The sequence below is a fragment of the Dermacentor variabilis genome, chromosome 9 (assembly GCF_050947875.1).
Source record: "Dermacentor variabilis isolate Ectoservices chromosome 9, ASM5094787v1, whole genome shotgun sequence".
Taxonomy (NCBI): Eukaryota; Metazoa; Arthropoda; class Arachnida; order Ixodida; family Ixodidae; genus Dermacentor; species Dermacentor variabilis.
The window spans coordinates 103032422-103104510 of record NC_134576.1 but is presented as its reverse complement, the minus strand read 5'-3'; the positions used below and the strand labels follow the sequence as shown (position 1 = coordinate 103104510).

Below are 72089 nucleotides of genomic sequence, written 5' to 3'. Positions count from 1 at the left end.
TCCGTACATAGTTGAGCATCATATTACATATAATGGTCCATGAAACGTAGAACGAATCCCAGTGTTTTTATTATACAGACACGTAGCACTGATCGCGAAACTCTTGCTGTCATTCAAGTCTTCATTAACGAACATAATTATCAAGATAAAAATTGAGCATTCTTAATATCAATTTCGTTGTCATGAGTATTCAGTCACACTATATGAACTGACGACTTGCTTCCCAGAACCTCTATGCATTTCTCTCAAAAGGAGCAAACATACACAAACAAGAGCGCGTTTTGATGCCAAAAATGTATTCCTTTAAGGACTGGAACCTCAGCCTTGATGTCGGTCGACTCGAGGTACAAGTACGCAGAAGCACAGCAGCACTATAAGGCCGTTATTCTAGCTCGACGTTTACGTACAAAGTGCCGTTGCAAATGAGTCCCCGGCTTTCGATCTCCTCCAAGCTCACTGGCCTACTCTGCTGCCCTCTGTTGCAGCAGTCCGGGGCAGGTTTCTTCACAAAGTCGCAATCGTCGCCGACGCACAAGGCCAGCCTGATGTCCTTCTCCTGATCCTCGGTATGCGCGAGGACCACCGTGAGCTCCTTGGCGAACGGCCAATCGAGATAATCGTCCCATTCTCCGCTGCTCAGAAACAAAACAAACAACGCGCTCAATTCGCCGGCGTCGTCCTTCCGCAGCTTGCACTGCATACCGAACGTGTAACCGCCTAGCGTGTCCGTTTCGCTCTCGATCGTCTCCTCCACATTGCCGTCCTCCTCGAGGCGCCGAAGCTTGTCGCGTATTCCGGCGATCGGGAACATGGTGACGAAAGTGCCAGGCTTGGAGGCACATCGGTACGGGCCTGGAGTGATTGGCGCTTTCGTCGCTGCTTTAGCCGACAGCGACTGTTGCTCGCTGCGGTCTTGTCGCTTCGCTTCGGGTCTCGCTGACTCGGGCATCACCGGGCTGCTTGTTGTGCTCGCCGGAGCAGGCAAAAACACACGGCGGCGGTGGAAGTTCAGCAACAGCGGCACTTCAGTGCTGTCTCACCTGCAGATTGCTTCTCGGGCCGACGCGGTTCTAATATAGCCTTCACATGGCCAGTTGTGGCGTCATCCAGTGTTTACTCATGTGACGCTGATCTAGGCCGCCAGAGTTCTAGGTCGCACGCCCAACTACCTGCACTCGCTACCCATATCTACCTAGCGATAACGACTGCGGACATCGCGATACCGTGTAGCGTGCTTCACGGACGACGAGCAGATATAGTATATGCCTTGCGATTATCTGTTTCGAAAGGGTAATAATACTGTAAATCCCAGCTACCAGTGTTACCTTTTTTGGCATATGACCTAATGTCATGGGTAACAATGCAGGTATCACAAATTTCGGTCATACTCTCAATGTCATTTTCTTTTACGGCGTTCACTGGGAGCACTTGGCAAACAACACGCTGCCTTTTTGCTTGCTGTCTGCGTCAGGGCCACATACCGGGTGAGTTTGACTCTCTTTTACGCAAGGCATCGTGTCATGCGGTTTTCGATAACAGAATGCCTGGCAGCATTAAAATGACGAAGGCAAGCCTAGAAACGCAGTAAATTCATTCATCAAGTCATTCATTTGCTAAATAACCAGCCTTGATATAAAGACTAGAGCTTAAGGGTAACAAGGTGCCAAGGAATGTAGAAGGACGGTTCAAAACAAAAGTAAAATAGAGAACGCACTGCCCGATAAAGTAGCACGACAGGATTGTGCGCGATTCACGAAGACTACAGGTAATGTTCTACTACGTTTTCTCGTCAACAAAGCAGTGCATAAACAATCTTTTAGAGCAATTCCTTCACAGCACGGGGCTTGACACGAGGCTGCGAAAGTAGATCTGTAAGATCCTTTATTCATATTCACATTGTCAACATTCATAACCCTCTTTGGGTCCGGTTCCCCATATCTCTGCGCAGAGTAGCAAGCTAAAGGAGTCAACATCAGGTCAACATCCCTGCTATACCTTAACAAACCTCTCTCATTTCTAATTTCACTCGCACCAATACTGGCTTCTGCGTTGTCATTGGTTCTCAGTGAGAACACCGAGAAAACACTGAGCCTTGAGAAAATCCTGAGCTGATTTTGCTACCTGTAATAATGAATGACGTACATTCAAGCATGTGTTCGTGCCTAAGTTATGGGTAAATTCAGAGATCATGCCGATAACCCTGCCAGTAACAATCCACGCAGAGAGCGCAACACACAAATTATTTCTTGCGTGATGAAGAAACATGCATGGAGAATGCGAATACTTTACAAACAATCAATATAACTTGAGAGCATGTTTGTCTTGTGTTACCGTGTTAGGGGAGTTCAATCATGAACATATGCGTTATGCGGAGCTTTTTAAGAAAGCGAAACGTAGTTTCAAAACTATGCCTTTCTTTGGATCTTCTCCGCTACTTGGAGATTTGTATGTACATGTATATGTTCCGTACTGTAAGGCAAATAAATCGAAGAGAACCGCGAAGTTGTACTTCTATTATATATATATATATATATATATATATATATATATATATATATATATATATATATATTTATATATATATATATATATATATATATATATATATATATATATGCCTAATACTAATTCTGGACCTCATAAAGTCAATAAATCGATTATTTTTAGCAAGCTAGGACACTGTGTATACTTTATTTGTGTCAGTGTAACTGCTCGGTAGATCTATCCCCAATGTAACGCTCTATGAAAACAATCGTTTATTTGCACGTAAACAAAATATGGTGTATGACGCCCGTTCCCTATAACATGGCTCGAGTCATGTGCTAGAGTCCGTAAAGACCAAAATGATGGTGAATACTTATTCTAGAATTACTCTTTTTCTTTGTTCTTGTTTTTTGAAGGGAGGACGCTCCTATGATGTGCCCACGTGTTCTGCGACTGTTTAGGAACGTTCCCAATGACAAACATTCTTTTTACATTTTTTTTTCTTCAAAAATATAAGGACCGTGATACAGGGACTATGCGTCACTCGACCACAAAAAGTTTCCGCAGACTGGCAAATACAAGGCGGACAGTTCAACAGAAGAAACCGTGGCCGGTTTCCGAAGCCCAAACTTCGCCATATTATATGTTAAAATGTGCGCCGTCATTCGAGCGGGACGTGGCTTGTCTTGCCCATGAATGGCGATAGCAGTGTCTGTCGTCCAAGTGTTGTTTTAGCGAAGTGTGGTCACGGAGTGTGCCGCACAACCATACGAGTACCTGGCTGCAAAGTTAACGCCGGCAAACGTTGTTCTTTAAACTGACAGAGCTGCAAAGTTACAGAATTCAAGGAGCCCTACGGTCAGGTAATGAATATACAAAAAACCATGGCACAAGTACAGAAAGAGGCAATAGAGTGCAACCTTAAAAATGTACTCATTCTAACCTTGTCAAAGAAGGTCAAATCGAATCGAACTTTTATTGTTTGTCGACTCAACGTACACCTGGACTCTCTTCAAGGCTGTTTTCAAACTGCTGAACACTCGTGTCAACCAATAACCATGCCGTCACGTTGACCTCGCGCCTCTGTACGCAAAATGAAGCGCGAAGCGCTGCAAACGGTTCACGTAAGCTCACATAGAAATAAAAAAAAATAGTAAACCTGGCCAATGGTCAAGGATTTGACATAACGGTCGTCGAGTGGGGAAGCCAGTTCTATTTTAACAGGAACTGACCACCGCTACTTTCATTTGGCCGTAAGTTTATCCACAATGCGTGACTCGAAACCGAAGCGCGTGTTTGTCACCCGGCAAACATTTGCTTTCTGCCAATAGTTTGCAAGCGTTATCGTATGCTTAATGGGTGCCTGCTGCGTCATGCAGCATAAATGCTTCAAACATGTGACCTGTACCTCCACCGTGCAGAGTCCGTTCAGCCAGCGTGAACAAGCAGTGATAACAGCTAGAACTGTAACAGGAGTCATTTAAAAAGCTCCGTCACGCATAAAAACTCTCTTTTCGATGACGCGCTACATGAGCGCAGCGCTAATTTTTCCAGCTTCAATCATCTCCCACGCGCTTTCACAATAAGCCGCCGACACACCACGTGAGCTTTTCAATATCAGTTCCTTGTCTTCCGTAATCTCAAGTGAAGAGATAAGAGATTAAGATGGGACTAAAGGCTTCGAAGTCACCTACTCCAGGACCATTTCGGCCGGCCAGCAAGGGTGGCGCATTCATCACGACGATTGGGTTTCCCGACATCTACGACAAATTTCGCTCCCTCAGCGCGAACCAGTCCATTACGGACACGAAGACCTGCGCTCTGGGAGGTTACACGCTGGCCGTTCAGTGCAAGCTGACGATGGACGAGAACGGAGCAGTGACGGTGCTGTTCGTCGTGTACCTGCGAGACGGCGAATGGGACAACCACGTGGTGTGGCCTTTTGAAAAGCAAATCACGCTCATCCTCGCCCACCCCAGGGACGACTCAAAGGACATCTCGTCTCCGATACTGTTGGACCAGAAAAGCATGGTGAGGAAACCGGAGCCGGGACATGGAAACCCCGGTGGTTGCAGCAGCACCGTGCAGTGGGAGCAAATTGATTCTAGCGGCTTTATTGTCAACAAATCGCTGTACGTCAACATCGAACTGAAATAGCGCCCATGTCGTTGTTCCGTTGTGTTTTGATGAATCATCCGTTTTAAGGATTAAAGCAACTGCATCCAAGCGAGATTAAATTTTGGCATTGATGTCTATACCTTCGTCCACACAAAGCTAATATTGTGCATGGCCCACCGGTATTGCAGGAGCTCGAAAGTTGGGCGAAGCTTCATTATAGTAAAAAATTCTTATCCACCCGGCTTTTGCGTGAAGGCGCAAAGGAAACCCAATTGTGATTTCCAATAAAAAAAAAGAGCTGAGCAGTTGAAAAAAATCCGAGGACACCTAAAAACTTCTCATGAATTGTGAATGCGAAAGGATTTATGTCCAACTGAACGCCGCTCAGCAGTCCTTTGAGTTTTTGCGCTGCGAGTAATGTTTTTGAGTTTTACTGCGGGGTATGTTATCGAGTCTGTTTATTACATTTGTGCTGGTTATTTTATTTACATTTTAATAACAATCTCTGTGTTCGCACCGTAGTACGTGGTCCCGTACTTTAAGCGCGTCGAATTGCAACACAGGGGCAGGGCGCTTGCACACGTTCTGCTACGGCCGAATGCGGCACGGGAATTAATGGAGACTTATTTCATCAATACGAAGCGTGACGTCTGTCATTGATACGTCTGTGGCTTTACTCATCACGGAAGGCCTCTTTTTGCCCTGTATGATTGGATAACAATGCAAACTGTGTGTACCGTGCACAAACGTACGCGTGGTCACCTTCTCCCGTAAATGTGATCCCGTCTGCTTCCAGTAGACTTCGTTGCTAGTGACACTCTTTTCTGTCCTGCAACTTTTATGGGCGAAGCAGCACAGGTTTAGTTTTCGGCTGCTTCAGAGACGCTCACCTCCCCGTGCTGCCCCCTGGATTGCCAGGCGGAAGCTTGGTTAACTAAGTAGCGTCTCATTGGCCCAAGATGGCCGCGCGGGGGTAACATGTTGACCGCTCTCTGAATAAAGGGCCTTAGGCTACCAGCCTTTGAGTCCCTCCACCCGCGGGAGCAACACGGTTTACTACCTACATTGTCTTAAATGTCCTTGGTCGCCTGCGGCTTCGATCGCGATATCGCTTGAAGCCACGGGCTTCATTTAACGAATCTCTAAGGGGCTTCCCTCACTCACATGGCAGTTTTTTTTTTCTTCATTGCTTGTCGTTCAACCATCACAGTGCGAAACTGCTCCGGACTAGTGACTTGCGGTGGTATCTGGTTTGTGAGATGTCAGTGACGATGCGCTCTGTAAGCTTTGTCAGTTTCTCTTGAGCACGAGTGCGACGTAGTGACTTTTCGAACACGTGGAAAAACCACGTAACACGAACCACTTTTGCAGGCTAAGGTTTGTTCGAAACAGGGTTTTCGCCAAACCAGCTCGAGGGGAGGAGGGGCGCAACGGGGTTTGCAAGGCCTCTTCCAGGCGCAAACTCTGTAGAAAAGCCGGGCGCCTGGCCGGGGTACGGCTGTACCCATTTTTAGCGGTGGGCATGCGGTGGGTTTTGAACGAATCACCTCCCGCAGCCGAGTCGGACGCCCCAACCGTTAGACCACGGCTGCGTTTCCGCCATTCTAAAGCTTCCTCCAGGAGGAACTGCCTATTATAATAGTTGCCGACATCACATTTGGGGACCCGTCGTGGCGGCTTAGTGGCTACGAAGTTTCGCTGCTAAGCACGAGGTCTCGGGGTCAAATCCAGGCCGTGGCGGCCACATATTGATGGGGGTCAGATGAAAAACGCCCATGTGCTATGCATTGTACTCACGTTGAAGAAATCCAGGTGGTCTAAATTAATCCGGAGTCCACCACGACGGCGCCCTCCCTAATCAGAGCGTGATTTTGGCACGTAAAACCTCAGCATAAATAAACAGTTGCTGATAATGTGGGGGACATTATGGCTAAATATCTTCACGCTAAGTGGAAGATGTCTGAATGCCTAAGGGAAAATGCTTAGTGAAAACTCATCCCTACCGGGCCGGCCACATTACAGTGGCACCAAATGCGAAAAACGCTCCTGTGCTGTGCATGGATGCACGTTGAAAAACGCCACCTGGTCAAAATAGCTCGCATCCCCCAATTGTGGCCTGCCTCATATTCAGATTGCAGTTTAGCGCGTAAAACCGTTCTTAAACCGTTCTTAAATTCTTAAAGGCAGTGTCCGCGAGTAACTTAACTTTCGGAAAGTTGATGCAACCATGTGTCAATTTTTTTTTTCGGAAACCAATTTCCAATTACAACAAGGACACGAATAACATGTACACATTCGAAAGGTTTTGAAACAGGCTAGCAAGCCGTCCGCAAATTCAAGAAATAGTCTGTGTGGTGCGCCGTCGGAGTTTCGCCGAAATTCCGGCGAAATACTTCGATTCGTGCCACTAGCGGACCCAGGTCTCGCAGCTGTTTTTGTGATTTGCCAGAGTGCCGGTCCCATGCCAACTTCCCCATTAGGGGCAGGTGCTTCCAAACGTCTGGAACTCCCGCAGTTGCCGAGCGCCTGGCCAGGAGCGGGCTTGTACCATTTTTTTTCCTTTTTACCGGCAAGTACCCGGCGGCCCAACTCCTCTGCCTCCCGTAGTAACGGAGGATGCTCGCCTATTTCACCGAAACTGTTAGAGACAAGGAGCGCCCAGAGACCTCCGCAAATCTCTGTAGGTGCCCCCCCTCCCCCTTTTCGAGATGAAAACCAACGTGAACAAACGAGCGCCTGGTCGTGGTACGTCTCAACCATTAGAAAAAAAAATACGGTGTTTTCGGAGGCACCAGGATTCGAACCCAGTACTTCCCGCCTACGAAGCGGATGCTCTACCATTTCATCACCACTTTTCTATTTCTTTGGTGGAATTCATTACACTAACATGCAACACGATAAAGCATTCACCAATTGTGCATAGCCATAGAACGGCGCGCACAATGACAGTCACACACAGAAGAGGTGCAAGCACAAGCGAACGAGGACCTCAACGTGGGACCGGTTGTAGGTACAAGGGCGCATTTCTCACATATGGCTGCGCACCAAAAACGTGTTTATGATGAATGTGATATTCAAGCATACTGGTACCCCATTTTGAGGAGGTGCTTATCCTTACCACTGTTCTAAAGCGGAACCTGAATTTCCATCTAAAATTTCACCACCACTGCGATTGACGGGAAAGCGGTTGGAGACCCAGCTCGACAAGCAGATGGCCCCGAAAACGTGGGTGAGGTTCCCAAATTATGCTAATAGCTATAAAAAAAAGAAAATCCTGAGCCATTCCACTCTGTGAATGTGGATGACCAGCGAAGCTGTTTAGCACATGACAAAGAGGTAACACACAATTTTGAACAACGATACGAACGCATTTATTGCCTTGATCGGTCGTCATCGTGACGAAACACATCTATTCTTATACATCCGCGTTCATTCGTGTTATACATTGGTTATATACATTCGTGTTTTCATTTCGGGAGATATTGAGCCAAACAATTTGAGACCGAAATCACAGCACCGACTGGCAGTGGGCCAGTGCCGTCAGCGCCTTCGCAGAGGGAGGGGCCGTATGGGAACGCTGGCATGACGAGCGACAACGGAGCCAGCTGTGGAAGAAGAAGACGACGAACGCGCGAGCAGTGGCAAGAAACATTGCAGATGATGATAGGTATGGCTCACACAGATTTGTTGACGGACACAAAAAGTGCACGGCGGCCTAGCCCCCTCCCCCCCCCCATAAGCAGCTTCACTTGAAAGAAAGGAAAGGAAATAGGAAATCCCTGCTGCGGCAGAAACGACCACAGCGCCACACTTTCTCGAGTAACGTTGGCATGAAACTCTGCAGTGGGTGTGTGCCATGAATAGAATTCGCGAGCAGTGAGGAAGACAAAGAGACGCCGGCTGCCTAGTCCCACTGTTCCACCAGCGGATTGCAGCGTCGGTCTACCGAATTTATCAGGTGAGGCGTTTCCGCTTTCCCTTCCTCCAGTACAGAGTAGCAGACCAGAATCTTATCCGGTTAACCTCCCTGCCTTTCCGATCCCGTTTATCTCCCACGGACGCTGGACCATGGCTTGGTTTCGCTATGAACACGCGTCAGCCATCACTACACTCCGCGCAAACAGTCTACTAGAGAGTTTGCAACCGTTTCTGGTCGAAGACTAGAGGATGTCTGTGGACAGCCTAAAAACGTACGATCTTACACTTTTTACCAGCTGATATCTCCAGCTATTCCGTAGGGAATCTCGAAAAAATACCCTTCGACTGTCTTGGTATCGAACCCAATCAACTTAATCGATGCACTTCAGACCAACAGTATCGTGGAACCAGTTTCGCGGCATCGCCGTATTGCTCTCGTGAGAGGATTATCAAGTTTATTAAATCACCAGTTGGATACAACCCGTTAGCGCTTCGCCTCAAGATAGCTAGTCGATTTTTGCTTGAGACATAATATAGTAATTGTTCAAATCCCACACAGAAAATTAATTATTTATGTTCCCAGCCCGCACACCACGTGGTTTTTTCAACTCTTAGGCCTTTCAGCAGATTAATGGCTCAGGTAATGATTTTAATCAATCATTTTTATGTACTGGCACAGAATAAATAAATAAATGTCGATTATTGTCAGGGGAACCTTCAGTGATAGAGAGTATGATCGCGACTGAACGAGGACGTAAAAACAGACACACAGAGACAGCGCTTCACTTTCAACTATAGATTTTATTTTCACCCGCATCGATGTATATATCCCGTGTGAGCGGAAGCAAGCGTGACAGAAAAAAGAACATTCAGTGGTGCGTATCGATGAACCGCACGCGTGTGCAAGTCATGGTGAGAACACATACTGCAATGGTTACAAAGATAAATCGACGAACCATATCTCCTTTTCAGATGGCGACACTGAAGGCTTGCTCACGCACCTTTCCTGTAATTTTGCAATTCCGTAGGCTTCCACAATCTCCCTTGTCATCCTGCTTTGAGCCCTATACAGAATGGCAGTACTTTAAAACATGGTTTTGCAGGAACAATCTCGGCAATAAATACCCAAATGACCCGAGATTACCCTAGTGACATTATATCGATGCTCTTTTATTCTACCATTGATGTCATCTGCCGGCTTGACCAACATACGTTCTTTCACACGAAAGCAATGGCATAGACAACGTTATGAGTCCAAGTTACAAATTGTTTGCGATGTTGAGTAGAACATGCACGCCTTTTGTTATTCTCTGTATTAACCTGTTTGCATAGCTTCTGAAGACGCTCAGGGGCAGAGAAAGCCACGTCCACCCCCAATTTTGCCGCCATTCTTCTCAAATTATGTGAAATGCAATGAATGTATGGTACCACAGCAAGTTTCTTAGTTCCAGCAGTGGCACTGCTTCCATTCGATGCGTTTTTACACTTCCTGCTTAAGCCCTCCGCGACAGAGATGAGCATACGCATCGGGTAACCAGAATCCGCCAGGCGCTTGGCCAGATCTCGGAAACTGGCTTCCACTTTGTGGTCACATGACTTAGTCAGTGCCACTGCTGGAGCGAAGAAAGTTGCTGTGGTACCATAAATTCATTGCATTTGTCGCACTTCATTTTCGTTTGGCCGTTGACTATCTTATAAAGCATCACGAGATGGTGTAACTTACGGCGCTCATACAATGTTGGGAGACTAGACCTTGAACGGAGATCAGACATTGACACTTGTCTTCTGAAGGCGTTAAAAATAAACCTTAGTGTTCCTTCTTGTAGTCTTTTTTCCAGTTTACCTGTATCAGTTTTTGTGTGTGCGTCCAAAACGACATGCACCATATTTAAGTAGAGGACGCACCAGTGACGTACAAGCAACTAGTTTTGCATTGCTCGTACAATGTTCCAGATGTTGTCGAAGCAACCAGAGTCTTTTAGAGGCTGAGAAACTGTGTTTTAAGCACAAAATGCGCATGGCCCATTGTCAGCGACCTTCAAATGACCTTGAGCCAAACGCCAGAGCATTCATCAATGTCACTCAAACGAGAACATCCGGGCAAGTTGCGAGAACAAAGCGAGATCATCCGGGCAACCAGTCAAGACCGCATTACATACGCTAGCTTCTTCCTAAACAAGTTGTAACAAATGTTGCTTCCGAGTTCTTCCAAATGTTTGTTCACAATATCGCTCAAGCTGTAACTTCTAGTACGCTGAAGTTTTATTTGTCATTTCCAATAGGCGACATTCAAAAGGCATATACAGGGCACTATACACTTGATTGTCATCTTTTGGCGCTGAGGCAGAGTTGCCTGTGCTCTTTTCAACGCCAGCGGTTCGTGAGGTCCGTGGCGCGTCCGACAGTGTCCAAGCCGGTACCGCCCGGCCCACCGCGGATGGCTGTTTGACCGAGACGACACTTGTAATGAGGCTCTGCCTGTGAAAGGAAACTACTGCGTCCATATGGACCAGTGGACAGTATGGCGGGGTACGGTGTTGTGTGGTGCATGGGGTGTGCCGTTGTAAAAGTGTCTCATTTTAAGATTCTGGCTAGTATGATCTCCAACCAATCTGCTTTACCGGCAGCCATTTCATCCTTACATCTACTCTCTATTACGGAAAAGGCAGCCTTTTTTAATGATATATTTACGCCCGTCGACAGGCATAGCCTCGACGTTGATAATAATATGCACATGTGACAGTGGATTCCTCTTTATTTTTATTTCTTCGTTACAGTCACATTGGAGCATTTAGAGATATTAAGGCTCATCCTCCAGGTCTGGTAGCAGTCATAAATTGATTTTAGAGAGCTGCTTAACAGCAATTGATCCTCTTTATATGGAATGGCCTGATGTGTGTGTGTGTGTGCGTGTGTGTGTGTGTGTGTGTGTGTGTGTGTGTGTGTGTGTGTGTGTGTGTGTGTGTGTGTGTGTGTGTGTGTGTGTGTGTGTGTGTGTGTGTGTGTGTGTGTGTGCGTGCGTGCGTGCGTGCGTGCGTGCGTGCGTGCGTGCGTGCGTGTGTGTGTGTGTGTGTGTGTGTGTGTGTGTGTGTGTGTGTGTGTGTGTGTGTGTGTGTGTGTGTGTGTGTGTGTGTGTGTGTGCCACGGCGGGTACAAGCCGGGCGTCATCTGCAATCGGGATATATATATATATATATATATATATATATATATATATATACCGCGCAACCAATGGGACTTCCCGGCCTTCCCAACTTGACTGTATTATAGCGCCTTATAGCTTCCGTACGGATTGCCACACACTCTAACCTGAATGCGCAATTATAAGTTTGCCTTGCTGTATATTTGATGCGGATGACTCGGTAACTCGAAGCAATCCCTACTTTGTTCGAGTAGCCGGCAATGATTCTGATGGCCTCCAATATATCCGCGGTGTTAGAGAGCACAAAATGTGCAGAAGGCTATGCACATAGTTAAAGGCTGCGTTGGGCAAAAACTTCAGCTTGGCAATTATGAAGCTGGTAACGATGGAACGATGCCTAGATTGCGTACTTCGGCGAAAGTATGAACCAAGGAAGGAATCGCAGTTTAACCTGACCTGTTGGCACATGTGTACCGATGCAGTTTCTTTCTCCGGGATTAGAGTAGAGCATCATGGGGACGAGAAGAGGGTGCAGACAAGGAAGGTTGTAGATATACACGAAACGGGTGCTGCTACCTTTCAGTTCGGGGGCCTCCGTTGCGTATTGCATGCTTTCCGTCTTGCTTTTTGCCGGAAAAAGCTTGTTGCCACTATACAATAGTGACACGTTATGACGACCACACGTCACTAAGACGTCAACGGCTTCTCGTATGCTCCGAAATCACGTTGCAGTATCCTTTCCCTGAATCTCTCGTCGGCGAATTGGTGTGCGAACCCAAACGCGGTCACCGGGTCCGTATTACAAAAGGCGTCGTCAAAGATCGCAGAGTTGAGTACTCGGTCGCATGCTCATTCGTGATACGCCAGTCGTCAAATTGTCAAGCTTCTTCGGTGCCGGAGTTCGGCGAGAACATTCGGCTAAGTCCCGATACGTGACGACACCTCTTGCGCCAAGCGGTACCACTGTAGTTCTTAGCTGGCGAAAAACAACCACTGGAAAAAAAAGAAAAGCATACGCGTGATGCAGTGCTCTTTTTCGTTACCGTATAGTCATGGTACACAATGCGTCTTCTGTTTTGCCCGCGTACATTACAGATTCGTCGCCTGGGACACTTCTCTAAATTTTGTATCAAGATGAGACAGCCAGCCCCTGCCTACGGCCGCGGCCCCGCCTACGGCCCCGCCCCTGGCCCCGGCTTCGCCCCTGGACCCGGCTTCGCCCCAGGCCCCGGCTTCGCCCCGAGTATGGGGAGGGCATCTGATGTCGAGGCGGGCATACCTCCCGCCGAGTCCCCCATGGAAAACCCCTTCGCCGACAAATACGTGCGAATAGGTGAGTTCGTCAGCATCACTCCTCTCACAAGTCGTTCTTAGTTCCACGTACACCCGAAGACTTTTCGTAGGCGGAGCGCTGGTGGGTGAGAAGTGCTCACGAAAACGTTCGGCCCTCGTCTTGCGAACGCAGCACCCATTTGCCCATCGCGCTTGTCCGTATGCAGCAAGCGGGCAGGCGATACGCCCAATAGGTGCGTGCCTACAAGATGTTGCGTAAATAAGAATCACAGATATACCGGACGATGAGCAAAACGAGAACAAGGTGAAAGCAGGAGCCGACATTTTGACAAGTGGACTTGTCTTCTTGCGCCTTGAAGAAAAGTCCACTTGTCGAAACGTTGGCTTCTGCGTTCGCCTTGTTCTCGTTTCGCTCATCGTCTTGAATTTCCATCTCCCGCGTTCCCCGTGTTTTCCCTAGATAGACGAGTACTTTGTCATACCGCTGTATCTCTCCGACTAAAAGTTTGAGCATTTCGTGACATTTCGTGGTGGATTGATTGCAACGCCACATTTGGGTTCCTTGCATGCCTGTTTGGCGCCAATAATTAAGAAAAATACTTGTGCCGATGCCAAACGGGGAGTGTGGAATTGCCACAGGCATTTGAGCGCACACTCCTGCTTTTTATTCTTTAACGCGACCCAAGGCCACTCTTGGCGGCGGCAGAGAGCCCCTTTGCATGTACACAAGCCAACAGCAAAGGAACGGTGCTCTGCGCTCCTCTGTGACGCCTGCATGACCATAACGTTCCTGCATACCACAAGCACTTACTGCTACCGTGCCGGCCCCCGCAGGGGCGTCTGCGTCAGCAGGCGTTTGGTGTGTTGCGACACCACGTACCCGAGCACACGAGGGCTGGACCCTCCCGCGTGTAGCCGTGCGTGGCTTAGCCGTGTCCGTGGAAAGGGGGATCCTGGGGGTTGAGCCGATGCCTGGTGTTCGGAACTTTAAGGCCCCCCAGCGGAGGCAACACACCTCTTTGGCCTCTGCTTCACGTAGACGGCACCTCCGGACTGAGCCACCTGGGGGAAATCGGTAGTTGCCTTGTCCTGTCTCTCTCTCCCTCCAGCCTTCGTCTTTCTCTCACTTTTCATCTTTCCTGTCCTCTCCTAGCTTCCGCTTACTTCCAATTTTTTTCCAGGCAGCAAGGGTTAACCTTATGTGAATAGCCAACCTAGGTTATTTCATATTTGGTTATAGGGGTAATGTACAGCTGGTGTTTGCAGGCCGTGTTTCACAGGTCCTGCAGCGTCCCCTTGTAGGACTCCACGGTGGGTGGCTGGCGTTACTGCCGAAATCTCACATATCTTTATGGATAGCTCCTTTCCTTCACTCCCTGATGCCCTCAGAAATGAGGGTGCACCGATGAAGTTCTTCAGTTTTTCGGACGCCAAGTCCACAACTACACACGTTTCCATGTAGTTCACTCGGAAAAACCCGGCAAACCAGTGCGCACCATTTCACCGTTCCTTTTATCAAAGACTTTGATTGATGTTTTTGGAGCCGGTTATAAAGCGATCAGGATGGCAAGCGGTGATCTCCTCCTGGAGCTCCGCGATAAGAAGCAATACGAGAAACTGCCGAAACTAGTGTCATTTGGGGAGACCCAACTAACAGTAACCCCGCACCGTACTATGAACACCACCCGCGGCATTGTGTCGGACGTTGACTTGCTGGAGCTCACTGAGGCTGAACTCTTGGAGGGCTTCAGTGAACAGAATGTAATCAATGTCAAAAGAATTAAGATTAGGCGAGATGGCAAAGAAATCCAAACCAAGCACTTGATAATCAACTTCGGATCAAGTGTCCTGCCCGAGTCAATCGAGGCAGCGTAAATCAAGCTCCGTATTAGGCCATATGTGCCCAATCCGCTCAAATGTTTCAAATGCCAACGTTTCGGCCACAGTTCGCAAAGCTGCCGAGGCCGTCAAACCTGTGCGAAGTGCAGTGCCCATGAACATACTTCAGAAGCTTGCGAGAACACTCTCCATTTTGTAAACTGTGAAGGGTAGGACGCCGCATATTCGCGGTCGCTCCAAACGCTCCAAACTCCCCGTTACAGGGCCTGGAAAGAGCTCTGCAATCTAAGGCATCACTTCTATTTCTGTATACACCGCACCAATTTACTTTAAATATGGATACACAAATCATTCAATGGAACATCAGAGGTCTACTTAGAAACCTTGATGACGTGCAAGAACTCATCCACAAACACAATCCAAAAGTGCTGTGTTTACAGGAAACACACTTAAGATCCAAACACACAAACTTTCTCCGAAAGTATGGTACGTTTCGCAAAGATCGCGATGATGCCGTCGCATCAACGGGTAGTGTTGCCATTGTCACTCATAAAAGTATAGCGTGTCAACCTTTACAGCTACAAACGCCCCTTGAAGCAGTGGCGGTTCGAGCTGTTCTGCTAAACAAACTCATCACCATTTTCTCGCTTTACTTACCCCCGCATTACCAACTAAACAAACATGAATTTCAGTCCTTGATAGATCAATTGCCAGAACCTTATGTTGTTCTTGGCGATTTCAATGCACACGGCAGCCTGTGGGGAGACTCTCCTATAGATGCGCGAGGTCGTCTCGTTGAACAGTTCCTTTTTTCTACTGGTGCGTGCCTGTTGAATAAGAAGCAACCCACATATTACTGTCTTGCAAACAGAACCTTCTCTTCAATTGATCTTAACATAGCTTCCCCGTCTATACTGCCTGAACTTGAATGGAAAGTTACTAACAATCCTTACGGGAGCGACCACTTCCCCATACTGCTAAGATCACTTAAAGAAAAAGAATATCCACCACTTGCTCCTAGGTGGCGGATTGATAGAGCTGATGGGGAGAAATTTCGAACTCTGACTAGTATCCCATGGGCTGACACGTCTTCGTTAGGAGTTGATGCTGCAGTGGATTATTTTACAGAGTTCATGATAGATGCCGCATCTAAATGCATATCTGAAGTAAGTGGCTTGGCATGCAAACGGAGTGTCCCGTGGTGGAACGAGGAATGTAGAATCGCTCGTAGGAAACAGAACAAAGCGTGCGGTTGTTACGCGCTTCTCCCACTGCAGAGAATCTTGTCAACCTTAAGAAAGTAAAGTCCCAAGGCAGGAGAAACCGCCGACAGGCCAGAAGAGAGAGTTGGCAAAATTTTTTATCGAGTATCAACTCGTACACAGATGAGGCCAAAGTCTGGAACAGGGTTAATAGGATAAGAGGGTGACAAGCATGTTCACTCCCTTTGGTAAACACACAAGGCGATACCCTGCAAGATCAGGCAGACTCACTTGGGGAGCACTTTGAGAGAGTGTCGAGCTCCACCCATTATTCTCAATGCTTTCTCAAATATAAACAAACAGAAGAATGTAAGCCAATCATACGAAAATCCAGACAGAATGAACCCTATAACCGGCCTTTCCGTATTGCCGAGTGGAAAGCTGCCTTGAACACATGCAAAAGCACTGCGCCGGGACCTGACAGAGTCATGTATGACATCATCAGAAACTTAAATACTGACAAACAAGTTGCACTAATCACACTTTTCAACACTATTTGCGCTGCGGGATACCTCCCATCTACATGGAAAGAAGCGATTGTGGTCCCTGTTCTGAAGCAGGGAAAAGACCCTTCCTTGGCAGCAAGTTATCGTCCGATAGCTCTTACAAATTTTCTGTGTAAGCTTTCAGAAAAAAATGATTAATCGCAGACTCGTACATTTCCTTGAACTCAACAATATGCTCGATCCCTATCAGTGTGGCTTCAGACAAGGGCGGTCGACAACCGATCATTGTGTGCGCATTGAAGGATATATCCGCTACGCATTTCTGTACAAAGAGTATTTCCTCTCCATATTCCTCGATATGGAGAAGGCATATGATACAACATGACCGTTACGGGATCTTGCGAGACTTTTCGGGAATGGGCATCTGTGGAAATATGTTGAAAATAATTGAAAGCTATCTATCCAATCGTACGTTCCGTATAAAAGTCGGCAATGCACTGTCACATCCTTTTACGCAGGAAACTGGCGTACCCTAAGGAGGCGTGCTCAGCTGCACTCTTTTTATCGTTAAGATGAGCACACTACGTGCTTCACTGCCATCGGCCATGTTTTATTCCGTATAGGTAGGCGATACACAAAGAGGAGTCAAATCCTGCAACCTCACAGTATGCGAAAGACAGGTACAGCAGGGCTTAAATAATATGTCCAAATGGGCACACCAAAATGGATTTAATGTCAACCCCCACAAAAGTTCTTGTGTTCTCTTCACAAGAAAGAGAGGCCTGGTCCCAGATCCTGGTATAGCACTGGGCCGACAACAAATTCCTGTCAACAAAGAGCACAAATTTCTTGGGGTTATGCTTGACTCCAGGCTTACTTTCAATCCTCACATAAAATATCTTATATAAAAATGTCTTAGAACAATGAACCTACTTAAAATCCTATCCCACACAGCGTGGAGTAGCGACAGACAGTGTTTATTGAATATTTACAGGAGCCTAGTTCGATCACGACTGGACTATGGTGCCGTAGTTTATCACTCTGCCGCATCGAGCGCGTTAAAGATGTTGGACCCCGTTCATCATCTGGGTATCCGCCTGGCCACTGTCGCCTTCAGAACAAGCCCTGTCGAAAGTCTATACGTAGAGTCAGATGAGTGGTCACTTCATTTTCAGAGAATGTACATCAGCTTTACCTATTTTCTTAAAGTTCGCTGAAATAAGGAACATCCCTGTTTCACAACTGCTAACGACTTGACATTTGAAACACTGCTTCCTAATAGACCCTCCATGAGAGCACCTTTGTCATTGCGTGTAAAATAGCTTAGCGAAGAAATTTATGTCCCAATTCTCGAACATCGCCTAATGCCTCCAGCTAAGCCATTACCGCCATGGGAGTGGCAGGTGATAGATTGTGACGTGTCCTTTGTAGAGGTCACAAAGCACGCACCTGACCTCGAAATCGCCATGCATTTCCGTGAACTTCAATCGAAGTACTCGTGCTCAGAATTCTACACAGACGCGTCAAAATCAGATTCTGGCGTATCTTTTGCTGCTGTTGGTCCCTCATTTTCCGAATCTGACGTCTTGAATTTCTTAACAAGTATCTTCACTGCAGAAGCCTATGCAGTATTGTCTGCAGTAAAACATAAATAAATTAAAGCTCGACAGAGCAATAGTATTTACAGGCTCGTTAAGTCTTGTAAAAGCGTTAGTTTCTTCACAAAAGCATAGAAATCCTGTCTTCAATGAACTCTACCCTCTCTTATGCAATATTTATCTATCACATAAACATGTAGTAATATGCTGGGTGCCTGGCCATAGAGGCACCGAGGGTAATGTAATAGCTGATAAAATGGCCAAATCACTGACATTACTAACCACCGTGACTACGGCTGCTGTCCCTGTCACAGTGCTGGAGTGTCGGGAAGCCGAATCTGAGAGAAAGAGACATTTTTCATTAGCATACCGAGAGCACATTCCTCTACATCCTGCAATGCTTCTTGGTCCAGAACCTCTTTTTAATACAGACACAGTCTTAGGTTTTCTCAGAGATGTGGTCTTATATGTTATTAGTCCCATGCATTCGTAGCGCCTCCTCTCTCCAGAGGATGCCACTGCGATAATTGTTTTGCATAGCACATGCCTCCAGGCCCTTGTGTTTCAAGGGCTCCAAGGAGGCAGTAGTGCTCTGGCATCTCTTATAATCTGATATATTTTACCTATCGTATCCTTCTTTTAAATGCATCGAAATGTTCATAGTTCAAGTCATACGTCATCGCCATAATTTTATTATACAGATTTTACGCACTTTAGAGCGTATATTTTAAGGCCCCCTTACAGCCACGTCACACCAACTTCATAGTAATCATAAGTACACTGCAAACCCATTACCACAGACATGGCGCTCTTTGGCCATACCTGGCCCTTGCGCCATAAAACCCCATACTTCATCATCATCGTCCCTGTCACAGATCTTAAGCCTTTCTTAAAAAAGAAACTGCGACAACAGTGGCAACGCATGTGGAACGCAGAAACAAATAATAAACTGCACGTTATAAAGCCACAGTTAAGTTTTTGGCCCTCCCCAGCAAAATATCGGCGAAAAGATGTCTACTCTGTCGCCTCAGAATAGGGCACACATTTGGTACCAACAATTTTCTGCTTACTGGAAATGACCCGCCAACCTGTGGTCGATGTGGCGAGAGGCTGACCGTCCTCCACGTCCTCTTGGAGTGTCGGAAAGCCGAATCTGAAAGAAACATTTTCCTCTTGCATATCATTATTGCGTCCCTTTCCACCCAGCTATGTTTCTTGGTAAGAACCGGTTTTTAACACTAAAGCAGTCCTAAATTATTTAAATGATGTCGTCCTACATGTTATCAGCCCATTAAATTCGTACTGCATTCCCTTTCCAGAGGATGCCGCTGTGATAGTTTATTTGTATAGCGCATACCTCCAGGCCCTTGTGTCTCAAGGGCTCTAACGAGGCAGTGGTGCTCTAGTGAATTTTAGCATCTTACATATTTTTTATATCATAACGTTATTTAGCAATGCACCTTAATGCTCATAGTACACGTCATTGGTCATCGCCATAATCTTATTACGAGTACATTTTACACACTTTACAGCTACTATTTTTAGGTCCCTTTACAGCCACGTCACACGAACTTCATAGAACCCATCACTCCACCGCGAAATCATTAACCCTTGCGTGGCGCTCTTTGGCCATACCTGGCCCTTGCGCCAATAAAGACCACACATTCATTCATGCTACCGTGCCGGCCGCCTGCCAGCTTAGAGCGCGCTAGCCAATCCATGCCAAGTCCGTCCCAGCCCGTAAGCTAGCTTCTTCTGCCGTCTGCGAGCTTTGAGCGCGTCACCTGTTCCACGTTAGATGCATCCACCTGGCGTAGATCACCTAGTGCACGCAAAGTAGGGATGTAGACGGTCCTGTAACGGTAGAGGGATAGAGGTCGTAAACGTAAGCGAAAGGTCGCTATTGAAGATGCACTGTGGAGTAATATATGTTCACTTCCATTGGTATTGGTATAAGCCCTTCTAGAATGTCCCAAAACATCCACTGTTATCTTGGCGGGAACATTGATAACTGCGAAAACAAGTGTATGTTCAAAAGATCAGCCGCGAAGGCTCCTTGAAGTTCCCCCACCAGGTTGTCATGACGTCACATATATTCATAGCGTCTGCTCAAGCCTGCATAATTTGTTATACATAAAGATCGACAAGGCTGCATCCTAAAGGAGCGAATAATTGGGCCGTTGCCACGACGACCCAATTACAAGAATGTAGTTCGATATTCGTGTCTTCACTGCGACGTAACAGCGATGAAGTGTCGGTGCAAAGTAAAAAAAAATGTTTTGCTTTATTTTCCATTTCAGTAGGCTAAATCCAGCCACAAAATTAACAAACACGAACTTTTGAGAGAATATCTTCTCGGATTAAAATAATTTTGTCTTTGTATGGATAGTGTGTTCAAACTTCCAAGGCTGCCTGTCAGTGCACTTGGCCACAATATTCTTCACTCTCACCAAGCGGCGAATCACGGCAGCGACCGATGCTAGTGCACGTCACTCTAGAAGACGGAATGTCAATCACAGATGTGTGGAAAGTCTGTGCCAGATAACCTATGAGACAAAGCGGTAAGTTTTGCAGATGCACTTCAACAAAGTTGCGGGCATAAAATTTTGCGCGGAAATTTTCTAGGCAACAGCCAATTTAAATCAATACATAATTGCTTAATGATGGACATAAGAGACATGTCATGGCAGAGCTGAATTGATACACTGCTCAATGCATAGCCATTCGCTATTAATTACATTCCCATTACATTTTTACTAAAAGCCACAAGAAACGTGCTGCGAAATTCATTTATGTGCCATATATCTGTTTTCTTCGGTGCGCTTATTTTTTCTCCAGAGCGAGAAGATAATTACCGAAAGGGCAGTGTGCGAAATGTTTGACTGTGGATCTCGACTTCAAGGTTCTCGAAATTTGGGCAAGCCGCATAGTTTCTACAAAGGGAGGTTATACGTTCCGCACTGGCTGGCTTAAATTATGCTAGGTCAAGATTATTTCTAAAATCAATTACTTAGGCTCTATATAGCGAATTTTCATACTTAAGATTGTGTTGATTATCGCACAAACCGTGATGTCCACCACTGGCTATATAGCTTGGTCAGTAAACATTATCCTAATGTCTCGAATACTCGATAATATCAAGCGGTAGACCATCTCAAGAACCATTGTTATATTTCACTCCTTCCTTCCATCCTGTTTATCCGCTATGCAGTACAGTCAGTCCGATTCACAAGTCAGGGCCAACATGTACGGAACAGCAAAAGTTCTATTTGGGCATATGCTGTAGCTTTATTTGGGTGCGCGGACTCGAATCTCCAGCATTTGTCCCATAATTTCTTTCGTTCTAATTCGCATCATTATTTGCGCCGAGTTAATGAAGGTGATGGCTCGCCAGGAATTTGCCTGGAACCTTTGCTACAAAATTGTGCTTTCGCTACAAAATGTTAGAACACATTATCGCGTCCCACGTCTACCCTCATCTTGAAGACAACAATTTTCGTTACCCGAAACAGCACCGTTTCCAAAAACGATTTCCTAGGGAAAGCCAACTAATAGAACTCAAGTCAGACTTCCACGTTGACATGAACAATAATAAACAAATTGACTGCATCTTTGTGGACTTTTCGAAAGCTTTCGATCCCGTAGCCCATGGTCGCTCGATATCAGAGCTCTCTGCGATTAAACTCGGCTCACTAACCCTATCATTGACTCGTAATTTTCTTTGTAATCGCGAACAGTTCACTGTTGTTGGCAACTTTTCCTCTGCCCGTCTGGCGTTACCTCCGGTGTACTGCGAGGCAGTGCACTGGGACCTCTTTTACAGTGAAGCTCTATATGGCTAGGATCTTGAATTTAAAAAAAATGTGTCCGAGATGATTACATAAAGAAGTCGCGGCTGTCGCTCTGAAAGTTGTCATCTTCCACCTACGTATAAAGTGCATTACCGTTTCCACGTGATGCCACCGGTCGTGGCGGTCGCTCTGAACGTTGTCGTCTTATCGCCCATGTCATGACGCATGACCTTCATGGCTATATATAGGGCATGGGATGGCGGCGCTGCTTCGTTCCCACCTGGTGGGTCGAAAAGCGTAATAACACGCAATAGCGTTCCCACCAATCGTCGAGTTGAGCGTCGGCCTAGCGTGCCCCGATGGCAAGTAGATTGTGTCCTTCCTGTTGGAACGGTTTGGAATTGAGTGCCACATGGACGTCAATGTCCCTCCCACGCGTCACCGGTCGTGTATAGGTTCAACCTTTGGCGAGAACGTGTTTAGTACAGCGGTACAACCGATCGCGGTGTACCACGGCGACCACTACGCTACGGTTACTGTGGTAACAAATCGGACAAAATAAAGGCTGTAAAAAAACCACGAAGTTACGTTTACACGTATTTATTCAATCAGTGTGGCGATAACCGTATAAATCAAGACAGTTGTTAATACAGGCATCCCAGTACCGCTTCGCTGGTTATCCTTCTTCAGAGTGTGCAAGGGCACAAAATTTTTGATATACATAAGCCGCTTACCGAATAATATATCATCTTCTGCGCGATTATTTCCCGACGACTGCATTGCATACCGTTCGATTAACGCTTCCGCAGACCACGTGGCCGCCCCAAATGATCTTGTACAGTGATTGGTGTGCTACGTGGCTCATGTGGCTAAACGTGTCGAAGCGCGAAGTAGTCTCCTTTTTCTCGAAAAACTGTTAACTCTCACTTTTCTTATCAGTTTCATTCTACAATAGTCGACTACACGACAGAATATAAGTACTTTGGCGTTCTTCTTACGCTCAATCTTTCATGGACCAATTACGTCACCTCCACTTCAGCTAACGCCTCCCAATCATTAGAATTCCGGCGCCGCAACTTAAGAGCTGCGCCTTCCCCACTACGAAAACTAGCTTGCATAACTATTGTATAGTCACAAATTGAGTTCGCCTCTTGTCTATAGTCCCATCATGAAAAATACATCATGGAATTCCTTGAGAGCATGCGGAATAGCGTTAGCCATTTCATTTAAAAAAATTATAATAATCAATCAAGTCTAACCCCGATAAAACTCGGCCTTTCGTTGCAGCCAATAACCAGTCGCCACGATATTTCCCTTCTGGTATTATTTCATGGATTCCTTCACACAGTCGGCCTATCCGTATCAAACCTGAAAAAAAGCATCCTCGACGTCTCAAAGACTTAACAATCAGTTCAGCTACACCCAAATTTATACTAATACTCACGCCTTTAATTTTTCAGCTTTGCCCCGTGCGGATCGTTTATGGAACGCTCTCTTTCGCAATCTTGTAATCGATCAGAATATCATTTCAACCGTTTAATACGTCTTGCCTTCTTTTCTTTTCTTTCCTGCATTTCTCTACAAGCTAATAAAAGGATTTCAGTGATCCTGATTCGTACTTTCTTTTTTGGATATTGCAGTTGTTATTATCCTATGAATGTTCCATACTGCTGCAGACAAAATGATTATAATGGTGTTTTGTAAACGTGTTATTGTGTTTACTGTTTTTAGTGTTGCTGCTCTTGATATTGCATTTGCTAATATCGTACTGATGCTTTATTTTTTCTTTGCTTCCAAATTCCTTACGAATATGTCAACGTATTTGTCCGCTTACACAACACCTTCTAGAAGGCCTGTAAGATATTTGTAAATAATCTAAAAATAAAATAATAATCAAACAAATATTACGATATCATAGTATTCAATAAGACATAAAGAACTGCTTCTGCTAAGCAAAAAAAAAAAAATAATGCCATGCATAGTTTCCAATACTAAGTTGTGTTTCGAGCATAGCCGCTTCAGACGAAGCATTCCTATTCATAAGCTTCCTTTTCTTTTCTTTTCTTTTTTTTTTGTTACGCAGGTTTCATCCGGAAGGTGTACGCGATTCTCTCTGTGCAGCTGCTGGTGACAACGGCCATCGTCGCTGCTTTTGTGTTTGTGTAAGTAAGCAACGCCGTTAATACATTTGTTTTTGTTTTTTTGCGTACCTGAGTATTCGTAAACAAAGAAAAAAAATGAATAGAATGATGCATATTAAAAAGAAAAGCGTTGAGTTCTATATCGAACAGCAACTAATGTGGCAACGTAAAAGCGACACTCAGAAAAAAAATATCTTCGAATCGAATAATACCAACGTTATCTTTATCCTTTGTAAGGGTAACTGGGCAGCCTACATTAGTTTCAGTGAATGCGTGATCGGATCTCGCGTGATCGCACGAGAGTGACAACGGACGGGGAGCCGGCGGCAGCAGAACCATTTCCAGAGATTCTAGGCGTAAACTGGCCGCCGATAAGATAAGAAAAAGAACTCTGCGTTAGCTGCACTACCCAGTTTGCGATTTATAGGGATGATGCCGCGGTGGCGTTCAGGAAAGAGACAAGAGCTTACTAGATGAAAATCGACATAACGAATCGCCGGCTTCCTCAAGGCGGAATTTGGAAGTATGATAACCGCGCGCCCTTCTCAAGGGTCGCAGCAAGGACAGCCCAAGGAGCGATGGAACGGATATTGATAGGCGCCACGTTGGGAGATTGTCGCGGTGGTACTATAGGAAAGCGCACGCACGCAGCCTATATTTTAGATAAGATTAGGTGGCACACTTTATCTCTCGAGCTCATATCTAAATGCACAGGAACAAAGAAATCGCTTGGCTCGGCATCCAATGCGCCCAACTTAAGAAAGGAAGAAGGAAGATAGTCTTCTGACCTTATGGAGAGTATTTATTTCATTTTGGTCAATTTTTTTACATAAATAGTGGGAAACTCGAAAAAAATTCCTACTGAAGCACTAAGTTTACGACTATGTAACCTAATCAAATAAGATCGCAGTCCTGTGAGCTTTCGCTATTCAAACGTATAAAGTGGCTGACAATTGCGTAACATGCATCGCTTCAAAATATACCTTTAACCTATAAGTAGGTCTCTTGCGAAATGCTCGTAAACATTGTTACAACTACAATTAAGCACTGAACTCAAGCATTATATTTGTCCTGATAGATTGATCTAACAAATGGCAGTAAACAGTAGCGCTATACCTGTGATCGGTAGAGTTACGAGTTTCAATATTTGTGCTCCAATTTTGTTACACCGAATTCCGACAGCATTGGCGGAAAGAAACTCCAGCCCTAAATTAAATCTTTGTTGCCCACAGTCGGTTGAACTTAATTCCTCCGTTTAAATAGACTAAGTGTTATTCAAACCACCTTAGTCGCTGCCGAAAGAGAGTATTGTTGGGTTTCATATCTCATTGCATAAAGAAATTCTAGTAGGCACCAATGTAAAGCTACGCGGACAGGTCATGTAATTCGTATACAATAGACATGCGCGGCCTATAAGCGCAACTTAATGAACGTCAAAGGACCGAAAGCAAAATACAGAGGGCAAGCAATTAGATCACGTTAGCGCTGCAAGTTCATGTTAGCGCTGTGAAGCCACTCTGGGTATTTTTCAAGGACATCAGGAGGTTTCCATTAATAACACGGAAATAACTACCATACTGAAGATGAGAAACTGAAAGTGATCATGGGATGATCAAATGATGATTAAACAATGGTTGTCGCACGTATGTGCTAAGGCCAGTCTTTATCATGTTCGATTGGCTTACTTGCTAAAGTATGTACTTGTAAGCACTGGCAGGTAATGCGGATTTCAATGCGTGGAAATTCCGGCGTGGATCAGAGCGCAAACTGGGATAGCCGCCAGTATGGTTGACATTACGAGAAAAAAGTGGAGCTGCGCAGGCCATGTAACGTATAGGGTAGATAACCAGTGGACCATTAGGGTTACAGAATGGGTGCCAAGGGAAGGGTAACACTGTCGAGGACGACAGAAAGTTAGGTGGGGTGGTGAAATTGTGAAACTGAAACTATCATGTGCAAGTTGGAATCAACTATAGCAAAACGAGAGCAGTTGGAGATCGCTGGGAGAGACCTTCGTCCTGCAGTGGGCATAAAAATAGGCCGACGACGACGACGACGACGACGACGACGACGACGACGATGATGATGATGATGATGATGGTGATGATGATGATGAATTCTCGCGTGCATAAAATTAAACGGTTTAAGTGGGAACCATTTTGGTTGTGCCCACACTTCCATCTTAAAGCCTGTCTCGAGTGTCTCGTGTGGTGAAGATGTAGCACAGATTCGCTGGGGCAAGATGAAGACAGTCCGCATGGAGGTCGTGGTAGCAACGTGGTTAAGCAGTAACTTATTTCTCATTCGCAGGCCGGAACTGAACAAGTTTGCGAAGATGAATAGCTGGATTATCCTTCCCGCGTAAGTAGAACGAGTTTTTTACGTGAACTCTAGGCCCCAGCGTCTACGCACAGCTGCGGCTTTTGGAGGTTAGCGCCAACCACACACGCGCCACCGTATACTTCGCAATGCGGCTTCCGAGGTTACACCGGTGCTCATTTGCAGAAGGGCAGCGGATTGGGCGAGTTGGTGTTCTCCATGGTAACAATAAAATTCAAACAGCGCTAGACGACAGGACCAGAAAGAGGAGGAGACAAACACGGCGCTGAACTTACAACTGACTTATTTGAAGTAAGAAGTCAACTTATACGTACACAACTGGGCACGCATGCGCCCGGTCATACATCGGTGATCAGATACAAACTCCGGACAGCCAACATACACACGCGATGTATCTGCCTTGCAATCTACCCTTTATGCAGCAATGCCATTTCTTTCGCTGACAAGATTAAAGATGTTTCGCTAACGCAACTATTAGATTTTCTGATGATATGGAATGCTTCAGCGATTTCTCTGGTAGTCTTGTCACAATGAAAAAATAACAATTGTGTGTCGTCAAAGAAAGGTGCGCATTTACAAATACTGCAATGCTTTGCCAGGTTAGTGTCTTTTTTGTCCAATGATTTGGCATGCTCCATTAGTCTAATATTGATGCAACGGCCTGTCTGGCCTATGTAAGTTTGACCACAAGATAAAGGAATTTTGTAGACAGCGCCCTTCTTGCAACTGATGTACTTATTGATATGATTTACCTTGCATGCAGCATTCCGTCTGAAGCCTTCCTGCTTCCTCTGAACTGCTGCCCCTAATTTACCCAGCTTCATCGGAGCTCATTTGCTCCTTGCGACGAATGTTTATTACAGATTGGGCTATACGCTATGAGACTAGAAGGTTACGCGTAATCAAAGGAACGAAGCCATCATTCGATGATGATGATCATTGGCATTCTCTTTAAAACGGTGCGGGGACGAATGTTCGCCCTGCCTACGTATTTCCTTCATGTTTTACTGCATTTATCACCATCTAGCATGCTGCCTATTCAATCTCCATCTTTCGTATCGGAAGCCTCTATCTCACTATATTGTCGATCATACCTACGCTTGCAACGACTGCGGTTCTATCAAACTTTTTCCTGCTTTCTTTTCATCAATATTCTAAAGTGCTCACGAGTGAATCCTTCCATTTTCTTTGAATCCTAACGCCTTTGGAAGGTGGACATTTCCTACCGGCCTCACTAGGTGAATACCTTGGCATTAAATTACGACGTGCTGAGCACTTCCCGTGCTTTTTATTATTTTTCTTTTTTTTGCAGCACACATTTTCTTCATTCTGTGGCGCATAACTTTTTCGCCAACTAGCTCGGGCCTCAAAAGGCAAGGCACGGTCCTTTTCATTATCAGATTCTTCTCTCCCGCTTTCTTCCTAGCCGTCTTTGTAAATCTCTACTGTGCTTGTTGTCTCCATCTTTTGCGTCCAATTTACACTCTTTGTTTCTCTGACTTGCTGTTTTACGACTCCTGGTCACATTATTTGCACTTTCAGCTACCTTGTTCATAGTTGCCAATTTTCGTGACTTTTTCCTGCATTTGTATTTGCAGATATTTGTGCAGATATTTGTGCAGATATTTGTGGACCTTATCCGAACACTTATTTTCATCCATGTTCCTCAGTATTGCTCTGAAACTAATTTTGCTCTGCGCTTCAATTACTTTGAAAGAAGTCCAACCCATATCCTCTTGCAAAGCCTGTTTCTACTGCAGAGCTGCTATTCCTTAACTTCTTGCTTCTATATTTTACAAGCTTATCAATTTCCGGCAATATAAATAAAAAGATTCAGTCCGTAAGTTGAAATCCTATTTTGAACAGTCACTAGAATTTAACCCGCTCTTTAAAGTACGACAAATTTAATTCAAGTTGATTCAGCGGTTATTTAGACAAGCGTTTCTGCATTTCGGACGTACTTAAATATAAAAGTGGCATCGGAGCTAAAGCTCTTGTGTTTAATCTTGTTCCCGAAAAGTTGTACGGGAAAGCTCGACTTCAACCGTCTTACTGTTTGCCATGACATTTTATAACACTTTCCTGTGCTATCTCTTCGTCTGATCGCTGCGGCACGTCTGAGAGTGGAAATTTTCTGAAGAAACCTCCTTCGCTTAGTGCAGGGCAAATCTATGCGAAACAGAGATGTATTGTAGAGTTTATTGAGTAGTGACAAATCTAAATTCGGGCTAGCGTAACGTTTCTTGTACATGTAAGACTGTCGGAGAAGGGAAGAGGGGGCTGGCAGAGGGACGAGTGATGTTGCCGCCATTCGGTTCTACAGCATACAACACGCCCACTCACGCCCACTCACGCCCACTCACGCCCACTCACGCCCACTCACGCCCACTCACGCCCACTCATATGAATAAATGTAAAGGCAATCGGCTCAACATCTAGATGTGTTATCCGAGTAATGTGGGACACATGACTTGCACCGAATGAAAGGGGCGGAGTTCTGCCATCTGTCGCAGGCGATATTAAAAAATGAAAGAAATCCGTCTTCGGAACCTGCAGCGTTCGTAAAGAAAGTGACAGTTCACGTAATTTCGGGCTTTTCGTCGATGGAAGCCTTTTCGCGAAACGGTTCACTTGTTGTGTGGTGAGATGCGCGGGCTGCTAATTCGACCCGAAGGCTCTTGCCGTGCCACGTCACCGCGCTGCACTTCCTTCTCCTATTAGACAGTTTTAGTTTAGCGTACGTAACTATAGCGTACGCTATACGCTATTATATAGAGTACGCTAAGCAGCGCACGTTTTCTACAATTTTAGTTGGCCGGCGATATCTTCGAATCTCAGAGGCCATATGCCATCGTTGCGGCTATTTCGCGCCTGTAGCGATAGGTGGCGCTGACATCTCGAACGTTTCTTTCGTTAGGTTTCGACTCGTCCGAAACGAGAAGCGATCTTGAAAACACCACGAGGTTATCCATAATACTGTGTCGACGAAGCGGCCTGAGACTAAGTGAAAGTCGTTTACACAGTCATTTGCTACGAACGAAGTGCATTTTACAAAAGCAACGCCAAATTCAATTCGAAGCGGGCAGCCGGGACCGCCGCCACGTTTTCCGCAAACTCCGCAAACCCCGCAAAAACGCTAACGCTAACTCGTTTGCGTTGCGTACGCCCGCTATACCCGCTATTTCGTTTAGCGTTCAGCGCATGCGCAGTGACGACCCGCTATTTTTTAGCGTACGCTATACTAAAACTGTCTATTTACTTCCAGGTCGTTAGCAGGCATCGCTGTGCTGTTTGTTATTTTCTGCTGTGGGGACCTTCAGCGCACCTTCCCGATCAACTTCATCCTGCTCTTTCTGTTCGTAAGTGTTACCGAGGGGTAGGGGGGAGGGGAGGGGGAGGTCGCACGAAGTTTGCTCGGAAGTCACGTGGCAGGCAACGAAAGATGGAATGCAAAAAAATGGTACGAACAAAGTTAAAGGAACATTGAAGAGAGAAATGTCAAGTTACGCTGGGTTGGTACAAACATTGCATGACGTGCAATGAGAACCCTAGTCCTAGTGCAATTGGAGGCTTGCTTAGTCCTTGCTTCAGATCGTGTTTTGCTAAAGACCAGAAATTAACGGTACGTGGGGGGTCTTACATTCGAGCCCCCGCACCAGGTTTTGGTGACGTCATAGTCTCTTCGAATTTATTCTCCAGGAGAGTGCGCTTTCTAACTGCAAAGAAGAATGCCATTGTAATTGCACTCAAGACGACTCGGGTACTTCCGAGTGCTTTTACTGCCCAGAAGCGGCCGAAATGCGGGAAAGTGTCGCGAAATCATCGACGTGCTGGTGATTTCATGTCTATAGCTTTGCTACTTCCTACTTTCCTACTTCGTCGTTTTTTTTTTTGTATTAAGCAATCGTTTACCGCTTCCTAAACGCCAGCGTAGATGCCGCAGCTTTGTGTAAGTACCTGATGCAATTAAACAGTGTGACGTTTGGTAGACCTCGCACGTAGATGTGGTCGACGACACTGCCTCCTCTCGATGCGAACCATCATTAGCTGTCATCAAGCATAATTTAGCGACGCCTGCGCAAGGCGCGACGTCGCTGTATTGTCATCTCCTGCAGTCTAGGAGATGATGTACCGGAGCTCTTGCCTGCTACGACTTAGGGCAAGGTCACGTGTTTCCTCCCTTGTTACGCTGTCATCCTTTCAAAGCGCTGTTTGCACGTTGCACGCGATATTGGTTTCGCATCAGCACTCTTGGGCGAACCGAATGGTCGTTCTTTTGTTGGCCACGCGATTCGTTGGCTACACAATTGCGTACGCCTCGAATTGTAAGGCTGTCGGTTCACCTGGGATCTGCGACGAATCACTACAGTCGGCGCATACCGTGGAGCAGAAGCCATCAGTGTGGTGTGCTCTAATGGCAGCGTGCGAACAGCTTGCATGCCAAACGTAAACCGCCGCGTTGCTGCGTAGGCCGCTGCAAGTCGAGTTCGGCGAGCTCGTCCTCGTCGGTCAAGAACTGCAGCAGCGTGTCAGAGGTCCCATGTTCAAGAAGCGCGCGAAATCCGATAGCGGATGCGGAAGCGCGATGACTGTCCGAACGTTCGAAACTTGCGAATAACGAACCGAATAGCGTCCTAACCGATGCCGTCTTCGAATCGAAGAGTCGTAAATGCCAGTACATTTTAGAATACTTTCCAATAACTGATAACGTCACACTGCGCCAGCCGAAACTAAAATCTGAGCAAAAATACGCAGTGCGGTAACTCAGCGCTTCCATTGCGACGTTGATAACGCGCATGCAATTCGTGGCCGAAAGCACCGGGCGCTCAGCGTTACAGAGAGGAAAAGTACGCTAGATAGATAAATATTGTTTAGGGACAAGATAAGCCGGAAAGGGTGTTTCTTTACAGTGTGTGCACTAAAGCTTTTAACACCCTCATAGGCGTATAAAGTGCGACTATGTATACTTAGTAGCAAGACGACTGCTTGTTGGCCTAGTTAGTGCTTGCTAAAAAAACAAGTTTTTTGCCGCAGCTTAACAGACACAAAAGGAAGAGACTTAAAGACAACATGGACAGCACTTCCAACTGGTTTAATTTGGGATTTCACCCAAGAATATATATACACGTGCACGCATGCGCAGGCTGTTCACAAGTCTACGCTACCCAGCGGTCAAACAATCTTGCTTCTTATTTGTAGAGCACGATAGACGTATCGCTAATGCAATTTGAACCTTTCTTTTTCATATGGTAAGCTTCCATTAGCTCACCTGTTGGACCAGTTGGAAGTGCTGCCCGCGTGTTGTCTGTATGTGTCTTCCTTTCGTGTCTGTTAACTTGCGGCAAAAAAAAAAAAGAACTCGTCTTTACTTAGTCCATTGTATAACATCTTCACCTCTTAAGTGTAAAGCCAACCCCTTGATGGTGGCAAACGAAGTATTCTTTTTGGGCGACGCTTCCGCAGCAAGTAAACACGATTACATCTACAACAACCGACACGATAAATGCGTGAAATACACTTTAATAGATATGTATGTTAGACTCCCGTGTCAGATGCTCCAGTGTGCACCTGATTGCCAGAATTAGTACCCCTTTAATGCAAATAGTAATAACTAAGTATAATTAATTATCGGTACCGTTTCTCTCATCGAACGTGTAGTCTGGGTCCCTGTCGCGTGCAATAAAATTTTTTCGAGCGTTTTGGGTAAGGAAATTGGCCGTCGCAGAAAGCAGCACCCTTAGCGGCGTAATTTTTGAGAGCTGCCTTTGTCACTCGAGGTGAAAATTCGCGTTCATTGTGTCCGACAAAACCCGGTTCAGAATCCCATAATCCTGCACATTTCTATCGCTTCTTTTCTTGCAGACGTTCTTCGAAGCGGTGTCATTGTCCGTCATATGCGTGTAAGTCCGCGCTCAATCTTCGCGCAGCTCTGCTTAATGACGCTGGAGACACGCGAGCGGCGACGTAGGTTGATCGCCAAGGGTTCGCAAGGTGCATGTTAGCGCGAGAGAACGGCTAGCGTAATTTTCCTCTAATTTCGAAACGGTGATAAGAACAGCGAGTGTAATATAGATCGCCGCGACACCCGCACTGGTATTTCGCTCGTGACATCTTGTCCATTCAAGCCGTGGCCTGCTAGACCTCACGGCCCGTGCGATCGACCTCGGAGGCTGCGCTTGAGCGCACTGAGTTAATTGTCTTAAAGGAGCACTCGTACATAATTGCAAAGTTGAACTTTACCACATGCATTTCGCACATAAAACGATCACACTTGGAAAATCTGAAGGTTGCTAAAGCGATTATGGTAATGTAGTTCCGGGCTCAGATTGGTCTAAAATGGCGAACGGTGCGGGGTCGACGTCCCTGTGACGCCATCACATTCTCTCTTCATGTAGCAACGATGCCGTCGTATAATACGATTTCCTACCAACGCTGTCTTCCGACACTCGCCGTAGACGGCAAAGTAGACGGCTAAGCCGGCATTCCCGTTCCAACACTGAGAAGGACGTCAAAGAAGACCACTAAGGTGGCTGTTCGGGCATGTTGGAAACACATGAATGCAGCTCTTTGCGCACAAGATGAGGACGAAGAAGAAGCTGACACACACGAGCGCAGGCTTACAACAAATGTTGAAAGTCTGCGCTCATGTGTCTCAGCCTTTCCTTCATCCTCGTCTTCTGCGCAAAGAGCTGCATTCATCAAAGAACACATCTTCGCCAAGGCAGCACCGAATTCAGAAACGATGCAAGCTACGGTGCTGTCCAACCAAGATGGCGTCTTAGCAGAAGGCGCGTCATGGTGGCTTGGCAACTATGGTTTTGCGCTGCTAAGCACGAGGTCGCGGGATCGAATCCCGGCCGCAGCCGCCCCATTTCGATTAGGGCGAAATGCAAAAACACCCGTGTCTCGTGCATTAAAGGCCCGTTAATGTTCCCAGGTTGTCGAAATTATTCCGGAGTCCACCACTTCAGCGTGCCTTATAATCAAATCGTGGTTTTGGCACGTAAAACCTCAGAATTCAATTGAAGTTCTTAGCAGAATGCTTGTAAATTTGATGGCAAGGTCATCTGCGCACAAGAAAGCGTAGTCATGCGTTCCTATGCGCTTTATGTAAATCGCATCGTGTTTTACGACGAAGCAGTTAACCGGCAGTTGGTCGGTATTTTTCGTGTCGGCGTGCGCGATTTGGCTCACATGAAAACAAACGGCAGCTGCAAGGCATTGTGATTGAGTTTCCGCGTAACAGAATTATGTTTTTCGTATATTCTAATTACACTCTGATACTATCGTGTCTGCAGGTTGTGCGTAAGGGAATTTTACGAATTTGCTGACACATTTTACTTCGATAAATTCAATTAGTTCAACGACACATACGCCAGGCGAAATGCCTAAGAGAATGAGGCTATATGCTGCGCTAACAGCTCCGTCACCTATTCGAATAACCGAAGCTATGATTTAAACAGCGAAGCTCTTAGGCGCCTGTTCCGGCGGCGAGCGTAGGCGTTATCCTGCACAGGGGACGGTTCTTTTTTTAGGCGGTTTTTTTTTTACCATTCGCACGCGCAAAAAGATTTAAACTTCAGAAATATTATATCTTTCCATAGCTTCTTCTTGTCGACGCCAGCTGGCTTCACCTCGCAGAGGCGTCTTGCGATCGTCGTCTAGACGGTTCCAGGCACGTTTCAATGCTTCGGCTCGAAGCTGTCGTTAGCGGTCTCCTTTGCCGTCTACGTACACTGTCTCCACTGTTGACCAGACTGGGAATACACCATCAAAATATAGGAACGACAGGGCGGCGTGAGCTGCTTCTCGTTTCGGTCGTGTGTGGCATGGTAACGATACACGGGCCAGGAGCGAACCGGTGTGTGGTGACGCCATTACGCGTCGAGCTCCTGCAAACTGAGACACACACTACTTTATATGAACAAGCAGCATAATTATTTTTAGCGCGGTCGTGGGTTTGAGAATATTTTGGAAGGAGAGTAAGCTCCTTCATTTTGTATCAGTTAGTCCATTATTCATTTCCAGCCAGAAGTTATTACATGTAGATTGGAACCACAGTTGTTCCGCTTAAAAGTAAATGGTCCACCTCCATTCGCTCCTGTAAATGGGGACGTACAGTGAAACTGCTCCTACGTTAGGCCATCACCACAAGTGACCATCACCACAAGTGACGTACATCACAGCACGCATGCGCGTGTGTGGAAGTGCAGCATACCTACTCATTCCTCTAGGCACTCTGCCGCACTTGAGTAATTCAATTTTTTCGAACTAAACTGCGTCAGACAATTCGTAAAGTACGACTTACGCACAAGCTGCAGACACGATAGCTTCGGTCTGTAATTCGAGTATAGGAGAAGAACGACATCGTCACGTGGCGTTATCACCTGATAATGTAATACAATGAGGTCATCCCGTCAAACATGGCAGCTTCGTCAAGTGGGGATGTCTCTTGATGACGTCATAGGCTGCCTTTTGGAGGAGGAGCAAACCGTGCGCTTCCCGCTTCTTTGCACTGTCTCCAGGATTGGTCGATATTTTTGTGTGAGCACCGCACACGTGCACACGAAAAATCCCGGCCTGTAATACAGAACTTTGTTGAGAAACAGCTACCGATAACAAAGTCCTCAGTTATACATAAGATAGACTTAAAGTAACTGTCATACAAAGTTGCCGTCGAAGTGCTCGTGGCAAGCGGCAACAGAAAAACATGTGCGGGTCTTCTTTCTTGTTAGTTAATTCGCTGTTATCTGCCTCAACCTACACTCAACCTCCTTGCTCGAAGTTTTAAGGCGTGTTATCACGCCTTAAACGAGATAAGAAACAGTTGAGGGTACGATATATAGCGTGCATGGTGGAGCAGAGCGATCGTGTTAGTACCGCTTCATGCGAAGCAATAATACCACTGCTTTTTATTAGCCTTATCGTGGGATAATTGTTCCTTCGAAGGACACCGCAAAGCTACACTGCCGGCAATATACGTGACGTCATAAATAGCGGAGGACTCCAGATTTATTTGACCAATTGAGACACTTAGATTGCTTATGGTGAAAAAAAAAGAACGCTTTAGAATTAAACAAAACGAAAGAAGACAACCTGGAACGAAGCACGCAAGTATTCAAATTATTTTTCTGCCAGTTAAAAAGCAGAGGTTTCTACACTAATTACTAGCCGAAATTCTGGCACTGCGATCATTCTGACACCAGGGGGGTACTCTTCAGTAGATAGATTTACCTGATTTTCGTGCTTGTGACTTCGTTTACTACGCTTCATGTGCCTTCACTGGCCCAACATTTCAAAGCAATCTATACCTTTTTTTTTTTCATCCATCGCGCAATAAGACGCTACAAACACGCATAATCACTGCTAATTGCAACGGTTTCGCTTGTCCATGCGCCCGTAGCATAATGGTTTCAACGTCAGGCTACTGTGCTAAAGATCCATTGTTCGAATCCTGCTGTCGGACTTCAATATTCCTCATTGAATTGCTTACGTCGCAGCACTTTCTTGAAGATGATTAGATGCAAAGCCACGAAGCTGCTCAAAGCCAGAAGGACGAACTACAGGCAATACGATTTACTTCCGAGCATTCCCACGCTGGCTGAACAGCCCTGCTTGCAGCTACCGTAGACAATAGCACCACAGTCCCCTCTAGTAGTTAAAAGATAAGCGCTTATAGTCACGTTGCAACAAACAAGCCTAAAACCATGGCGCTTGCGTGGCGTCGTCAAAGTTTGTTGGCTTGCTCTATAGACGCAGAGCTTTCCTTAAGTGCGGAAGCAATTATATGGACCATCCAGGCAAATTTCCGGAGTCGGCGTCGCCGTGACGTTCTGTATAAAGTCAAACTGTGATGACATCGCGCACATGCGCCGTGTGCTGCAGTGCGGGGGAAAGCGCGCGACAGTTAGCCGAGAAGGATGCTGGCTTGGTGCGGCGCGGCGCCTTCACGCGCGCACAAGGAAGGAAAGACGTGAGGGTGCACGCCGATCTCTCGCACGGGCCAGTGAGGGCAGAGGAGACCTTTGCGCACAAGAGGGGCGGGGCACAGAGGGGCGGGGCGAAGAGGGGCGGGGCAACGCAGCCTGCGGCTCAGCCTCCAATCCGGCCGTGGCTGCGCACAGTGCGGCTAAGCGCGGCCGCACGCGTCTACAGCTTGGAGCTAAGCTGCAGTGGGCTCGAAAGCTGAGACACGAGGTAGCTGATAGCATCGTGTACACCCGTGAGCGAAAGTATACGGACCACAGGGTCTCCGAAAAAAAAAACTAAATCTATTTGCCATTCGCGTGCACAAAGTGAAATTGACGAGTAGACTGGAAAGATCCCAATGCTAAGTTTGGAATGCGGTCCTCAGTTTCAATTTGGATTCGGAGGCTGTGCAAAAAATCGACTTTATCACGCAATCGCTGGTCCGTATATTTTTGCTCACGGGTGTACGTTGTGTTATTGCATTCCTCGTTCGCGTTGCAGCGAGAGGCAGCACGACGGGGCACTCGCTCGCCGCTGCTGCCGCTGTTCATCACGCGTTCTAACAGTTATAACAGCCAGTGTCCGCGGTCGTCGAGTGAGATGTGTGCCTGTGCGCGCGTGATAACGTGCTTAGCAATGCCTACACCAGCCCTACAATACAAATCCACTAAACTTACGGCGTATAGCTGTGCCATTATCTGCTATCGCAATGAGTGCTTCAGCTTTTTGGTGAAACCGCGACTTCTTGTTCTGTTTTTCCTTGCACCTATTTTTTGAGGAATTTTCTTGCTTAGCTTGTACAACATTGTCAGCGCTAAAAATGAAGTGGGAGCGCATGTGATTCGGGATCACGTTTTCTTTTCCAGGTTTCACAAGCGCGACGAAGTTTTCATGGCAGTAGCAGTAACAGCGGTGAGTCATGAAAGGCGTGTTCGCATGGAACTCCCATCGCTGTCAGATTTACGTTGCTATTGACGAGAGGGGGAATTAGCATAGCAGGGATGCAATAGCGTAAACGTACACGAGAATGCCAGAAAATGTGAATGTCGAAGCCAGTGTTTGTGGTTATACCTCGGAAAAGTATGTGCACTGAAAAAAATTCATTGGATTTTATTGCAGTGATCACAAGACTACTGTTGTTCTAACACAAACGTGCGTCTACGGTAACAGCCGACTTTAAGTTACTGGTAAACATATTGCCGTTTATAGATTTCCGTCTCAGCGGAGCCATGGCCGCTCGCAGCAATGCTGATAATGGCATTTTATAAAACAATGTCGCCCCAAAGCACCTTAGACAGGCGTCCAGCCGGGGCGCATGCGTTAGCAGTCATTTGGTGCGTTGCGACACCACGTACGCGAGGACGCGAGGATTGGACCCTCCCGCGTCTAATCATGCGCGCCTTAGCCGTGTCTGCGGAAAGGACGATCCTGGGGATTCAGCCAATGCCGGGTGTTCGGACCGTTAAGGCCTACCGGTGAAGGCAACACACCTCTTTGGCCTCTGCTTCACGTAGACAGCACCCCCGGCTGACCCACCTGGGGGAAATCGGTAGTTGCCTTTTTTTGTCTCTATCTCTCTATTTCTCTCTCACTTTCCATCTCTCCTGTCTCCTCTTCACTTCGTTTTACTTCCAATTTTCCAGGCAGCAAGGGTTGACCTATATTAGTTTATCCATCCTTGGGTCTATTATATTAGTCTGTAGTAGCTACGTACAGCTGGCATCTGCATTTCCTTCGGGTCTCGTAGCGTCCCTTTGTTGGGCTTGGTTGTGGGTGGCTGGCATAGCCTCCGAAATTAAACAACTATTTATGAATTTATCGTCCTTGCCCCGTCTGCCTGATTGCCCTTTTACCAGAAGAGGGTGCACCGAAGAAATCCTCCCCATTTTTGGTCAACGCAAAGAAACTTTCCCACGATTACAAGTCATGCATAGTGAAAACCCTGAAAAGACACACAAGAAAGATTCCTCCCTTCACTGTTTCCAAATTTCTAATTTGTTGAGCCAGGTCACGGCTACAAGGTAACGAAAATGGCCAGCGGCGACCTCCTCCTCGAGGTTCGCAATCAGAACCAGCATAAAAAAACGTACAAATCACAAATCAATGTACAAATCACAGTCAACCCACACCAATCGACGAACGCATTCAAAGGTGTAATTTCTGACCAAGGCATCTTCACTTTGACCGAAGAAGAGCTCCTAGAGTGCTGGAAAGAATAAAACGTAACACAAGTACAACGAATCAAGGTCGAGCGAGACGACAGAAATTTCCACGAAGCATCTAATCCCCCCCACATTTGGCTCCAGTACTCTCCCAGAGACCCTCGAAACAGGATATACGAGAATCCGAGTAGGGCCGTATATTCCAAACCCCCGTAGATGTTTCAAATGCCCAACCATTCGGCCATGGCTCGCAAGGCTGCTAAGACCGACTGACATGCGCAAACTGGGCCGACCATGAACACACTTCTGATAACAGTACTGGCGCCCTGCACTGTCCAAACTGGGATGGTGACCATGCAGCATATTCTCGATCCTGCCCTACATTGAAGCAAATAAAAAAAAAGACATCATCACACCAAACGTAAAGAAAAACATGTTTCCAGGAAGAACGGGAGCGTGTTACTTTTCTTCATACCACAGGGTATGCTACTGCGGCGCATAAGGGGACAACGCCGCAGCAGACTCCGGCATCTGCCCGGTCCACAAAGAGTGTGGCCGCGGCTGTGCCGCCATTCCCCCCCGGGGGCAGCAGCCAGTGCCGCTTCGCCATCCTAAAGGAGGGCCCATCGACCTCTGGGTTGGTGGCCTCCAAGTCCCTGCTTTTCGAGGCAAGGCCTGCTTTTAACACACCCCGCTCGTGTGAGCGAAAGTCCAGCGGCTCTTAGGAGTGGGACACAACCCCGAGCCAGGCGGTGCATCCTGCGCCTCGGGAGCGGCGACTGGACGCCGTTTCGTGAACTGACACATCTGCGCTGGGCTGATGTCCGTGCACTTAGTATAGACGACGCAGCATCATATATAACAGGGTTTGTAATTGATGCTGCATCACTATGCATTCTCCAAACAAACGGGTCTTTTTCGAAACGACGTATTCCATGGAGGAATGATGAGTGTAAGGAAGCGCGGAAGAAGCAAAACAGGGCTTGGAATCTCCTACATAACGCCCCAACCACAGAGAACCTGATCAACTTCAAGGCGATTAATTCAGAAGGCAGAATGACACGCCGCCGCGCTATACGGGAAAGTTGAGAAATATACGGTGAGTAGCATCACTTCTTACACAGACGAACTAAAAGCCTTGAACAGGATAAAAAAAATAAGAGGCCGCGAAACTCATCGTACACCTTTAGTAAATACACAAGGAGACATTCTTGAGGACCAGGCAGATTGTCTAGGAGAACATTGCGAGCGCTTTTCCAGTACGTCCTATTACACAGATACATTTCCCAAATACCAGCAACAAGCACAGCGACTGCCTCGGGGTCGGAAGGGGACATACAATGAAGTTTTTTTCCCCGAACTATAACAGACTGGAATAACTCGTTGTTGCCTGTTTCAATTGTTTGACTCATTGTATTACTGTTGTGTCTTACCACCTTACTTGATTGAATAATGCATTGTAATATTGTTGTGTTTAACCACCCTGCTTGGACCTGTTTTAGGTCTGCAGTATGAAATAAATAAATAAATAAAAAGTATACAATCGTCCATTTACTATATCAGAGTTCCAGGCCTCATTGAATTGCTGTAACAAGTGCGCTCCGGGAAGTGACAGAATATTGTATGATAAGATCAAACACACCCTGAAACCCACAGGGAAATACTGTCGCTCTTTAGCTCCATGTTCTCTGCCGGTTACATTCCTTCCGCCTGGAAAGGAGCAATCGTAATTCCTATTCTCAAAGAGTGCAAGGACCCTTCCTCGCCTAGTAGTTATATGCCTATCGCTCTGACAAGTTCTCTATGCAAGCTCTTTCAGAAAATGATTAACCGGCGCCTCATCCATTTTCTTGAAAGCAGCAAAATACTCGATACCTTACAGTGCAGTTTTAGGGAAAGTAGATCCACATTATATCACCTTATCCGCATTTAGACAAATACCAGTGATGCGTTTTTGCGCAAATAGTTTTTGTTGTCAGCATTTTTAGATGTGGAGAAGGCGTACGACGCAACTTGGTGCTGTGGAATCCTCCGCAATTTCTCTGAAATGGGTGTCTGAGGCGATTTACTGAATGTTATTCAGAGCTACCTCTCCCATTGCACGCTCCTTGTTGGAGTTGGTAATGTCTTGTCTCATTCTTTTACGCAAGAGGCTGGTGTTCCACAAGGTGGTGTGCTGATCTGCGCTTTTTTTATTGTCAAAATGAACTCGCTCCACACTCTCATACCGCGTACTAAGTTTTATTCTGTGTATGTGGATGACATCCAAATAGGTTACGAATCATGTAATCTAGTATCCGCGAGAGACAAGTTCAGATTGGCTTAAATAAGTTGTCTAAGTCCGCCGAGGAGAACGGCTTCAAACTAAACCTTCAAAAAAGTACGTATGTCATATTCTCTAACGAGAGATTTATACAGCCGGGCCCCGTAATAGACCACAATGGAGAACGACTATCTGTAAGCCGTGAACATGAATTTTTAGGCATCATTTTAGACTCCAAGTTAACTTTTGTTCCGCACCTGAAGTACATTAAAGTAAAATGCCTCAAGACTATGAACCTACCGAAGCTCTTGTCACGCACCTCCTGGGGAAATGGCAGAAGGTGCCTCTTAACCTGGTATAAAAGTCTAATATTATTAAACACGCCTTAACTACGTAGCAATAGTCTAATGACCTATAAGGACCTAGGGCTCTGAATTATGCTAGATCCTATCCACCACTTAGGCAACCGCCTTGCTACTGGCGCCTTCAGGACTAGTCCTGTGTAGAGCCTGCACGTGGAATCTAACGAATAGTGTCTACACTTCCAAAGAGCATATTTAAGCTTTTCTTATGCCTTTAAGGTAAAATCAGCTGTAGACCATCCATGTAATCAAATTATTCACTTGTCCACAGCCAGGCTGTTCCGTAACCGCCCAGCCACTAGGCTTCATCTGTCCCTCCGGTTGGAAGCACTGTCAGAAGCAGGCGTCCCTCTTTCAGAGGATATCCTAATGGTTCTTACTAGGTTTCCACCGACCTGGGAGTGGCAGGCTATCCATTGTGACATCTCTCTTTGAAATATCAAAATGAGCACCTGAGGCACATATACATTCGCATTTTCTTGAACCTAAGGGCGAAGTACTCCTGTGCTGAATTTTGTACAGATGCTTCGAAGTCTCCTCCCGGTGCTGCTTACGCAGCTCTAGGACCATCGTTTTTAATATCCGGTACACTGAATCCATATACAACAATTATTACGGCAGACGCAAACATGATCCTCTTTGCAGTTAAACACATTAAACAAACAGATCTCACTAGGGTTGTGTTTACAGACTCATTGAATGTGTTACGAGCCCTAATGAGTTTACGAAAATGTAAGAACAATGTTTTTAACCAACTACATGCATTGCTACGCACTGCTTATATGGATAAACAAGTCATTATCCTTTGCTGGGTGCCTTGCCAGAGTGGCATAAAGGGCAATGACGCCACTGGCGAGAACACTACCTCAGTAGCTTTTAGCGACACCGACGCAAACATGCCCATTCCAGCCGCGGACCTTAAACCATACCTACGTCACAAGCTGAAGAAGCACTGGCAATAACAGTGGGACTCCCACATATGCAATAAACTGAACTTGATCGAACCCAAATTAGGGCTCTGTATATCGGAAAAAACAACACGATACTAGGAAGTGTTTCTTTGTCGATGAAGAATAGGTCATACCTTCGGCGGCCACTCTTACCTACTGACTGGAAGTGATCCTCGCTCATGTCGAAGGTGTGGCGACAGGCTTACAGCTCTCCACGTCCTCGTCCAGTGCAGGGAAATAGAAACTGATCGTAAAGCGTACTTTCATTCTATGTATCATCAGCGTATTACACTTCACTCACCATTTTTTCTTAGTGACGAACCGCTTTTTGACCAACAAGCAGTTTTTAGCTTTTTAGATGAAGTTAACATCTTAGAAACCGTTTGGCCGGGTCGTGTGCAGCACAGCCTCGCCTTCGAGGCTGTAGCTGCACTGACATAAGTTTTTACAGCACGTTCCTCTCAGCTCTTGCTTTACTTCAAGAGCCATGTGGAGGCAGTGGCGCTTGTCCGCATCCTTTTATATCAGTTCTTCATTTCGAAACTTTTATCCCCCCCTTGTTTTTTATCACGAGTTATTTGCATTACTTTGATGCTTATATATATTTGCGGAGTTTACAGCAACCCGTTTTCAGGCCTCCTTACAGCCACATCACATCTACATTTGCAACTCAATTTGATCGTTTCATACCCGCCGTGGTTACTCAGTGGCTATGGTGTTGGGCTTCTCAGCACGAGGTCGCGGGATCGAATCCCGGCCACGGCGGCCGCATTTCGATGGGGACGAAAACACCCGTGTACTTAGATTTAGGTGTCCGTTAAAGAACCCCAGGTGGTCGAAATTTCCGGAGTCCTCCACTGCGGCGTGCCTCACAATTAGAAAGTGGTCTTGGCACGTAAAAACCCATAATTTCTTTTTTGATCCTTTCACATATATTACACAATTCATTACCATGTCATGTCACGGCGCTCTCTTGCGATAGCTTACCCTTGCGCCATTAAACGCCATACATCAACATCACGTTAGACATGCATACGTTATTGTGCCACGCATGTGTTCTCGCTTCACCCCCCCCCCCCCCGCCGCCCTCAAGATAAAAGAAAAAAGGCTTCACATTAACTATGACATCTCTGACAACACTGCACCAGCAGCTAAGTTCAGTGTGGCTGCAATACGACACGCTCGAGGAGGTTCAAAGCAGAACGCCTCGGCCAGTCACGGCAGCGATTATGATATGGCACGCTTTGCCTGGAGTGAGTGACTGAGTGGGTGAAAAACTTTATCGAGCTCTAGATTCGCTGGTCTTCTGCGGTCTTCAAATGGCTTCGTCCATCTTCTTGCACAACGGTCGGTTGCCCTTAGTCCAGGGCTCCGCTGTATGCTGCTGCCAGTTGTGCTCGCCGAATCAGACCTTCTTGGTCGACCCGGCCATCGCTGGAGAGCACTCCCTCCCATTGCTCCGCACTCGGGTTTGGTATAACGGGTACCACGGCTATCTTCTGGCATGCCCACGTTATGTGATACAGCGTGGGTTTTTCGTGGCACCAGGGGCATTTGTCATTGTATTGTGGGGGATACATTTGGCTGAGTACGTTTAGCTTCGGGTACGAGCCCGTTTGTAGCTGCCTCCACGCGACAGAGTCCTCTCTGCTAAGGGTGTTGTGCGTTGGTGGATACCGCTTTCTGCAGCCCTTGTAGCAATTTAGTATCGCTGAATAGTCTTGGGGTACAGGTTCGGTCCCCTCGAGGTCGCCTACGTGGGATGCTCGGTAATAAGTGTACCCTCGAGCTATCCTGTCCGACTCTTGGTTCCCTGCCACTCCCGTGTGTCCCGGCGTCCATACTATCGCATGCCTAATTGGTTCTTTTTTTGGTTGTCGCCGTGTTATGTGGTCTCCGGAGCGGAGTATGCGGAGCGCTCCGTGCCCTATTCTGCCGCGTAGGTAGTTGCGGCACGCCGTTTGTGAGTCTGTAAGGATTGTTAGAGACCTGGAAAGCATGCGCGGCTAGGTACCGAACCGAGTCGGCATTTGCCGCGACATGCTCGTATTCAAACTTCTTCCCACATTTCTTTGCGGGGCGCTGAAGTCTGACGCGCAGCGGGTCCCGTTCGTCTCGACAGTGCCTCGATTGCGCTTCGAAAGTACATCACGAATATCCAGAACTAGGTACGATTTCGAGCGTTTTTAAAACGCAGGCGATCATTAAAATGTGACTGCCTTAAAATGTGCCATTTAGACGACTGCCCCCAAGGCACTAAAACAGCTAATTATTACTTTGTTAATTAATCGTCTGAAGCTCACGTTATCAGCGGCAAAGTAGTCCACCTCGCCCAGGAAGTCGTATGTAAAAACGCAGCGGTCGCTGCAGTCATGAAGTTTTTATATCAAAAAATATGCATGGTCTAAAATAAAGACATTGTATAGGGACAGTAATATGTATGCCTGGATAGCGGCCCTGCGTGTACCTTTATATCTTCCCACCGCTACGCAAGAACTCTCTAGCATGCTTAGTCGTACACTGACCTTCCCGTTGGTTAATCGCTGCCATTTTAACGTCAGTTTCAGACGTCGCTTCAGTTCACATTTTTCCCTTAATTTTTTTGCAAGAAATACTGTAGACCAAAACAAGACGCAGTTGTGCGCATCGCAGTGACGAAAATTTCTTTTTTGAAAAAGGCTGCATTCGGCGCGATGAGCCGCTGCAGTCCTAGCTTTAGAAGAGAACGTATTGCTAGAATGTGCATTTTTGGCCTTTATTGCCCTGTGAGAGCCTAACGGGACCGCGCATCTCTTTTTCTCTTCACAGACAGTGTTCATCCTGCTGACGATTTTTGCGATGCAAACCGCCGTAAGAACGATTTTGTACTCTTTTTTTTTTCTTTCGGAAATGAATTGGCCCTAAGCCACTTAGAGAAAGCGCGCACAGGTAAAACCTGGGCAGCTTACATGACCGCCGTTCTCAGGTAGGCTCCACAATTACACTTGAGCGCGCCATCTCGGAGGCCATGATCTCACTGTAAAGCACCATTGCCCTCGTGCTGCATAGCATGCAAACGGAAAATTTGAAGGACGCCTAAGTGGAATCTTTAGCTCAGGCCCAGCTCCTATGCGGCCTATTCAAATGCATGTAAAATGCCAAAAGCGCGTTTCAGAGATAACGCCTGGGCCAATTTTAATGAAATTTGTTACATTTGAGAGAGAAAGTTAAATTATACTGATTGTCAGGAGCGGAATTTTGATTTAAGACCTGCATTTTCTTAAATGAATATTAAATATTCGCCAGTTCGAAAGACATAGACGGACGAAGTTTACAAATTAATAGCTCTAAATAAAGAACAGATACCGCGGTTCTGTAAACGGCATCCATTAGATAATTCACAGCGGACAAATTTGATGTGTCAAATTATATTGTAGGTTAATTTCTTACGTTGTGCACAAGGGTTCTACAAAAGCTGTATTTCCGTATTACCGATTTTTTGTAGATTCATATGCAACAAATCAATTTTGTTCGCTTTAGATGTGCTATCAAATGCAGTTCATAGATTTGAGACATAATTTTTCCTTGCTGAGTTGCAGAGTTGCAAATCTGGTGGTTTCGTTTTATGAAGATTTTCGATTTTTGCCCGTATTTAATAAAAAATTTACAGTCTCAATCGAAAATTCGGAACTACTGGTCAATATACATTTAAAGTTTTTTCTTGTAAATGCAACAAACCTCGTCAAACTTGGTGCAGGGGCTGCCGAGAAAGACGAATTCTCCTTTTACATGTATTTAGATAGGAGCACCCGAGCTAAAGCTTCCTCTTATGCTTCGCCTGTAACAGTGGGATGCGATAGCATTCAAAGATCACTGAGTGCTTCTCACGCTTCGCGGCAACTGCAGCTTACGTAACCCTAATGTTCACCAGGAAACGCTGCAGCAACGAACGCTATGAACGGAGGCGAGCTTTGTGGTGTTTTTTTTTTTTTCTTTTTCTTTTTTTGATGGTGCGCATGAAACCGAGGATGCCGCGCCGCTCCTACTAAGACGGACCTCTAACGGCATCTGGAAAACGCTATCGCGCTAAAAGGGGTTTCTGTTTGAGTTTTCCCGTAACAGAATTATGTTTTCTCGTGTATTCAAATTACAATCCGACACTATCATGTCTGTATGTTGTGCGCAAGTGGTACTTTACGATTTATCTTTACGTATTTCACCTTGAGGAATTAGATTAGTTCAGCAGTTTCCTTGCGCCACAAGGAGGGCGTGCGTGGTTGAAAATTCTTTCCGGCGACGCGACGTCTCTCGCCGACGCAGGAAATTCTGTGGCGCGAGGCCATCGTGAGAGAAGCACGCGGATTGTTTTCATTACGTCCGCGGTAGCAGCTGTGTGACGGGTGCAGCAATGTCAGTTACATTCTGCGCGCACACGCGTGCTCCGGCTCACCCGCGCCCAACGAGCATCAGTGGCTTCTTTATTATTTTCGATCTTCCACATAGCGCAAGTTCTCCATTGAGATCATACGTTTAAAAAAATAAACTGTATCGTAATATAGGCAGACTAGATATAAGCTTATGAGAGCCAGATATGATAGCTTCGAACTATAATTTGAACGAGTGAGCAAACATAATTCTTGCATAAGAAAGCTGCAAAAAGTAAAGGCGCCCAGGAAGACAACTGTTCATGTCTCGTCCGAAAAAAGGTAGATTTATCATGTATGTTTTACAGACAGCATCCATATATAACTAACACTCATATATATATATATATATATATATATATATATATATATATATATATATATATATATCTGTGTGTGTGTGTGTGTGTGTGTGTGTGTGTGTGTGTGTGTGTGTGTGTGTGTGTGTGTGTGTGTGTGTGTGTGTGTGTGTGTGTGTGTGTGTGTGTGCGCGCGCGCGCGCGCGCTGACGGGATGTTTCAATGGGCCGAACGTAGGGATGCGAAGCAAAACTTCGCGGTTCTCTCCGGTTCATTTGCCCAAATGTTTCGGTCACCAGACCGATGTTTATATATGGACTTAGAAAATTTAGTAATCTTGATCTAATAGTTCTGCAAAAACCCAAGGCGGACAGACGTAATTAATAAAGGAGAAATTAGCCATCCATTAACATTTAGTGATATTGTTCAAGTGCTGTGCGCCAATAAAGTATGCGTGCCCATTGGTGCTTGAATGGTAACCCATATATGTGCTTAATGCGTTATCTGACAGTCTCACAATAGTCTAGATAATACGTCCTATGGACATACACGCTTGTTCTTACGCAAACGGTATGTACGCGAGAAGAAATAGTTAAGCGACCTGAAGATGTTGATGTTTGATCAAGTATGCACGTTGAAGGGACGCTCGTGAGTTTACGGGGCAGTGAAGCGCAGCTACGACTTCTGTCGTATGACGGTGCATTGTGTACATCCACGCGCGAAGGAGAAAATGCATGGCAGGGAGCACCTTACCGATGGACAGGGTTCGAGAACATTTTCTCAAGGAAAGCGGTATACAATCTAGCCAGTTGACACCGACCACACAATGCTGGTTTGTGTCGGACCCCCCAGCTTTATCAAAATGTTTCTTTATCTTTGACTTACCCCCTAACTTTCCCGCATCGGTGGTGTGATGAGAAATAGCTAATTATGCTGCTTGATTTCGTTTTTACCTAAATGCACAGTCGCTACAACTGAGCAACATACATTAATCTTCTTTATCATGCAATGATACTACCCCGTCCACCCTTCCTTTTTTTTTTTTTATTCCTGGAAAGGCTTGTGGATGAAACGAATAGACGAAAACGACTGGTTCTCACAGCCGTCAAGGCTCATTTAGCCCATAAGTGTCTTCTCTCTGTCTCTGTCTGCAGATCGATTTCACGGGATGCAATACCGTCGCGTTTGTCCTCGTTATACTCCTGATGATCTTTGGAGTCGTGGCTGCGTTTTTCCCGTCGAAGGTACGTACAATACGCCAAGAATTAAAACGTCTCTCACAATCCTCGCCTTCTTCCCTAAAAAAGGCGCAAGGGTGATATGAGAGACGGCGCAGTGTTTTATAACTGTTTCCTTCGATGTCTTCATATGTGTGGATTATTCTTTTCATCGTGAAGTCATGCGGCAGAACTGATTTGCTCGGGGTATTTGTCAGGGAAAAACACAGCCTCCGAAACAAACCTGATGAACTATGCACACGTTAGTGCCGAAACATCCATATGCAGTTATAGAGTCACGGGTAGTCGAGAGAAAATTGGTGAACGAACAAGAATAAAAGGAATACGTGTAAAGAAGCGGCCTGTACGGCACGCACTCAAGCGCACATTTGATTGAGGCAGGTGACCAGTTACTCGCCATGGTGGGGTAGTGGCTCAGGCATTGCGCTACTGAGTCCGAGGTCACGGGATCGAATCCCGACCGCGCCGGCCGTATTTTGATAGGTGCTTAATGCAAGATACGCCCATGTGTCCTTCATTGGGTGGACGTTAAAGAGCCCTAGGTAGTCTAAATTATTCTCGATTACCCCACCGCGGCGTGCCTAATAAGGATATCGAGATTTTAGCACGTAAACCCTACAATAGTCTTAGGCGACTAGTTATGCATAGCAAGGTTCGTAACAGCGCAATACAAGACAAGGACACAAGAAGGTATAAAATGACGACACGGCACTGATTTGAGCCGTTTTATACCTTCGTGTGCCCTTGTCTTGTATTGCGCTGTAATGAACCTTACTATGAATCCCAACCAACTCGCCCAACTTGCCGTTTTGATGCAGTATATCACTAGTCATGCAGTGGCCTGGGTGAATCTTCGAGTATAAATAGTCGTTGGAGAACGACTTTGTCTGTATAATGACGCATTCGAATGCGTGATTTTTTTTATACTTGTAACATGACTTCGAATTGATTAATATTTGCGTCCTTTTGTGGTATTCATATTTCTTTGCTTGTGTGTTGGCATGCGTAATAATTTCTTTAATTATGGATATCTCTCCCCTCGATCGCCTCCCAACGCAACGATAAATTAAACAAGTGGAAGCTGCTCGCGTTTGAGAAAACTTAGTATAACTAGCTTCTTTTTAGTTTCCTGCCACGCGCGCAAATTTATTATTATAAGAATGAACATTTAAATCGATGTACGAAGGGTCGCTAGTAAGAGCCGCCCTAATAGATGCACTGTGACTCAACGTTGTTACGTGGTTTTGTTGAGCCGTATTTGGGAAAGGTACGTCAGCCTTATTGTGCCCTCCCTAGCCTGACTTAATTCTCTGCCTGAGTAGATTACACTGAAGAAGGTTTGAACGAAAGCTCAAAACGAGACACTCAGAACAGGGCGCACGTAACGAAAACATTGGCTTGAAGCAATGCTTACTATAATGCAGACTGAGATTGTATGACAGTCCTCATTATTTCGCCAACCCGGATTAGCAACGTTGAAATATATCAAAGTCGTCCCCGCAAATATATTTCCCTTTTTCGCGCCAAACAAATGCTTTTGAGAGGTAGTGCTAGAATAGCACTACTGTGGTAGAAGCGGGGGTGTGTTTGTGCCTTGTGCGTGCTTCACATACATGCCCAATTGGTGCTTCCTGTCGCCTGCCCGTGTGTTGTCTTTCAGACGCTTCAGATGATCTACGCCTGCGCCGGAGCTGCAATCTTCTCCTTTGTAAGTCGACTATCTTATTTTGCCGAAGCACGTTGACAGTCTATAAATTCGAAGTTAATGTGTTACAACCAGTCGCGAGATTAGCATACAAAAGCAGCTCGTTCCGCCAACACCTGCTGCATATATATATATATATATATATATATATATATATATATATATATATATATTGTGGCGTAGTGGTGACGTTGAAGAACAAAGTAGCAATACTGTGAAAGACAAAACTAACTTTTATTGGCCGAACCTGTGCCCACAAAAACAGGCTACACTTATAGCACAACGATAGCGGCGAACACTGTCGGCGATCGTCGAAAATCTGATCAACGGGTCAAGCGCGTCGGCTTTTATACATCAATCTTCGAACGTTCCAGACTAATCGTTGGGACCCGCGTGCCTTCCACAAAGTTCTACCTACACCATTCGCGTTAGGCGACGAAATCAGATAGCGTAAGGTTCGGCGACAACAGACAGCGAATAGAAGCCTCGATAACTTTCCAGAAACTTCGGATACATGCAGGCGCGTCCCGCGCCATGCGATAGCATTTGTTAGGCGGCGAAACGTGTCCCCCATATATATATATATATATATATATATATATATATACCTATTTTTGCATTACATTAAGTATAATTGTGTATTCATGAACTGAACTGAGCTAGCATCATCGTGTGACCAAGCTCAAAATGTTATGATAGACAGAACAATGCGCAGCACTACGCGCAGTTGTGGCACATTATTCTCCTGAGCTCGTACTTTGGCTCTGGACTACAGCGCACAGTGCTAATGTACTATGTGACGAAGTACTTTGCTAGTGTCTAAGTTGCAGAACATCGTTGTGTATCTCGGAAGAAAACACACACACACACACACACACACACACACACACACATATATATATATATATATATATATATATATGTAATATATATGTATGTATGTGTGTGTGTGTGTGTGTGTGTGTGTGTGTGTGTGTGTGTGTGTGTGTGTGTGTGTGTGTGTGTGTGTTTTCTTCCGAGATACACAACGATGTTCTGCAACTTAGACACTAGCAAAGTACTTCGTCACATAGTACATTAGCACTGTGCGCTGTAGTCCAGAGCCAAAGTACGAGCTCAGGAGAATAATGTGCCACAACTGCGCGTAGTGCTGCGCATTGTTCTGTCTATCATAACATTTTGAGCTTGGTCACACGATGATGCTAGCTCAGTTCAGTTCAAGAAAACACAATTATACTTAATGTAATGCAAAAATAGGAGCAATAGACTAGTTGCCTAGGTCCAAAACCATAGTTTGGTCAGCTTAGAGAACAAAAATGCGCACACACGTCCCAGTACAATAGCAAAAGCACTCCAAAGCAGCTCGTTTTCGAAAGCACCCGCTGCACATTTTTCTGTTATATCGAAGCTGCGTCCCTCTACTCCACAAAGCATTTATCGTGAGGTGGGCAAAACCTCAGCCAATCACAGTGAGAGGAACGTGCAGCGTATGCCGTTGCGTTCCTTGCGGTGCCACCAGATGACGCTCGCCTCCGCGCGTCGATAAAACCCCTCAATCTTCCAAAGTAGCGCCATTCGCTTCCCTCCTCCTCCGCTCGGCGCGGCCTCGACAGTGGCGCCGCCGGTGGTGGGCCTGCCGTGGCAGACGACGGCTAACACTCTACGGGAGCAAATCCGCAGAAAAGTTCGTTCGAGACCTGCGGAGCAGTTTTCTCAATCGAGATCTTTCTTCGTCAGTCGGTAACTGGCCTTTAGAATTTCGTGTTGGAATTGCGGAAGAAATAGAGAAAATGACCATTATTCAAGGCGTATTTAAGGCGTAAAGCGCGCAAGGTTGAGAGTTCGTGTTGCTGAAACACGACGCAAGTACGCGGTGTACTCAAACACGCGTGTAATTAACAAAGTTTCAGGTGTTGACAGCGTGAAAGTATGTGTACGTGGTTTCGTAGGTTCATTCACGTACCTGCAGGACACTTTTGTTCGGTCGGCGCGTGAGAGATTCCGGCTGTGTGCGGTCAGCAACGCCTGGCAACAGGGCCGTTTTTTTCATTGCGGGGTGCTTTGGTAATCGTTACGATATATTGCTGTTTTTTTTACAAGTACTGCTCCAGGAGGGCTCATGTAATGGTTAACGGAGGCCTCTGAAGAGCACGTAACATTACACTAATGCAGTCGTCGCAGGGAGTGTTCGCATACAAAATTGGCTGTCCGCGATCTTATACCTCCTTGGCATGCACAGGCTTCGGCGAGCCCCATCCAGCCCTGGTTCTAGCTTTGGTGTTCCCGTGGCCGCTTTGGTGCTCTGGAGGCGCCGTCAATAATACGAAATAATGACAAGTTGTTACAACTAGTAAATAAAATTTATTGAAGAAATACAATCGCGCCGAGGCGCCAACTTCTAAAGCAGCGCTAGAACGCGAGTATTATGAAACGCCAACGAGGAATTTACCGGCCCACGTACGACTCTACGATCAAAGTGCACGTTAAACATCCCCAGGCGAGCTAGATAAAGTTATCCGGAGCCATCCACTACGACCTCCATCCTAGCTTTAGTCGCTTCGGAACGTTAAAAACGTTAATCACCACAAACCAAATCAATACATGCAGGCGTACATTAGAAGCTAAAAGACTGCATCGTAAGTCATATTGAGCTTGCAAAAGCGTCGAGAATGTGCTAACTTCTGGTGGAGCTCAAAACACACCCTGGATAAAGTCGCTTTTATGTCACAGGCCAGCTGCAGATGCGTGCATTTCACCGCAAGACGAAACTACATGAAACAAAGAGAGCACATTCGAAAAAAAAACAGTCAAACAACGCGCTAAAAACCACGCAGAGCATGAACACACACTTTTTGGAAGCGGAAGGCGTGAACCAGGCTCAAAATAAGAGGTTGTGTTGTGAGTAGCCGTGGCCCTTACTTCACTAAGCCGTGCGTTCTTTGCCACTTCCTCGAAGTCAGCCCGCCCGATCCTGCGAATCCAACTTCTTTTTGCGTTGCGCCCGCCGGACCGCAAAGCAAAAAGCTTTTTGCCCTTGCTGTGTCTGTTGCGGCAACCGAAGGCGCAGGAGCATGGCATCGCAATTAAGTTCTTCACATTCTATTACGCTAACGCACTCCGTCAGTCCGCCTGCCGCACTTTCGTCGCGCAGGCCCAACAATGGAGGTCGGCGCGCGCTGGAAAGAAAAAATAGACAAAAGCGCGGCGCCTGCTCCGCGCTGGAAGGAAAAAAATATACAAAAGCGCGGCACCTGCTTCCACGTGACACACATTGGCCAATGGGGGAGCGGAGGAGGCTGGGGCGACAGGAGGCGTGGAGGAGGACGCGCCAGGGTGAGCGGGGTGGCGGAAAGATCTAAGAATGGCGCTACTTTTGAAAAATTGAGCGGCTTTACGCGTCGATGGCGGCGCTGGTCGTGCGGGGGAAAGAAAAGAAAAGAATCAGAAAGCTTGCCTTGACGCATAGCGCTCGCCGAAAGCGTTTCCCGGTAAAGATTGCGATTGCATATCCTGCAGTTGCTGGGAAGTGGCAACTGTGGCATGCGAAGCAGGGAGGGACGTAACTAGCCTTCCACGCGTAAAAGAATCATTATAGTGTTATTGAAAGGCCACGCATAGTTGGGACTACCGAAGAGCAGCGTGAATGCATGGCGAGTGGCGACGGGAACGGCAACGTCAGTATGCACAACGGCGTCGTGCCCGGGCTAGGTAGGAAGCAGCGGTTCCTGCCCAGAGCAAGCTACCCCCACTCACAGCTATAGCACGCCTGAAGAGCAGCGCGAATACGATGAGCGACAAAAGGAATAGCAACGTCAATACGCACAACGGCTTCGTGCTCAGGTTAGGCAGGACCCAGTTTAGGGCTACGTCACATTTGTCTGTAGGATCAAGTGATACCACAGCTTTGCTGGCTAACGAATTTTACAGCGTGGATAGGAGCCCCTTATTTATTTATTTATTTATTTATTTATTTATTTATTTATTTATTTATTTATTTATTGTTCTTCCGAGATGCACAACGATGTTCTACAACCTCGACATTAGCAAAGGACTTCGTCGCACTGTACATTAGCACTGTAAGTTGCAGCACCGACCCAAAGTATGAGCTCACGAGCATAGTAGTTTTATCGGTGGTGTAAACTTGAAAACATTCGCGTACTAACTAAATGTGTAAGCGTGACTCAAGGTGGACGTAGAAAAGAAGAGACATACAGGGACAGCACTGTCTTTGTGTGTTGGCTTCTTTCTGCGTCCTTGTTCAGTCACGCTTACACATTCTATCATGGACTGAAATCAACTAGCCCGCCAACATTTTTTGACTAAGTTAACCAGCACGGTGTCAGGCGCGCACAGGTAAACGTGAACGCATCTCGCTCGGCGAGCGCACAAACTCGCAGTCAGAATTCAGGCTGCAGTAAGGAATCGCGGTAGCAGTAAGTGAATTGGCCTTTGTCCGTCTCTCGCTTCGGCGCGAACGAAACCTCGAAAGCACATCGCATACGAAGTTACCGACACCGCACGCACAATCAAGAACATGAACAACTTGGGCACCGGATTTGCAGGTTTATTGTCCAACCTTTACAAACGCCACAAACCTGCATTTTGCTCTCCTTTCTTCTATTTATAATTTCCTTAAAGCGCCAGCTTTGAGGCCGAACCTGAAAGGTGCGCGAGCTGTCGCCCGCCCTTTCGCTTTGCCGTTATAAGCAAACTGTAACGTGTGTTCTGGGCGCGCATGAGACCGCAGCCACGAGCGAAACAGGGCCGAACGGACGTGTCAAGTGAGCGCGCTCTCGCCGCCGGTCAGGCACAAGCGAGAGGCAAAGACGAGCAGTCAAATCGAGCTGCGCCCCAGCTATCGTAAGCCGCCGCAAGCATGCCGAGATAACAGAGCCCAACACTTCGCGGCGCTGGCGCCAGTCCAAGCCGGTCTAGGCCACGCTGCGGAGCGTCCGTGTTATGGCTCATTCGCACCGGCGACTTGAGGAGGCCGCGCGACCATTTGCGACTCGCGATCGAAAAGCGGCTCAGCGCGACCCGCAAGTCGCAATCCCGGAGATTATCGTTCTCAGCGACAACTCTCGGAATTCACGCGGAATTTCGCCGCGACGCGCGAGGAGACCGGATGTAGACATTGAAAGGTCACTTCCGGTGCGCCACTGATTGGTTTAACAGTTTCGCGACCGCGGTCGCGCGACTGAAAAATCGCGCAGAGAGCGACTGGCCCAAAATGGTCGCTTTTCGAGAAAAGCGACAGTATGCGACCATTTGCAAGTGCTCGCTTTGCGACCCACTTGGTCGCGCGACCACTGTCAGTCGCCGGTGTGAATGAGCCCTTAAGCGTGCTGACGACTGTACGTGCATGCCTCGTACAGAGGATCGCGTGTACGATTAAAGAAATGGCTTAATGCGCATATAAACGTAAACTGAGCGGCAACCGAGTAGCGGCGGCATGCAAGTAGATAAATGAATGAACTAATGAATGAGTATTGTTGCTGTACCCAGTACATCGTCATCGACACGCAACAAATCACGGGCGGCGCAAATCGGGCCAACCCACTATCGCCAGAGGATTACATCGCGGGCGCCATCGCGCTCTACCTCGACGCCATCAACTTGTTCCTCTACATCCTGCAAATAATGGATCAGTTGAAAGGCGACAACTGAATTGGAAGGGGGTGCTGCGGCCTTTGTCGCTGTCTCTACCTCCGTGCGCTTTGCGGCAGGCAGGACTCACTGCAGTGCCCAACGAGGGGGCGAAGCGTTTGTGACTCCCGGTCATCGTCAGCGCCGCCTAATATACGATAAAGAAAATTTTGGAACTGCTTTGGTGTAGGAGACGCCCGTGATTTTAGTGAATAATTAGAGACCCCCGTTTAAGCTCACCGCCAACTGAGCTTTCACTCTAAGCACGCGATCGGTTTGCTCACCTGATCCACCCACGTTCTCCCTGCGGAAATATTGTACGCGATACATTGATGCGGAGTTTACGCGGTTCTGCGGTTTCCGCGAAGGTCGCACGCTAAGCGGTAATCCTCTCCTCCGCGCCAGCTTGGTCACGGCGGAAGGAAAGGCTTACCGCAAGGCAATTTTGCCTTTGCTTGTAGCTAAAATTCTCCGATCCGATGTCCTTCCCGCTTTCGTCAGTCGTAGATGATGTTGAACTGATACAGTCCCCATGATTTTCCCGAGAAGTTTTATGCGAGCAGCATTTGGAAATAATAGGGTGCAAGTAAACTAGTAGGCGTCCGAATCTGTGCCGTCGTAATCCCGAATATAAGCTTCTGGATTGATACCACAAGTGGAACCAGGGTTCGCTGCTTCATCAATACGCTTGTTAGTGTGACTCAGCTTGACTGGAAAATGTCATGGTGCGCAGTGAGTGTTGTGGCACTTATTATACAGGAGGGACGAGATAAGCCCTTTGGCAGGTAGGAAGGCGTCAGGCCGTTTGCATAAATGACTACAGAATCGGTAAAGCTTTATTGTGCGCCGCCCAACTTCCTTTAGGCATCGGGAACAGCTGAATGGTTGAAGTCAAAGCTCTAGACGTCGGATTGTTAAAATGTATTATAGCATTGTCGGTGGCATGCGTACGTCCAGTACCAGTTAGTGCTCTGAAGGAGCGGTGGTTGTTTCGGAATAGAGTTGCGCACCAAAAATTCATGCACATCGAATCCTTAAAGGGACCCTGAAACACTTCTCGAGGATAGTGAGAAAATGTTGCCGATCGGTCGCAGAGGCTACATACAGCACGGCATTTACAATCCGCTGTCAAACACAGCGAGAAATCGCTTGCACTCGCTTCCTCGCCGTCGTCACGTGACGTCATCTAAAGCAGCCAGCCCACAAACGCTATCACCTTATCTCGTGATCGCGAGAGCATTCCCCAGTAATGTACAGTTGCTTATCTGGAATTAAATAAATGAAAAATGTTGACGTGGGCAGTCGCACAAAGATAGGAAAATCGTTTCGTCTCTGTATATTGCGCTTAGCTGCGTCGGATGTGTACAGCCTCCGAGATAGCCGCGGTACTTAAGTCTACCGCGGCCGCCACGGGGTGTCGCGAAGAGTCATTTTGCTGCCCCGACACTCAACTTTCGGCTGGGGCTTTGGCCTCTCTTGGCTTCTCCGCTTCCAGCCCACTATAGCGGAGACGAAGAGAAAGCTGTGCGATAAGTGCACTTATAGTGGAAGGATCTGAAAAATTTTTGCGGCATGAGGTTCGTGATATGACGTCCTTTAATAGTGGGTTCATTATATATATATAAGAGTATTTGAAAGCCTCTTTTAGAGAAATCTTTATCTCGGGGGCTCCTGTCTTGATATATGGCAGCAGAGAAATCATTTTCCCTGGCAACCACTGCCCTGATTTTGGAGATTTGTCGCATTTAGAAGAACAATGCTAAATGTAGTGACTGTAGGAAGCTGAATTTTTATTTAAGCGGGTATACGTTTAGCAAAAATTGTTGGAAATTGCAAATTTTCGGAGAACGAAACTATCGAATGTAAACCATGCAGCTCTGCAATGAAAACTGTGACGTGGTTCTTCCAGCGCATGGACACGATCCGAAAGAGACAGACTTAATGCCGAAATCAGAAAGGCCACCAAGCAAGCCCTCGGCATTGCAACCAGCACCAGCAACGAGAAGCTGGGGCACCTGGGCATGCGCAACACCCTGGAAGAAATTGCCGAAGCCCAGCAGCGCGCCCGGCTTGCTAGGCTTTCGACGACGCCTCCGGGGCGCACGATCCTAGGGAAGCTAGGCTTTGCTCAAGAAAACATAGAAAAAGACATTGCGGACCTCCCACGGGACATCCGCGCCAAGATCACGGTCCGCCCTATACCCAGAAACGTACACCCCGAAAACAACGGGGGCAGACGACAAGCGAGAGGACAATTCCTTCTTAACCAAGCCTTCGCGAACCGTGAACGCTCAGCTTTTGTGGATGCGGCTGCATACGCGGGAAACAAAGCTTTCGCAGTGGCGGTTGTGGACGGCCGCGGATCCACAAGACATGCAGCCACTGTAATCGCAAGGAAGCCTGAACAGGCCGAACAGGTTGCGATCGCTGTTGCGCTCACGGACGATAATCTTTGCCATATCTACAGCGACTCCATAGCCGCTGTCAGAGCTTTCCAAAAGGGCACGGTCTGCGCACAGGCTCTCAGAATCGATACAAAGAAAGAGATTAAGAAACACGTCATATACTGGTTCCCGGCACACTTAGGACCAAAGATCGGCGACGTCCCCAACCTTAACGAGGCGGCACACGAGGCTGCGCGCGCGCTTACAGACCGCGCAGCTTCACCCGACCACTCGGAGAGCAAGGACGCCCCCACTACATACAATGAAATCATTAAACACTACTACCTACAACGTAGAGAGTATAGTGCGCCACAACGCACGCTCACTCGAGCTCAAGCGGTTACACTCAGAATGCTACAGACAGACACATACCCCACGCAAAACAGACTACACCATTACATGCCTGAGCTCTACGACAAGTCTTATTGCACCAATTGCAATAGATCCCTTAACGTATATTATTTACTCTGGCCGTGCTCGCAAGCTCATATAAACTACGAACAGGACAAGCGCAAGTTTGAAGAAGTAATCCGGAGCGAAGAACTCGCTCCCCAACTCTGGGCCGTCCAGCAGGTCCACGACGCCGCCAGGAAACTCAACCTCCCGGTTCCGTCGTGGGAGACACACACTTCATGAGAGCCCAAAGCTTTCGTAGTCTGCAGGACCTCGAATAAAGTTGATTTCCTTCCTTCCTTCCTTGTACGTAAATTTCCCATAGAGTAAGCGCAGAATCGCTGGCGTGCTTTCTACGTAGACTGTTTAGGCAGAGCCTATAGTGACGAACCACGCGTGTTCCTTGAGAACTGGGCCCACCATTTCGCGTCGGTCTCACCTGATGCAAAACGGTAGACCGCAGCTGCGATGATGATGATGATCATGATGATGATCATGAGGATGATGACGACGACGACGACGACGATGATGATGATGATGACCATGACGATGATGATGATGATGATGACGATGATGATGATGATGAGTTGAACGCATACCCACTGACGGGGATCGGCCAAGACTCAGGCACACCTGTGTGTTGAGGTGATGAATTTAAAATCTATAATTTTGTTGCATGAATTGAAGCGAGGAAAGTTCAAAACAGTTCAGTAGACTGTCATTCAATCAAGGGAAAAAAGTCCATATAATATAACTGAAGCAGTAAAGGAGGAATGAAATGAATCATACGGTCAACAGTGAAATCGGTTCGATTCAATAATGAATCCGCTTGTCAAGCACTCATGATAGCAATGACGATTACCTTAAAGTGACACATACCAATTACAACGGATTGGTTAAGGAGCGGGCTGTACATTTAAAGTAAAATAATATTATATGAATAAATACGGGGCTATATAAGCGTTAAGTAATAGGAATGGCAGAGGAATCGTGCAGGATTGATTAAAGGTGGACGAACTATCTCGTCATGTTCGTTCTCTAAATTAGCTGATTCGCGACCATTCCCCCACAGCGGCTATGCGCCAAAGTTACTCGAGACAGCAGCAAGAACAAGTCGGATAGGATAGGATAGGATAGGATAGGATACACTTTATTGCTCTAATTTACAGAGTCATTCCGTGGTCAGACCGAGTACTTCCATCTTCTTGTCGATGGTGACTCCCGTCTTGCAGGGTTGGCGCCCCTATTCCAGGGCACCACTGAGCGTGGCTGCTCGTCGGGCATGGTGTACCAGCCCCCGTTGGAGGCATGGGCTGTCGCTGGAGAGCACTCTCTCCCACTGCTCCGTACTCGAATTTTCTATATTGTGGAATGTTTTGTTTTTGTTCCATTCCCACGTGATATGATGAAGGGTGGGTTTTGCGCCACACCATGGGCATATGTCCCATTGTATGGCGTTACTGTATTGGTTTGGGAACATTTTGCTTAGTATGTGTAGATTTGGGAAGGTTCCTGTTTGCAGCTTCCGCCAGCAAACTGCCGCTTGTTGATTAAGCATGTTATTTGACCCTCGTTCCTCTATGATAATTTAGTATTTCGGAGTACGTCGGGATTACCGTCATGAAGTCCTCGGGGATAGGATAGGTCCGCTCGGTTAGTGTGCTCGCGAGCGGTAGCCCTCAATTTCAATGGGTCCCGGTATCCAGAAAATGTTGTGTCTAACACGTCTTTCGTATATACCGTGTTCGCCTTGGTTGCTAGATATTTCTCTGCATATTTTGTCCTAGCATTGCTCCTGGCTGCGTGTAGGTTTGGGTCCATGTTTCTGGGCAAGGACCCTACCCTGATGGTGCTGCGGTACTCATCTGGCAGGTTTGCCGTTCTCTGTTTTTTCCTTTCTATTTCTTGATGCCCCAGCCTTTTTAGAAGCTTCCTGCCCGTGGCAGTCTGCTGGATTCTGAGTATCTGCGACCCTAATTGTGCTTCTTTGAGCTCCTCGAACGTGTTATGGAGTCAGAGGGCTAACAGCTTCTCTGTCGAGGTGTTGGCCGGCAGATGAAGAGCTGTTTTGTAGGCTTTCCTTATGAAGGCGTCGGCCTGGTCCCTCTTGCCTTTGTTTGTGTTGTAATAGGGGAGGAAGTACGTGATTCGGCTGATTACGAGGCTCCTAACCAGCTTGAGTGTGTCTCCCTCCCTCATGCCACTTCTTTTTTGTGGTACACGGGTGATCATGCGCGCCACCTGTGTTGTCGCTTGCTTGAGTAGGCTTATAGTGTGTGTGCAGCGTTGGTTACTCTGCACCCAAATTCCCAGAATTCTGAATTTGGCATCACAAATCTTTTCCGAAAGAAAGAAGAAACTTTACCGCTAGAATAGAACTGGCAGAACTTTCCAAGTTAATCAACAAGCATAAGATAGCTGACATAAGGCAGTATAATATTTATAGAATTCATCATGTTCTCAGGAACGGAGGAAACCTAAAGGCAGTGAATCAGAAGCTAGGAATAGGCAAGAAATCAGATGTATGCGTTAAGAGACAAAGCCGGCAATGCCATTACTAATATGGATACGATAGTTCAAGTGGCTGAGGAGTTCTATAGATATTTGTACAGTACTGTTGGGACCCACGACAATAATGGAAGAGGGAATAGTCTAGCGGAATTTGAAATCCCACAAGTAACGCCGGAAAAAGTAAAGAAAGCCTTGAGAGCTATGCAAAGGAGGAAGGCAGCTAGGAATGATCAGATAACAGCTGATTTGTTGAAGGATGGTGGGCAGATTGTTCTAGAAAAACTGGCCACCCTGTATTTGCAATGCCTCATAACCTCGAGCGTACCAGAATCTTGGAAGAATGCCAACGTAATATTAATCCGTAAGAAAGCGTTGGCCAAAGACTTCAAAAATTATAGACCGATCAACTTACTGGCCGTTGCCTACGAAGTATTTACCAAGGTTATCGCAAATGGAATCAAAAACACCTTAGACTTCTGTCAACCAAAGGACCAGGCAAAATTTCGTAAAGGCTACTCAACAATAGACCACATTCACACTATCAATCATGTGATAGAGAAATGTGCGGAATATAACCGACCTTTATATAAAGCTTTCGTTGATTACGAGAAAGCGTTTGATTCAGTCGAAACCTCAGCAGTCATTCAGGCATTACGGAATCAGAGTGCAGACGAGCCGTAAGTAAAAATACTCAGATATCTATAGTGGCTCCACAGCCACCATGGTCCTCCATAAAGAAAGCAACAAAATCCCAATAAAGAAGGGCGTCAGGCAGTGAGATACGATATATCCAATGCTATTCACAGCGTGTTTACAGGAGGTATTTAGAGATCTGGATTGGAAAGAATTGGGGATAAGAGTTAATGGAGAATACCTTAGTAACTTGTGATCCGCTGATGATATTGCCTTGCTTAGTAACTCGGGGGACCAATTGTAATGCATGCTCGCTGACCTGGACAGGCAAAGCACAAGTGTGGGTCTAAAAATTAATTTGCAGGAAACTAAAGTAATGTTTAACAGTCTCGGAAGAGAACAGCAGTTTAAGATACGTAGCGGGGCATTGGAAGTGGTAAGGGAATACATCTACCTAGCCCAGGTAGTGACCGCGGATCCGGATCATGAGACTGAAATAATCAGAAGAATAAGAATGGACTGGGGTGCGTTTGGCAGGCATTTTCAGATCATGAACAGCAGGTTGCCATTATCCCTCAAGAGAAAAGTGTATAACAGCTGTGTCTTACCAGAACTCACTTACGGGGCAGAAACCTGGAGGCTTACGAAAAGGTTTCTACTTAAATTGAGAACGACGCAATGAGCAATATAAAGAATGGTGGGTGTAACGTTAAGGGGATAAGAAGAGAGCAGATTGGATGAGGGAATAAACGTGAGGTAATGACATCTTAGTTGAAATCAAGAAAAAGAAATGGGCATGGGCAGGACATGTAATGAGGAGGGAATATATTCGATGGTCATTAAGTGTTACGGACTGAATTCCATGAGAAAAGAAGCGTAGCAGGGGGCGGCAGAAATTTAAGTGGACGGATGAGATTAAGTTTTCACGGACAACATGGCCACAATTAGCACATGACCTTGGCAGTTGGAGATGTATGGGAGAGGCCTTTGGCCTGCAGTGGGCGCAGCCAGAATGATGATGATGATTATTATGATGATGATAATAATAATGATGATGATGGTGGTATTACGATGATGATGATGATGATGATGATGATGATGATGATGATGATGATGATGATGATGATGATGATGATGATGATGATGATGATGATGATGATGATCAAATTATTGCACCAATCTTTCTTGCGCTGTCCATGAGATTTGCGAAGAAGTTAGCAAAGGGACTGCGGGCCATCCGGCGTCTCTTCGTCTTCCGTCTTCCTCGCGCTTTCTATTCATCGCGCATGTCCACCGGGTAGTTTCTTGTGATTACTGTTACGGGAAATTTGGCACTGGGGTCCTTAAGCCAGAGTTAAGCCAAAGTTTGAATCGAGTTTTTCTTATCATTTAGGCTGCTATTAAAGCACGACGCAGTGTCTTTTATTATTTTTTGGCTTAGCAGCTATGTGCCTCTCCGCCATATACCGAGGCTCAAGTCAGGAGTTCGGTACACAGCAGAGCATTTCGACAGGGACGAAGTGCGAAAGACGATCTTGCGATCACTGGACGAGTACTCACATTTCTCCCCCTTTATTTTTATCGCTTCGCCTATCCCCCACCGTGGGTTTGTGCCGTTGAATAACGAATCATCATCACCGCAATTTACTCTTCTCTTGCCGAAGATGAATTATGAACTATATCGTGTTTTGAAAAGCTTGAAGAGCACTTATCCAGCCACTTGAAAATTATGCCTAGTGCATGGCATTGTAAAAAACAATGAAAGAAGTGAACCCGCTACATACAACATGCTGACACAGAGTAAAAACACCCAGTCGTCTACCTTCCCACTCATTTTGCTAAAATATTCTGCACGTTATTCAAAACTGTAGCACAGTTCCAATAATAAGCGTTTCAATATGTATGAAACATATTTTCAATAACATTACTTTCATCAGTGCTTTTGCTATTGATGCACTCTCCTGCTGTGCACAATTGTGTAGACAGCGTCTCAAAGGGTTAACACTGTCTCTCATCGAATACAATAAAGCCTTATTTTTAACGCTAAATTTGAATTCTAAATTCTCGTCTTCCCGACCACAGACGTCAGCCAGACGTTGCATATGTCTTAGCTTGTTAGCAAGCAACACGATGTCGTCCGCGTAAAACAAACCTGGAAGCTGCTGCTCAACTACTGTTCCAGCTTGCTTGTACGAGAGGTTCCGATGTTGATTCCATCTAGCGCCGTTTCCATCCTTATCACGTACACCGTAAACAACAACGGCGATAGAGGCCACACCCGACACAGTCGCTTGTCAAATTTCTGCTCGCTCCTCATTCTTTCCCCTTCAACACAAACGCTTTTTTCGAGGTAAATCTCCTTCAAGAGCTGTGTGCAGTCGTTGCCTATACCTTTCCCTTCCAGAATATCCCGCAAAATGTTGAGGTCTCCATTGTCATATGCTCCTGTAATGTCTAAAAAGGCCACATCTAACGGTCTCCATTTTAATTTGGATATTCCTAAACAATGAGAGAGCATAAATAAGTTATCGGCCAGACGCCTACCGATTCTGAAGCCATTCGAAATTCTCCAAATATGCCATTTTGTTCTGCCCATACCTAGGACACTTAATTTAATTGCCTGCATTGCTAACCTGTTATTATTAACATGGATGGATGGATGTTATGAGCGCCCCTTTGGAACGCTCGGTGGGTTGCGCCACCAAGCTCTTGCTATTTACTGCCTTAGGTCCTACCTAAGCTAAAAAAAAAAGAAACAAGCGCCATCTGGTTCCTTTTAAAAGCGAAGCTTTTAAAAGGAACTGCATTAAAGGCAGTGCCATTATTGCAGTCATACTGTTAAAAGCACGTAGGTAGCAGACGGCTTGGTGTTATAGAATCATCGTGTCGTCCTCTCATTCAATATCCCAATGCCCCTAAATCGGCAAGCGTATAAGTTGTCGCAAAGCCCGCAAAGCATACAGGGGGAAGCTTTTGTTAACGACGGTATTGAATTCAACGCGCCGCTATGGTGTGGCGTACCGAACATTATGCTACCCCAGATACATAGCTTGAAGTACTTGCGAATGAATTCGTATATATATATATATATACCTTTGTTGGTGCTTTTATAGCACCGGATCCGAATACTTACTTATACATGTAGAGTTCAAAGAATACAAGCACGTAGGGAAAAATAACCAGGCATTACTTACGTTTCAGCCGCGGCACCGGCCTTCGTAGGAGCGGTTATTTATTTATTTATTTGTTTATTTATCTATCTCTCTATCTATTTATTTATTTATTTGTTTGTTTGTTTGTTTGTTTGTTTGTTTGTTTGTTTGTCTGTTTGTTTACATAAACTGCGCCCCACCAGTGAGCCTCGCTACGTGCCTGGTGCCTATGTGGCCTATCGAGGTGCCCTTTAAGGGCAACGTGTACTTATAAGGCGCGCCTCACCAGGCCACATATCAAGCTTTGGTTATACGCTGGAAGTCGTTACTTGCCCTTTAGGAAGTGTTCTACCTCAAGATTTTTTTCAAATTGGTTCCGTGTTAGCCGAGATATAGCTGAGTGTTGCGAACCCATGATTTCAGGAGGCGGGCGTCACCGTCAACATTGACAATCTGTCCACCTGCCACCGTTTAATCTCCGCAAACGAAAGTCCTCGCCTGCGTTCTCCAATACCAGAGCGTAGGCGTGACGTCATCCAATACCGGATGACGTCACGCCTGCGTCGCGGGTCCCGCCTTCTTTCTTTCTTTCTTTCTTTCTTTCTTTCTTTCTTTTCTCGCTTTATTGCTGTGCGGCGCACTTACGCTGACCGTCTCGAGCGCGATCTGTCGCGTTTGTCTCGTTTAACGCAGCGCATGATTTTACGTGCTGTGCCAACGCCTCCTAAGATAGCAAAAGGCCGGTGCACTTCGATCCGTGACGTCACGCTACTTTGCCCGACTGCCATAGAATCGAATGGAGACGGCGCTCCCGAGTAAGCCACCGTGATTTTCACGTCACCGCTTTCGTTACGCCGGGCTTGGCAATGCAAATTTCGGTCCAAGTAGCGCGACGCGTAAAGAAGCAGGGTTTACTGGTCTGCGCTCTCGGAGGTGCTGACTAGGCACAAGAACACGTGACTATACCTGCGCCAGAACACGCGATAAGTCTTTATTACAGGAACACTGAGACAGACGCAAGCGAATCACGTGGCATTGTGGCGCGCTGGTACACGGTAGAGAATTACATAATTTCGCTCTCTGCGCGGGCCACTGCGCGACACGGAAAGAAGCAGACGAAGTGGAAGCGCAACTCTCCTGCTACGGTACGAAGCTAAACAAAGGCACGCAGGGGCATTCGCTTTGCAAGTTTTATTATTTCTCCAAACTCTACTGAAGCGGCAGATCACACAAATAACTTCCCCTCTCGGCTGGCGAGATAAAAGATCGAAGAACCCGGAACTGCTGTCGGAACACGTGACCGCGCAGCCTGTAACCATGGCAGCAGCTGCCAGGCCGAGATAATGGCGCGAGAGGAGAAGCCGGAGGGCAGTGCGCGTGCGTAATGGCGACGAGACGAGCTGGCATCGTCCTTGCCTGGGCTACGCAAGTAAAGTGACTGATGATTTTCGAGTACTGTAAGTTTTATTGAAATCAAGAGCAACCGCTTCACGGTACACCGCGCTATCATATCTTGATTTCGCCAGCCGGGAGGGGAAAGGGAACAGTTATCTTAGCCTGTTCCTCTGCCATGTTGCCAGACTAAACGCCGCACGCAACAGCCGCGTCACATCAGGTTGTGCCGATGCTCGCTCTCTTTCATGCGCAATCATGCGAACGAGAATTAAAATTTGGAGTAGGATCGGAGCACACAACATGCTAAAAGAATTATTCCAAGTGAAACCGTGTAGAAATGCGGCTGCCCCTAACCTTTGAATACAAACCTACACACTTACTGCAGTCAATTAAAAGTTAGTTATTCCATTTTAATTAATTGGGCGTCTGATAGCGATAATTATCATCTCACTTTGTGTCCTCCTGGCCACATATCTTCTGTGTACAGGTGGTTTTCACGTGCCTCCCGGTACCTAATCTTAAGAAAACTATAAAGCTTAATTTTGAACACCCGGTAGAAAGTGGTCGGTTACAGGAAAAACATAATTGCTAATTACACAGCATTAATTGATTTTCTTTTATTGTATACGTCATGGTGGTGCAGTATTACGTAAGCATACCTTGAAAAAGCAGTACACATTGCTTTATACAAATGCTTAATTTTTAACTTATAATGAATAATAATTACAACTTGGACGTCTTGAGTAAATGTAATGAATAGCCCCAACCTTTAGGGAGAAAAAGTTCGCATTATTTTTGTTTACCATTTCATTCCAGACGTAGGTTCCGTTCACTTCTTCTGACTTTAGAGCGATAAAGCGGGAACAGACGCATTGATAGACAGGATCGGCGTTATAAACAATTTTACTGTAAACAGAATCCAGCAATGCTGAACAGCAACGTTCCGAAATACACTCAAACGAAACACACACCCTCAACGCGCAAGCGTACCCTGACGTAATTATTTATTTATTGATTTATTTATTTATTTATTTGTTTATTTATTTATTTATTTTAGAGAGAGACCGGGCAGCCTAATGGACTATCGTGTAGGTTCAACTCTTTTTTTAGCGTAGAAGGCAGCATGAACATTTCGTTTTCTTTAAAAGATACTCACCAATCCCGTGTACACTGTTGAATATTTATGCACACTCGAAAAATCTGCAGTAATATTAAATTAAACCATGAGGGGTGGCGTGCCATAACCGCTATCTGATTATGAGGAACTTCGTAGTGGGTGACTACGGAAATTTGAACGACCCGTGGTTCTTTAACGTGCACCTAAATCTAACTACACGGGTGTTCAAATAACATACAATATGGCTTGATATCGCAATAGAGGTCGTCTTCGTCAAATTAAGACGAAGCTTTAGCTCGGATCCACCTCCGATGCCGCCTACTCAAATAGATGTGAAAGGCGTGTAAAAGATGTATGTACAGCGTTAAAACGGGAACACAGGCATTGATGGAGTTGGCGTTATAAACAATTTTACTGTAAACAGAATCCAGCAGTGCTGAACAACAGCAACGTTCCGAGATACACTCGAAGAAAACACACCTACTCAACGCGCATGCGTACTCTGAAAAAACAGTTTATTTATTTATTTATTTATTTATTTACTTATTTATTTATTTATTTTAGAGAGAGACAGGGCAGCTTAATGGACACTCATGCAGGACCTCGGCACCGATATGAATAAAGTTTGTTGCATTTAAGAAGCAAAGTAAAATTTTCGTACCTCTTGAAGTGTAATTTTAATTTACAGCTTGAAAATATTGGACAGCGTCCTTTTTTTTTTAGGTGTAAGTTAACAAAAAAATGGCAGCACAAAGTTTACAAGGCCGCAACTCTAGAACAAGAAAACAGGTACCGCTTCTGTGTAAAGTCCAAGCGTTATGGCACCTAAAGCGTACTAATTGAGGGCAATCAAAGAAAATTTAATTCTGGGGTTTTTCGTGCCAAGACCACGATTAGATTGTGAGGCACGCCGTAGTGATACACGCCGCAGTGAAGCACGCCTCTTCACTTTTGACCACCTGGGGTTCCTTAACGTGCATAATTAACGTGCAACCAATGCACGGTATACGGCCGTCTCTGCATTTCGGCCTCATCGAAATGCGGCCGACATTCCCGCGCCATTAATGGGCGTAGTAGTGCAACGACATAGTCACCTGGCCACCACGCCGGGTCAAATTCAGCACATAAATTTTACAGTTTATGTGAATATGTTGCAATGCTAACGAGGGTCATCCAGAAGTTTTACTCGCCTATCATGGCCATTTGTGAGAGCTATGTATATTACACCAATATTTTTTTCCCGATTAATATGACCTATTAGAAGCACTTAGTAGTTTTAATTGCAGAGCTGCATTGTTTACACTACATAGTTCTCCGAAAATATTGCAATTTTCAACAATTTTCGCTAAATATATACCCGCTTAAATCAAAATTCGGCTTCCTACCATCACTACATTTTAACGTTGTTCTTTTAAATGCGACAAACCTCTAAAATCAGTGCAGTGGGTGCCACGAAAAATGATTTCTCTGGTTCCATGTATCAAGATATGAGCCCGCCAGATAAAGATTTCTCTAAAAAAGGCCCTCAAATAGTTTTCTAAATATAGAATGAACCCACTAATAAAGGATACATATCACGAACCTCATGCCGCAAAAATTTTTTCGAATCCCTCCGCTATAAGTAATCTTATCGCACCGATGCCCAGCTTTCTCTTCGTCTCCGCTATAGTGCGCTGGAAGCGGAGAAGCCAAGAGAGGCCAAAGCCCCGGCCGAAAGTTGAGTGTCGCGGCAGCGAAAGGGCTCGTCGCGACACCCCGTGGCGGCCGCTGTAGACTTATGCGCGGCGGCCATCTCGGAGGCCGCACACATCCGACGCAGCTGTGCGCACTATGCAAAGACGAAACGATATTCCTAGATTTGTGTGATTGCACACGTCAACATTTTTCATTTATTTAATCCACAAATTAGTGATTATACATTAATAGGGAATGCTCTCGCGATCATACAGGAATTCTATAGCATTAACGAGAGGGTGGCAGGTCTTGTTGTGAAGCTTAATAAGAGGTACAAATTGAAGGTGGTACAAGTCTATGCCCCTACATGCAGTGATGATGACCAGGAAGTCGAAAGCTTTTATGAAGACGTGGAATCGGCGATGGGTAAAGTCAAAACAAAATACACTATACTGATGGGCGACTTCAATGCCAGGGTAGGCAAGAAGCAGGCTGGAGACAAGTCAGTGGGGGAATATGGCATAGGCTCTAGGAATAGCAGAGGAGAATTATTAGTAGAGCTTGCAGAACAGAATAATATGCGGATAATGAACACCTTTTTCCGCAAGCGGGTTAGTCGAAAGTGGACGTGGAGGAGCCCGAATGGTGAGACTAGAAATGAAATCGACTTCATACTCTGCGCGAACCCTGACATAATACAAGATGTAGACGTGCTCGGCAAGGTACGCTGCAGTGACCATAGAATGGTAAGAACTCGAATTAGCCTAGACTTGAGGAGGGAACGGAAGAAACTGGTACACAAGAAGCCAATCAATGAGTTAGCGGTAAGAGGGAAACTAGAGGAATTCCGGATCAAGCTACAGAACAGGTACTCGGCTTTAACTCAGGAAGAGGACCTTAGTGTTGCAGCAATGAACGACAATCTCATGGGCATCACTAAGGAGTGCGCAATAGAAGTCAGTGGTAACGCCGTTATACAGGAAACCAGTAAGCTATCGCAGGAGACGAAAGATCTGATCAAGAAACGCCAATGTATGAAAGCCTCTAACCCTACAGCTAGAATAGAACTGGCAGAACTTTCTAAGTTAATCAACAAGCGTAAGACAGCGGACATCAGAAACTATAATATGGATAGAATTGAACAGGCTCTCAGGAACGGAGGAAGCCTAAAAACAGTGAAGAAGAAACTAGGAATAGGCAAGAATCAGATGTGTGCGTTAAGAGACAAAGCCGGCAATATCGTTACTAATATGGATGAGATAGTTCAAGTGGCTGAGGAGTTCTATAGAGATTTATACAGTACCAGTGGCACCCACGACGATAGTGGAAGAGAGAATAGCCTAGAGGAATTCGAAACCCCACAGGTAACGCCAGAAGAAGTAAAGAAAGCCTTAGGAGCTATGCAAAGCGGGAAGGCAGCTGGGGAGGATCAGGTAACAGCAGATTTGTTGAAGGATGGTGGTCAGACTGTTCTAGAGAAACTGGCCACCCTGTATACGCAATGCCTCATAACCTCGAGCGTACCGGAATCTTGGAAGAACGCTAACATAATCCTAATCCATAAGAAAGGGGACGCCAAAGACTTGAAAAATTATAGACCGATCAGCTTATTGTCCGTTGCCTACAAAGTGTTTACTAAGGTAATCGCAAATAGAATCAGGAACATTTTAGACTTCTGTCAACCAAAGGACCAGGCAGGATTCCGTAAAGGCTACTCAACAATAGACCATATTCACACTGTCAATCAAGTGATAGAGAAATGTGCAGAATATAACCAAACCTTATATATAGCTTTCATTGATTACGAGAAAGCGTTTGATTCAGTCGAAACCTCAGCAGTCATGGAGGCATTACGGAATCAGGGTGTAGATGAGCCATATGTAAAGATACTGGAAGATATCTATAGCGGCTCCACAGCCACCGTAGTCCTCCACAAAGAAAGCAACAAAATCCCTATAAAGAAAGGCGTCAGACAGGGAGATACGATATCTCCAATGCTATTCACAGCATGTTTACAGGAGATATTTAGTGGCCTGGAGTGGGAAGAATTGGGGATAAAAGTTGATGGAGAATACCTTAGCAACTTGCGATTCGCTGATGATATTGCCTTGCTTAGTAACTCAGGAGACCAATTGCAATGCATGCTCACTGACCTGGAGAGGCAAAGCAGAAGGGTGGGTCTGAAAATTAATCTGCAGAAAACTAAAGTATTGTTTAACGGTCTCGGAAGAGAACAGCAGTTTACAATAGGTAGCGAAGCACTGGAAGTGGTAAGGGAATACATCTACTTAGGGCAGGTAGTGATCACGGATCCGGATCATGAGACTGAAATAACCAGAAGAATTAGAATGGGCTGGGGTGCGTTTGGCAGACATTCTCAAATCATGAACAGCAGATTGCCACTATCCCTCAAAAGGAAAGTGTATAACAGCTGTGTGTTACCAGTACTCACATATGGGGCAGAAACCTGGAGGCTTACGAAAAGGGTTCTGCTGAAATTGAGGACGACGCAACGAGCTATGGAAAGAAGACTGATGGGTGTAACGTTAAGGGATAAGAAAAGAGCAGATTGGGTGAGGCAACAAACGCGGGTAAACGACATCTTAGTTGAAATCAAGAAAAAGAAATGGGCATGGGCAGGACATGTAATGAGGAGGGAAGATAACCGATGGTCATTAAGGGTTACGGACTGGATTCCAAGGGAAGGGAAGCGTAGCAGGGGGCGGCAGAAAGTTAGGTGGGCGGATGAAATTAAGACGTTTGCAGGGACAACATGGCCACAATTAGTACATGACCGGGGTAGTTGGAGAAGTATGGGAGAGGCCTTTGCCCTGCAGTGGGCGTAACTAGGCTGATGATGATGATGATGATGATGATGATGATTCTCTCGCGATCACGAGATAAGGCGATATCACTGGTGCTTTAGATGACGCCACGTGACCACGATGAGGAAGCGAGAGCAAGCGATTTCTCGCTCTGTTTGACAGTGGATTGTAAATGCCGTGCTGTATGTAGCCTCTGCGACCGATCGGCAACATTTTCTCACTATGCTCGAGAAGTGTTTCAGGGTATCTTTAAGGATACGATGTGCATGAATTTTTGGTACGCAAATCTATTCCGAAAAAACCACCGCTCCTTCAGAGCACTAACTAGTACTGGATGTACGCATGCCACCGACAATGCTACATGATACATTTTTACAATACGACGTCTAGAGCTTTGACTTCCACCATTCAGCTGTTCCTGATGCCTAAAGAAAGTTGGGCGGCGCACAATAAAGCTTTGCCGATTCTGTAGTCATTTATGCAAACGGCCTGATGCCTTCCTGCCTGCCAACGTGCTTATCTCATCCCTCCTGTATAATAAGTGCCACAACACTCACTGCTCACTATGACATTTTC

At 46.2% G+C, this 72089-nt stretch overlaps 1 protein-coding gene and 1 long non-coding RNA gene across 2 annotated transcripts; both read left to right on the top strand.

Annotated features, from left to right (window-relative positions):
- Positions 1–23981: 23981 nt before the first annotated feature.
- Positions 23982–32262, top strand: LOC142558114 (uncharacterized). Its single transcript, XR_012822958.1, has 4 exons — positions 23982–24053; positions 26343–26393; positions 29638–29731; positions 32235–32262. It is a non-coding gene; the product is annotated as an uncharacterized LOC142558114 (long non-coding RNA).
- A 12629-nt stretch (positions 32263–44891) lies between these two features.
- On the top strand, positions 44892–55501 carry LOC142558113 (protein lifeguard 1-like). The gene is made up of 4 exons (XM_075670271.1): positions 44892–44928; positions 47935–48024; positions 49679–49726; positions 55229–55501. Exons 1-4 carry the CDS (start codon positions 44917–44919, stop codon positions 55388–55390), a joined length of 312 nt encoding a protein of 103 aa, XP_075526386.1. The 5' UTR covers positions 44892–44916; the 3' UTR covers positions 55391–55501.
- The last annotated feature ends 16588 nt before the right edge of the window (positions 55502–72089 follow it).

Bases quoted from the DNA above. Each gene is read 5' to 3' on its own strand.
- LOC142558113 (XM_075670271.1), top strand. The intron at 48,025-49,678 runs GTACGTACAATA...GTTGTCTTTCAG, and splicing joins CTGCGTTTTTCCCGTCGAAG to ACGCTTCAGATGATCTACGC. The intron at 49,727-55,228 runs GTAAGTCGACTA...TGCTGTACCCAG, and splicing joins GAGCTGCAATCTTCTCCTTT to TACATCGTCATCGACACGCA.